The sequence below is a fragment of the Megalobrama amblycephala genome, linkage group LG6 (genome assembly GCF_018812025.1).
Source record: "Megalobrama amblycephala isolate DHTTF-2021 linkage group LG6, ASM1881202v1, whole genome shotgun sequence".
NCBI lineage: Eukaryota > Metazoa > Chordata > Actinopteri > Cypriniformes > Xenocyprididae > Megalobrama > Megalobrama amblycephala.
The window spans coordinates 14,240,246-14,312,334 of record NC_063049.1 but is presented as its reverse complement, the minus strand read 5'-3'; the positions used below and the strand labels follow the sequence as shown (position 1 = coordinate 14,312,334).

The 72,089-nt window shown below is 42.0% G+C and overlaps 2 protein-coding genes and 1 long non-coding RNA gene across 4 annotated transcripts; all 3 read right to left on the bottom strand.

Annotated features, from left to right (window-relative positions):
• Positions 1-19,906: 19,906 nt before the first annotated feature.
• On the bottom strand, positions 19,907-38,857 carry LOC125269946 (highly reducing polyketide synthase frbB-like). Its single transcript, XM_048193054.1, has 6 exons — positions 38,735-38,857; positions 38,488-38,641; positions 37,040-37,200; positions 36,655-36,861; positions 26,798-26,979; positions 19,907-26,694 (listed from the first exon to the last, which is right to left on the bottom strand). Exons 1-6 carry the CDS (start codon positions 38,787-38,789, stop codon positions 21,127-21,129), a joined length of 6,327 nt encoding a protein of 2,108 aa, XP_048049011.1. The 5' UTR covers positions 38,790-38,857; the 3' UTR covers positions 19,907-21,126.
• A 7,313-nt stretch (positions 38,858-46,170) lies between these two features.
• On the bottom strand, positions 46,171-49,644 carry LOC125269495. Of its 2 annotated transcripts, XR_007185125.1 has the most exons (4): positions 47,876-49,644; positions 47,633-47,797; positions 47,180-47,495; positions 46,171-46,330 (listed from the first exon to the last, which is right to left on the bottom strand). It is a non-coding gene; the product is annotated as an uncharacterized LOC125269495 (long non-coding RNA). The 2 variants fall into 2 exon arrangements; XR_007185124.1 differs by having other exon boundaries at positions 47,180-47,797.
• Positions 49,645-57,271: 7,627 nt separating this feature from the next.
• Positions 57,272-60,681, bottom strand: LOC125269945 (patched domain-containing protein 3-like). The gene is made up of 4 exons (XM_048193053.1): positions 59,899-60,681; positions 59,505-59,632; positions 59,274-59,419; positions 57,272-59,202 (listed from the first exon to the last, which is right to left on the bottom strand). The coding sequence occupies exons 1-4, from the start codon at positions 60,592-60,594 to the stop codon at positions 57,554-57,556; spliced, it is 2,619 nt and encodes an 872-aa protein (XP_048049010.1). The 5' UTR covers positions 60,595-60,681; the 3' UTR covers positions 57,272-57,553.
• Positions 60,682-72,089: the final 11,408 nt, after the last annotated feature.

Below are 72,089 nucleotides of genomic sequence, written 5' to 3'. Positions count from 1 at the left end.
TAGTTGCTAGGAAGTCGCAAATCGCATTTGTTCTCGTTTCGCTCTGAGTCAGCAAGGCGTGGCCTGCTGAACTAACTAACATTGCAACAAGTTGGTATAACTGTGTAAGTCTACTGCGGCAGCGGACGCAGCAGCCCTTGTGTGAAGCCCTCCTCGTGTGAAGACCGAAGAGTGTAAAGACCAGCGACTCTACCTGTGCGACTCCACCGAGCAAGGACACCGACAAGGCACTTGAGTATTGCACTTTTCTTTTTCCTTCTTTCCTTCCTCTTTATACAGTGTTTGTCTGTCTTCTGACCTGTTTTAGATATGTGCTTTCAAATTCCCACTATTACTAACACTCGTAAATCGTGTGCTACACATTGGAGGCAGTGCAACCATAACAACCTGCGTACTTTACCCATGTCATCTAGTACATTATTTTCTATTTCTGTTGGGCTCTGGAATTGTCAATCTGCTGTAAACAAAGCAGACTTCATTACCTCATGGCTCTGACTGAGATATGGATCAAACCAGAGGACACTGCCACACCAGCAGCCCTCTCCTCTAATTTCACTTTCTCTCACACCTTATGCCAGATTGGGAGGGGTGTTGGTACTGGTTTGCTTATGTCCAGTGAATGGAAGTTCAATTCTTTACCATCTCTCTGTGACAATGGCTCATTTGAATTGCATGCAATTACCATCACCTACCCTGCTAAAATCCATGTTGTAGTTGTTTATTGTCCCCCAGGTCAGCTAGGTAACTTCTTGGAGGAGTTAGATGTGTTAGTCTCATCCTTCCCTGAGGATGGTACTCCTCTGCTAGTACTTGGAGAGATCCAACATCCATTTCAACATCCATCTAGACAAACCGCAGGCTGCTGACTTCCACACTCTGCTTGCCTCATTTGATCTCAAGCGAGTGACCACCTCAGCTACCCACAAATCAGGTAACCAATTGGACCTCATCTACACACGCTGTGGCTCCACCGACAATACACTGGTTACTCCACTACATACCTCAGATCACTTTCTCATCACTTTTAATCTCAACCTGACCCCTTACTCAACACACACTCCACCACATTACTTTTTGGCGAAACCTAAGCTCCCTCTCACCATCCCACCTATCCTCTTTGGTCTCATCCACACTTCCTCCCCCTAACTAGTTCTCATCACTGGACACTAACAATGCTACTGACACTCTTTGCACCACTCTAACATCTTGCTTAGATGACTTCTGCCCCCTTTTAACCAGACCAGCCCACGCCACCCCCTCTGCCCCCTGGCTCTCTGATGCTCTCCGTGAGCATCAGTCTAGACTCAGGGCTGCAGAGAGGAAGTGGCGCAAATCTAAAGATCCTACTGACCTTAGCTTATATCAGTCACTCCTTTCTTCTTTCTCTACTGATGTCTCTAATGCTAAAACCACACACTATCACACTAAAATTAACAATTCCACTGATTCCTGCACACTTTTCAAAACCTTCTCTTCTCTTCTTTGCCCTCCTTCCCTCCCTCCCACATCAGCTCTTACAGCTAATGACTTGCTACGAGCACGTTATTGTCATAACTGTGATTTCACACAGCACTTACGTACTGTTGATTTGATTGATTCTTCTCATTTGTAAGTCGCTTTGGATAAAAGCATCTGCTAAATGACTAAATGTAAACGTAAATGTAATGAATCTACTGTCAGAAACATGTTTCACACTGATGCTCTGCATTGGAGCTCCATTCCTTTCTCCATTAACACATCATCTATGATGTCCACAGCCATCCTCCAGCTCATTGAGAACATAAGGTAAGATTATTATTATCATCATGAAGAATATCACTATCATCAAGCTTTTATATGAGCAGAATCTTGTATGCTAAAGCAGCTCAGACACGGTGTCTGTCCGTAGTTCAGTTTCAGCTCGTCCTATGATATGATTCACTTTCAAAAGATTCTCTTGTGTTTCTGATTCATTTTCATTATAAACAAAAAAGCAACAAAAACGTTTGTGTCGTTTACATTATAGGCACTTGCACGTCGATTTCCAACAAAACAGACAGTTGATGCAGTTTTACTCACCGCCTGCGATCTGCAAATCCAGTGTTGAACTGGGACTTGTTTACAAAACATTTATCACCGAAATTCCGGGAACAAACAAACATACTTGTGTAAACATACTAAGCCCAAGTTCATCTACTTGTAGAAAATTCTGCTATGCCATCTGGGAGGGTTTCACCCAGGTAAATAAACCCCAAAGTTTGTTATTAGGTCACACAGGTTAGCTTCTCTTATTAAAAAGGTAGGCAGGAAACGTTGGTATCATTTAAAAGTACAAATTCAACAAGATAGAAAAATGACTTAAAATAGCCTTGATACAGGCCTCTCCTGGCAGCTCTCTCCAACGACACTTCAACAATAGACAAAAATACACAAAACAAATTACATAAAAGGCATAAATACACACAAATCACATAAACTCAAATTATACCGAATTACAAAAACGACTTTACAACAAAAAGAAAATAATATCCTCACTGTTAGAGATGCAGTGACTGATAACTGATTCAAATAATAAACAAAGAAAAACACAACCACAGGAAAACACATTAAACACAAAACCAATTTACACAACTCAAAATAAACAAAAACAAAATACACCAACCTACAGAGCTGAGGTTACCCACAGGAGTGATCACCAGCGTTAGTTATTCAAAAGCACACATCCACACACCCCACCGTGAACTCGGATCACACACCCATACCCTTCAAAAGTGTCACACGGCAAACGTTGAAGTAGCACCACCACCACAACAGATCCTTCATCCGTGTTACCTCAGCTCATAAAAGAAAATCAAAAACAAATAAATCTTATCAACACAAATGAAATCACAGTAGCTGTTTTTAGTTCTCAACTGCTGTTCTTACAGCATTGTTTTGCCTGTGCGTTTCATTTGACGGTTGCGATTTGGGCTGTTTCCTCTGTGTATGTGGTCAGGGAGTGGTGTACCTGATCACATTGCGGCTGTTGCCTGTGTGCTTCGGCACAGAGATCAGAGCTGAATTTCCCCTTCTAAAAGAGCTTCACAGATGAACCCTGCGTCTTTTTCAAGATGTCATTTTATCTGTGTGTTACTGGATGTGGTCATTTCCTGGTCCCCGCTGACGGTCACAATTGCTGCATCACATGCCTGGGCATTCAGCATGCTGAAGCAGCTTTTGTGGAGTTCATGTTCACATCTCAGTGTTGAGATCCAGACTCTTGTGCCTTGGTTCTCAGAGCGGGGGTCCCCTCCCCTATGCCCCATGTGGCCGTGTTCTCTGGCTTCGGCCGGGGTGACGGTGCATCGGCGTGTAGGCAGTGTGATCTGAGGATAACGGTCAAGGCTTCCCCGCTAAGCACCGCTTCCGTTGGTCAGGTGATGGCTACTCTTGTAGTCCAGCAACGCCACCTTTGGTTGACCTTGGCTGATATGAGGTAGACCGATAAATATCGGTTCCTGGACTCCCCCATATCTCAGGTCGGCCTATTTGGCGATGCGGTCAAGAGCATTGCACAGAAGTTCTCGGCTGCACAGAAGCAGGCAGAGGCAATCAAACGTGCTGCCCTGTCGGTCCGCTGCTGCCTCCACCCCACTGCCGGCCACACAGCCTCAGCCTGCTCAGCGCCGAGGGCGCTCGCCTGTGTCGTCCTCCACCCCTGCTAACTTGGCCAAGCAGCAGCCTACACCCGCCAGACAGCAGGGAGCCGGTCGCGGATGCAGCACCCAGCCCGCTCAGAACCCAGCCAAGCCAGGTGGCAAGAGATCAAGGAAGCAGTCCTGAGACGGGCGACCTGGAGGAGAGGGATTCAGTTCTTTGGGAGATGATGCCCGCATCTCTCCCACCCCGGATGACGGCCGGGAGGAATTTGTGCGAATTCACATCTGTGAATACATCTGTACATCTGTGGTGCCTTTGGTCCCGCTGGCTCGGTGTCTGGAAGCCTGGATAGCACTCTGTGGCGAGGGGGGAGTGGTTCAGCGAGGTCTGCAACCGGAGAGAATAGCGGGAGACGCTTGGTAAGTGAGTGAGTTGGATGCAAATCATGAACACCTGTTTCTCGTTCTAGTGATTGGCGCGGAGACAGGATAAGACGGCGTGAGAAGCAGGAGTGTGTGAGAGAGAGGGGAACTGCTGACTGAGACCCAACAAACTACTTGGAGTGAAGCCCTTTGTGGATTGTGTTTACCGAACCTGGAGTGAAGCCCTTTGTGGATTATTTGTGTTGCTGTTATCGTGCGTCTGCACGCCCTTTCTGTTGAACATTCGTTTTAATAAAAGCTCAGTCAGCAGTTGTTCGCCGTCCCTGTCCTCTTCCTTCCCATAAACGAACGTGAACTGTGTTACACTGGTGCCAAAACCCGGGAAGGAAGACGGGAGTACGCCGCCATGCAAACATCATCCTCCCCACCATTTGCGGACGTCATCGCGTCCCTCGCAGTCCTGCACCGTGTACAACACCAGGCCCTGCAGGATCTGCGCAAAGATCAGGAACGGTGCTGGAAAACCATCCTTCAGACCCAGCAGGAGGACCGCGAGGCGTTCCGGAGCTGGATTCACCGGGAGGTTTCTCGGGAGCCCAGCGGGCAGCCAGCTGTGCCTGTCCACCTGCCCCTGAACAAGATGGGCCCCCTGGACGATCCAGAAGTTTTCCTCGAGCTCTTTGAGAGATCCGCTGAAGCGAGTGAATGGCCGCGGGATCAGTGGTCTATGAGGCTGGTCCCGCTCCTCTCGGGAGAGTCGCAGGTGGCGGCACAGCAGCTGCCAGTCCAGAACCTCCTGGTGTATGACGACCTACGGCGGGCCATCATCCAGCGGGTCGGCCGGACCCCGGAACAACATCGTCAACGCTTCCCCAGGGGGGCGGGACTCCCTGCTGCCGGGACGGACCCCACTCCTGCTTCTCTCCTTTCTCCACGTCAGCCATTTAACCCACTCACTGCCACAGGAGCGGCGGGCAGGTCTGGGCCGGCTTGTTGGCGGTGTGGGGACCCGGATCATTTTGTGGATAAATGTCCGGTTATGGAAGTTAGGACGATGATCCGGGTCCCCGACGATCCACAAGCTGCCCCTGGTCAAGCTGGCGAGTACCAAATACCCGTGAGTATCAAGGGGGGTACATATCAGGCTTTGGTGGACTCGGGCTGTAACCAAACCTCTGTCCATCAAAGCCTGATTTCATCTGGGGCATTGGATACAGGCCGCTTGGTTGGAGTTCGGTGTGTGCACGGGGATGTGGCGAGATATCCTGTAATGCCCGTCATAATTAAATTCAGGGGACAAAAGCATAGTGTGGAGGTTGCAGTTAACCCGCACCTCCGGCATCCGATAATTTTGGGAACAAATTGGCCTGCGTTCAGTCAATTATTGGGATGTTTATGCTCGGATGCCTCTTGGGAAAAGAGAACGCAGGGTAAGCAAGCGCGAGTGCAGGTAGGAGAGACTGAACAGGGACCGGGGAGCGCTGCTGCAGAGGAACAGAGTGAAGCCGGAAGACTAATTCTTCCGGAATGCGATGATTTTCCCCTGGAGCAGTCTCAGGATGAGACGCTAAAACATGCATTTGAAAAGGTCTGTGTGATTGATGGTCAGCCTCTCCAGCCTGGGCATCCGCTTGCTTATCCGTATTTTGCGGTTATAAAAGATAGGTTTTACCGAGTGACCCAAGACACTCAGACAAAAGAGGATACAACCCAGTTATTAGTTCCAAAGAGCCGCAGGGAAATGCTTTTCCACGCAGCTCATTCTAATCCGATGGCGGGGCATTTAGGACAGGCAGCGACACTAAATCGTCTCATGACCCGATTTTTCTGGCCAAGCATTCACGAGAATGTACGCAGGTGGTGCGCGTCTTGTCGTGAATGTCAGTTGGTAAACCCACCGGCCACCCCAAAAGCGCCATTGCGCCCACTCCCATTAATGCAGATCCCCTTCGAAAGAATTGGTATGGACCTCATCGGGCCATTGGAACGATCAGCACGGGGACATCGCTTTGCATTGGTCGTTGTTGATTATGCAACGCAATATCCTGAAGCAGTGGCTCTCCGCAACATTTCCGCTAAGAGTGTTGCGGATGCACTGTTTCGCCTAATCTCCCGAGTGGGGATTCCAAAAGAAATCCTCACTGACCAAGGCACGGCGTTTATGTCACACACTTTACGCGAATTGTACGAATGATTGGGCATTAAATCGATTCGTACCAGCGTCTTTCACCCACAAACGGACGGGCTGGTCGAACGTTTTAATCGCACGCTTAAATCCATGATTCGTAAATTCGTTCAGGAAGACGGTTGGAACCTCTGTTATTCGCAGTGCGAGAGGTCCCGCAAGCCTCCACGGGGGTTTCCCCCTTCGAGCTTCTCTTTGGATGCCAGCCCCGCGGGGTGCTGGATGTCCTGAGGGAAGCTTGGGAGGACGGACCATCTCAGGCCAAAAACGAAATTCAGTATGTGCTGGACTTGAGAGCAAAACTCCACACTTTGGGGCGGCTGTCAATGGAGAATTTGTTACAAGCCCAGCACGAACAGAGCCAGCTGTATAACAGACGGTCTAATCTACGCAAATTTGCACTGGGAGAGAAAGTACTTGTATTGCTCCCTACTTCAAGTTCTAAATTACTTGCAAAGTGGCAAGGACCCTTTGAGGTTACACGGCAAGTGGGCGAGCTCGATTATGAGGTGGTACGGTCTGACAGGAGGGGGGCACGTCAAATTTATCACCTCAATCTCCTTAAAAAATGGAGTGAGGCAGAATCAGTGATGCTGGCAACGGTGATTAGCGGGGAGGATGATCTCGGGCCAGAGGCGAATGTAAAAACTCAATCCCTCGCTCTGACCCCAGGAGGAGATCACCTCTCGCCCTCCCAGCTCACTGATTTGTCTAAACTGCAAGCAGAGTTTGCAGACGTGTTCTCTCCCCTGCCGGGGCGTACCAACCTCATTCAGCACCATATCGAGACGGAGCCGGGCGTGGTTATTCGCAGCCGGCCGTATAGATTACCTGAGCACAAAAAAAGGGTAGTTCAGGACGAATTAGAGGCAATGCTTAAGATGGGAGTAATAGAAGAGTCCAGCAGTAACTGGGCGAGCCCGATAGTTTTGGTCCCCAAAACAGACGGCTCTGTTCGTTTCTGCGTGGACTATCGCAGGGTGAATGCAGTGTCGAAATTCGACGCGTATCCAATGCCACAGGTGGACGAATTGCTTGACCGGCTAGGTGCGGCTCGATTTTTTTCGACACTGGACTTAACGAAAGGATATTGGCAGATCCCCTTGTCTCCATTATCCAAAGAAAAGTCTGCTTTCACGACGCCGTTCGGATTACACCAATTCGTTACGCTTCCGTTCGGGCTGTTCGGGGCACTGGCTACCTTTCAGCGACTCATCCGGCCCCATGGTGCATATGCGGCTGCCTATCTAGATGATATTATTATCTATAGTAATGACTGGCAGCGGCATATGCAGCATTTAAGGGCCGTCCTGAGATCGCTGAGAGGAGCTGGGCTCATGGCCAACCCGAAGAAGTGTGCAATTGGGCGCGTGGAGGTAAGGTATCTGGGCTTCCACTTGGGGCATGGGCAGGTGCGTCCCCAAATTGACAAGACCGCAGCGAGTTGTTGGAACACCTGTTTCTCGTTCTAGTGATTGGCGCAGAGATAGGATAAGACACCGTGAGAAGCAGGAGTGTGTGAGAGAGAGGGGAACTGCTGACTGAGACCCAACGAACTACTTGGAGTGAAGCCCTTTGTGGATTATTTGTGTTGCTGTTATCGTGCGTCTGCACGGCCTTTCTGTTGAACATTCGTTTTAATAAAAGCTCAGTCAGCAGTTGTTCGCCGTCCCTGTCCTCTTCCTTCCCATAAACGAACGTGAACTGTGTTACACGCTCATTTGTACCATCAGACTCAGCTATGCGATTCAGTTCGCCCAGCCTTCTCTGGTGTTCAGGGATGTCCACTACACTCACGTGTCCCTAGACAATGCACCTGTTCTCCGGGCGGAGATTGCTGTCCTCCTGGCGAAGGATGTAATCGAGCCAGTCCCTCCAGCCGATATGGAGTCAGGGTTTTATAGCCCCTACTTCATTGTACCCAAGAGGGGCGGTGGGTTACGGCCAATCCTGGATCTGCGTGTCCTTAACCGGTCCCTTCACAGGCTGCCGTTCAAGATGCTTACGCAGAAGCGCGTTTTCAAATGCATCTGTCCCCAGGATTGGTTTGCAGCGATTGACCTGAAGGATGTGTACTTTCATGTCTCGATTCTGCCTTGACACAGACCTTTTCTACGGTTTGCGTTCAAGGGTCAGGCATATCAGTACAAAGTCCTACCCTTCGGGCTGGCCCTGTCTTTATGAAGGTTGCAGAGGCGGCCATTGTTCCGCTCAAGGAACAGGTTGTTCGCATTCTCAACTACCTCGATGACTGGCTCATTCTGGGCAGCTCGCGGGAGCAGTTGTGTGAACACAGTGTTAGCTCACCTCAGTCGGTTGGGTCTTCGGGTCAACTGGGACAAGAGCAAACTCACCCCTGGGCAGAGAATCTCAGTATGGAACTGGACTCGGTCGCCCAGACAGCGTGCCTCACAGAGGAGCGCGGCCAGTCAGTGTTGAACTGCCTGAGTATGCTCAAGTGCAGGACAGCGGCCCCACTGAAACTTTTTCAGAGGCTCCTGGGGCATATGGCATCCGCAGCCACAGTCACGGCGCTCGGATTGCTTCATATGAGGCCGCTTCAACACTGGCTTCATGGAGGGGTCCCGAGATGGGCGTGGCAGCGAGGTACGTTCCATGTCCCCGTGACACCGAACTGCCGTCACACCCTCACTCAGTGGTCGGACCCTTCATTCCTGCAGGCTGGAGTTCCCCTCGAACAAGTCTCCAGGCATGCTGTGGTCTACACAGATGCTTCTGCTACGGGGTGGGGAGCCACGTACAACAGGCATGCAGTATCAGGTCTGTGGACAGGGCCTGAACTGCATTGGCATATCAGTTGCCAGTTCATGCTGCAGTTCAATGAGCTGTTGACAGACAAGCACGTACTGGTCCGCTCAGACACCACTGCGGCCATTGCGTACATCAACCATCAGGGTGGTCGATGCTCCCGCCGCATGTCGCAACTTGCCTGCCATCTCTTGCTATGGAGTCAGAAGCATCTGAGGTCGCTTCATGCCATTCATGTACCAGCCGTGCTCAACCATGCAGCCGACGAACTCTCACGGCAGCCTCCACTTCTGGGCGAATGGAGACTCCATCCCCAGGTGGTCCAGTTGATTTGGCAGCACTTTGGGGCCGCACAGATAGATCTGTTTGCCTCCCCGGACACTGCCCACTGCCAGTTGTTCTATTCCCTGACCGAGGGCTCTGGCACACAGCTGGCCCCGGGGCCTACGCAAATATGCGTTTCCCCCAGTGAGCCTTCTCACACAGCTCCTGTGCAAAGTCAGGGAGGATGAGGAGCAGGTCTTGTTAGTGATTCTGTATTGGTCCACTCGGACCTGGTTTTCGGATCTGATGCTCCTCGCGACAGCACCTCCTTGGCCCATTCCTCTGAGGAAGGACCTTCTGACTCAGAGACAGGGCACCCTCTGGCACCCGCGTCCCGACCTGTGGTCTCCATGTGTGGTCCCTGGACGGGACACGGAGGTTCTAAGTGATCTCCCCCAGTTGTAGACACTATCACTTCCACTAGGAACCTCTATGCGTTGAAGTGGAACCTGTTCGTCGAATGGTGTTCGTGAATGTACTGTCCCTTAAGACCATCCTCCTGGTTGCATTGGCCTCGGTGAAGAGGGTAGGGGACCTGCACACATTTTCGGTAGACAAATCGTGCCTGGAATTCGGGCCCGGTGACTCATGTTATTCTCAGACCCCGACCTGGATATGTGCCCAAGGTTCCTACCACTCCCTTCAGAGATCAGGTAGTGAACCTGCAAGTGTTGCCTTTGGAGGAGGCAGACCCAGCCCTGGCTTTGCTCTGTCCCGTCCGCGCTCTGCGCCTGTATGTGGATAGAACTCCCTGGAATCCCCCTGGGCCAGATATGTGCATCCATTACTCCAGTGAGTTTCCCGCTTGGCGAACCCTGTCGAGTTCCTCCACCTCCCCTTGAGGCTCGGACATTGCGGAGTGTCTGATGCCAGGCCAAACGTCCGTCACCAATGTTGATATACGACTGGGTGCCAAATGTTGTGACCCCTCCACGTGAGTTTGTTCTTATATGTGTATTGTCCATGGTCAACTCCCCATGGTAAGCCCGTGTCTTTCCCTTAGCAGAGCCAGCTCTGCTGTCACCTGACAGATGAGTCTCCCCCATCTCTAGGCTGGAGCCATACCCGGTCAGTCCATATGTGTATTTCCACATAAATTCCTCCCCTGCAGGGTAGAGTGTGGCCTCGGCAGCGTCCCCTACGGATTCGCTTCCCCAATGTTGTCTAAGTCTTACTGTAGTGGTTCTTGTGGAACAGCAGTAGACTCTCTCAGTGTAAGCTCGCCCCCCTGGTGTGCCGGCTGGCTAGAGCTTGCGCTGGGCGCTGGAAAGGGTCTGTAACTGTGGTGTTTTATTTGGGATCCCAATTCGTCGGTCACTACTGACTTACGTCGAATGTAACCCTCGTTCCCTGAAGGAGGGGACGGAGACGTACATCCCGTCGCCACAGTTCCTGTGCCCTCGCTGCAGTGCAGACCTAGGTTGTCTCCTCAGCGAAAAACAGAGTGCGACTGCATCTGCTACCTTATTTATACCACCTGGCGGGGGCGGTGCGCATTATGCAAATATCGCACGTCAATTCCATTGGCTTGTTGTAGTTTACTCGAAACTGATAGGGCTCTCTAGTGATATCCCAATTCGTCGGTCACTACTGACGTACGTCTCCGTTCCCTCCTTCAGGGAATGAGGGTTACATACAGAGACATTAACCCTCTGGAGTCTGAGGCTGATTTGGGGTCTAGAGAAGTATGTGAGGAACATGTATGTACATGTTTGTGTTTTTGAAGGAATAACGATTATGCGTGGTTATTGAAAAAACAAAAAACTTAAGTCACTGAAATAAGGCCAAAAAAAGTATATTAAATCTGTGTTCATAAGACTTCTGGGTATTGGAGGTTGTAGACTAGAGTTTTTGCTTCAGAATTATGTAAAAATTATGCTACCTACTCCTGCATATAAAACAATATATTGATTTAGTTTTTGTAAGACACTTTTTGTCAAGAAACACAGTATGCGTGGAGGTGTGAATCATCATGAATAATGGGTCATTTACACCTGAGAAGACAAAAGAATCACATAATAATGACCTGAAATGACTTGCATATTAATGAGGCCTTTCAGTCAGGTAGGCTGTGAAAAAACCCTCTGTAATCCTGTTTAAAATAATGGTATTCTATTATATTCATTAAAACATAATGTATTTCTGTGATGCAAAGTGTCTGAACAATTATGTTACCTCTATGGCATTTCATATAACATTTTAGCTTAAAAGCATGCACATTTGGAGAAATATTGATGGATTCTTATATGTTTATGTCAATTTTCTATATAGAGGAGTAATATTTATTCTATATTTATTGTCATCACTATGAGTGCTGGATACTGTGTTTTCAATTCATACTTGCAGCCGGAGGGCGCTCTGTGCACCTTTAGGCCACAAATCCATATAAAGAAGAAGAAGAACCAGAAACTAATGGCATGTCTTCTAGAGATTGCTAACCGTGGCTTTAACATCAAGATAAACACTTTTCAAGATAATAAATACACGATTGAGACGATGTATGCATGTATTGCCTCAGAATTTACCTCTGAATAGCGCTAGCTCCGTGGGCGTGGCCGCATTAGCGGATAATGAGCTGAATCACGGACTTCTGACATGGCTCTCTTTTCATACAGATTATATAAACAGAATATTTGTTTTCGATTTGACTTACACGATTTGAAGTCAAGTCAAGTCAAGTCAAATTTATTTATATAGCGCTTTTACAATTGGTAATTGTTTCAAAGCAGCTTTACATATTAGAAGCACAGAAAAAAGGGAAGTGGTTAAAAATAAGCTGTACAAACAAGCGTGGTAATATGTAACATATACAAGATGGTGCTACATTAAGCCAATGTCGGCTGACTCCCAGGGGTGGAAAAAACCCCCTAGGAGAAAAACCCAGCGTGCTAACACTGGGAAAAAAAGTCCTAGGAGGGAAAAAACCCCTTGGAAGATATATATAATATATGTAAATGGATATGGAGATCAAATCTGAATTATAAATTTTTATTATAGAGATTAAAAATAGATTATATATAAATATATGTAAGCGGATACGGGGATTAAAAATCTGAATTATAGATGCAGCCAGAACTGGATCTGTAGGCCCATTGTCTCCTGGGCTACGTTGTAGTCAGGTCCAGACACAGGTTCTCCATCTGATCTGGATACGGCCTGGATCCAGCACCCGGCAAACCTCAGGATAAGCAGAGAGACAGATATTAGCGTAGATGCCATTCTTATTCTGATGTACAGGTATATCTAGTGTTATAGGAAATGTTCTCGGTTCCGGCCGACCTAATTATTGCAGCGTAACAATCCTTTAACGGATTTGAAAAATGTTAATGTATTGATAATGTGTTATGTGTATGCAAGAGCAAAGAGATGTGTTTTTAGTCTAGATTTAAACTGACAGAGTGTGTCTGCTTCCCGAACAATGCTAGGAAGATTGTTCCAGAGTTTAGGTGCTAAATAGGAAAAGGATCTGCCGCCTTCAGTTGATTTTGATATTCTGGGTATTATCAACTGGCCTGAATTCTGAGATCGCAATAAACGTGAAGGACTGTAATGCATTAAGAGCTCACTTAGGTACTGGGGAGCTAAACCATTTAGAGCTTTATAAGTAAGTAGCAAGAGTTTAAAATCTATACGATGTTTAATAGGGAGCCAATGTAATGTTGACAGAACTGGGCTAATATGGTCATACTTTCTGGTTCTAGTAAGAACTCTAGCTGCCGCATTTTGGACCAACTGTAGTCTGTTTAAAAGCCGAGCAGAACAACCACCCAGTAGAGCGTTACAATAATCTAGTCTTGAGGTCATGAATGCATGAACCAACTGTTCCGCATTTGTCATTGAGAGCATATGTCGTAATTTAGATATATTTTTTAGATGGAAGAAGGCGGTTTTACAGATACTAGAAACATGACTTTCAAATGAAAGATTGGTATCGAAGAGCACACCCAGGTTCCTAACTGAGGACGAAGGTTTAATGGAGCACCCGTCAAGTGTTAGAGAGTATTCAAGGTTTTTTTCGTGAGGAAGTTTTTGGTCCAAAGATTAGGATATCAGTTTTTTCTGAATTTAATAATAAGAAATTTCTTGTCATCCAGTTTTTAATGTCAGCTATGCATTCTGTTAGTTTTGTGAATTTGTAGGTTTCGTCAGGGCGCGAGGAAATATAGAGCTGAGTATCATCAGCGTAGCAGTGAAAACTAACACCATGCTTCCTAATTATCTCTCCTAAGGGCAGCATGTACAGAGTGAAAAGCAACGGTCCTAGTACTGAGCCTTGTGGTACTCCATATTGAACTTGTGATCGATACGACATCTCTTCATTAACTACTACAGACTGATAACGGTCAGATAAGTACGATTTGAACCATGCCAAAGCAATTCCACAAATGCCAATATAGTTTTCAAGTCTTTTTAAAAGAATGTTGTGATCGATAGTGTCAAAAGCAGCACTGAGATCTAATAACACTAATAGAGAAATACAGCCACGATCGGATGATAAGAGTACATCGTTTGTAACTCTAACGAGAGCAGTCTCAGTACTATGGTATGGTCTAAATCCTGACTGGAAATCCTCACAGATTCCATTTCTTTCTAAAAAGGAGCACAGTTGTGTTGAAACTGCCTTTTCTAGTATCTTTGACAGAAAAGGTAGATTCGAGATTGGCCTGTAATTTACTAAATCTCTCGGATCTAGTTGAGGTTTTTTAATAAGAGGTTTAATAATAGCCTGCTTAAAGGTTTTTGGCACGTATCCTAGTGTTAAGGATGAATTAATTATATCAAGAAGTGGACCTACGACCTCTGGAAGCATTTCTTTCAGTAGTTTAGTCGGCATTGGGTCTAACATACATGTCGTTGATTTTGATGATTTGATAAGTTTAGATAATTCTTCCTCTCCTATAGCGGCGAATGATTCTAGTTTTACCTCAGGGACACTACAGTGCACTGTCTGAAGCGAAACTGTGGACGGTTGCATGTTTTTAATTTTCTCTCTAATATTATCAATCTTGCAAGTAAAGAAGTTCATAAAGTCATTACTGCTGTGCTCTATGGAAATGTCAGCAGTTGAATCTCTGTTTCTAGTTAATTTAGCCACTGTGTCAAATAAATACCTAGGATTATGTTTGTTTTCTATTAAGAGATTTGAAAAATAAGTAGATCTAGCATTTCTTATAGCCGTTCTGTACTCAATCATTTTTTCTTTCCACGAAAGGCGAAAAACTTCTAGTTTTGTTTTCTTCCAACTACGTTCAGTTTTTCTAACAGCTCGTTTTAGAGCCCGAGTGTGCTCATCATACCACGGCGTTGGATTAGTTTCCTTAATCTTCTTTAGACGTAAAGGAGCGACTGCATCTAATGTGCTGGAAAAGAGAGAGCCAATAGTTTCTGTTGCAGCATCGAGTTCTTCTAAGTTGTCAGGTATACTAAGGCGATGAAACTGCTCGGGGAGATTATTTATAAAGCAATCTTTAGTGGTAGACGTGATGGTTCTACAATATTTATGGCTGGGTGGTGGTTTTGTAGCCTTGGCTAATTGTATTATACACGAGACTAAATAATGATCTGATATATCATCGCTCTGCTGTAGAATTTCAACAGCATCAATATCAATTCCATGCGATAGTATTAGATCTAAGGTATGATTACGACAATGAGTGGGTCCTGACACGTGTTGTCTAACTCCAATAGAGTTTAAAATGTCTGCAAATGCCAATCCAAATGCGTCTTTATTATTATCTACATGGATATTAAAATCACCAACAACAAGGACTTTATCCGCAGCCAGTACTAACTCTGATATAAAATCAGCAAATTCTTTGATAAAGTCATTATGGTGCCCTGGTGGCCTGTATACAGTAGCCAGCACAAATGTCAACTTACATAATGTTACATAAAGCACCATCACTTCAAAGGAATTATATTTGAAATTCTTTTGAATGATTCTGAATATATTACTATAAATTACAGCAACACCTCCCCCTTTGCCTTTCTGTCGAGGATTGTGTCGATAATCATAACCTTGAGGACTAGATTCATTTAAAGTAATGTAATCGTCTGGTTTTAGCCAGGTTTCTGTCAAACACAGCAAGTCTAGTTTATTGTCTGTGATAATTTCATTTACAATAAGTGCTTTTGAAGAAATAGATCTAATATTCAGTAACCCAAGCTTTATCATTTGTTTATCTGATTTATCTGTGATTTTCATTTTTTGAACAACAATTAAATTTTTAAATTTTATCTTAAAAGGTTTCGGAAGTTTTTTGTATTTACTAGTTCGAGGTACAGACACAGTCTCTATGTGATAATATCTAGGTGAAAGAGTTTCTATGTGCTGTGAATTATTTGAGTTCTGTGACGTGAGGCGGCTAGCAGACGGTCGGTTTAGCCAGTTTGTCTGCGTCCTGATCTGGGCCCTGGTTTGTCATGTTATGCAGTGTTTACTATAGTAACTTGAGTAAAAGTTGACCTAGTGGATCTCTGAGCTTTTGCTTGGAGCTTGCATATTCATGGTTCTGTGTATACTAAATGAAGAAAGGGTGTAGAGTTACATTCAAACTATTTTAAGGCTTGAAGATTTTTTTTTTTTTTTTTTCACAGGACAAAATGTTTAAATATGTCATTTTGGTGATCAAAGATGAGTATTAAGGGATAAAATTATTGACTTCAGGGGACTTTTAATGATAATTAATGATATTAGGAAAAAATTCTGGTTAGACCTGGTTATTACGCAGGACCTTAAAATAGAACTTACTAAGTAAGCCCATCGCCTGCTAGCATTAAAAGCTAACACAATAAGGTTAAGAAAGTGGTTAAGAGTGCAGAAAACACAAAGCTGAATCTTAATTTTTGCATGGGAATGTCTTAAATGACAACTGAAGTTGTAATTTTTTGTTAGTGTATGAGTTCTATTCTTCTTGACATTTGTTTAATAAGTAATGAATCAGAGTAGGATTGAGGGAAGGATTTGACATTCTGTACACAAATTGATAACTTCCTTTGCAGTAATATCAGCCTGTTCATTTCCTAATAGATCAATGTGATCAAGATCCAGCAAAAGATGATACTAAAACTCGACTCAAGGTCTACCAAAGATAAAAGGCAATGTACTAAGGAATGTTTAGTTTTTTACTAAGATAAAATTAGATTGTTGAAAGATAGAATGTTCAGGAAATGGTATGTGTAAGTGGTAAAACTGGGAAAATTGGTTGTATTTTCATTCCAGCTTGGGATGCTGATGGAAGGAATATGAAATATGAAAAATTGTGAGGGATATCAGGTGGTATTCAAGTATAATTTAGCAGTGACTTATAATGAGATGAATCAGTCAGGAAATGTAAACTATGTAAGCATGAAAAAATTTGTTTTGATCGTGTAAGAGACGATCAGAGGGGGGATACTGTGATGGAATTTTTAAATTAATCATAACTAACATTTATTTTCCTTGCAGGAATAACATTTATATGCTTTTGAAACCTAAATGTCCTCAAAGCTTGCATGGGCCTAAGTCAGTGTGTGTCTGAACATGTCCAAATACAAGAAAAGTGGAAAAACACTTAGGGACAGCTAAACAACTATCTAAATATAATAGCCCCATGATATTGAGTAACCAACGAACTAATAAACACATAATTTGGGCAGATCTTGCTTTACCTAGTAACAGGAGGGTTTGACATATGAAGAACCAATCATATTGTAGAATGCTTTGCCATGCTCCTATCCTATATAAACTGTTGTATTCTTCTTGCTGATGGGATTCTCTGTGATTGATATGAGGTCCTCTGGCCGTGAATAAAGCATATTCTAAGGCATAGTCTGGAGTATATCTGGTTATTGCTGCGCAGCAAGTTAGGGGTCAAGACGTTGACCGGTATATTATTGAATTTCGATTTGGAGACGCTCTGAAAGATCAGGTAAACAGGTAAACTTAAGTCAGGTGCGTAGGGGAAAATCTACCACACGCTTAAAGGATTAGTTCACTTTGAAATGAAAATTAGCCCAACCTTTACTCACAGGTGAATATGACTTTCTTGTTTCTGATGAAGACAAATCTGAGAAATATTAATAAATATCCTGCTATTATAAATATCCGAGCTTTATAATGGCAGTGATAGGGTTCAGTGAGTTTGAGCTGAACAAACGCATCGCTTCGCTTCAGAAGGCCTTTATTAACCCCCCGGAGCCATGTGGAGTACACATTTATGACGGATGGATGTGGATGGAAGCACTTTGTTCACCTCATACTCGTTAAACCCTATTACTGCCATTATAAAGCTCAGATGCATCAGGATATTTATTCATATTTCACCGATTGTCTTCGTCAGAAACAAGAATGTCATATTTACCTAGGATGGCAGGAGGGTGTGTAAAGGTTGGGCTAATTTTCATTTTAAAGTGAACTAATCCTTTAAATGCACAGTGCACTTTCCTGTCATACAGCCTGTTATAGGCTAGGTTTATAATGCAGAGTCAGTGGAGTGAGGATCCATCTGCAGTTTTATTATAACCAGAGTCAAACAGTACAGGGTCGTAACACAGCAATAGCAATAGCGGAGACAAAACTGAATCGTAAACGGGCAGGTTTAGGTTGAGGCAGGCAGCAAACATACACAGACCAGAAAAACAGACAAAGGGGTCAGGGCAGGCAGAGTACAATCACAATCCAAAGAACAGGCAATAGTTGGGGCAGACAGCAGAGAATCAGGCAACAGGAAAACACAGATCAACACAGAATAACAATCCACAAAGAAATGCTCAGGAATGACCACCATAGCAAATCGAGACTTCACGATAGTGGTGTGTGTGTGTCTCTTGCTTAAATAGCGTGTGTGTGATGAACTGCATGTGTGTGCGCAATCAGTCCCAGGAATGAGGGCTTATGGGAAATGGAGTCCAAAAGCAACAGTCAATATTCTGGTGAGAGCTCCCTCTGATTATCCAGAGGAAGCGGAGAAGGAGCCTCACCTGTGACAAGGCCTATATGCACACTTCAGTAAGCCCAAAGAATGAAAGTTAATGTACAATGCTGGGAGAAATTGGGGTAAGGGGCAAAAATCTAGCTGAGTCGATTGGTTTATGACTTAAAACAGAAAGTGAAACTAACTTTCGGCATCTCGTCGCTGCATTAAAGGCACGTTCTCTCAGAAATTATGAGATTTTAGTGATATTATTACTATTATTTTGTAATTGTATTGTTAACATTAATGTTATCTAATATTTTGTGAGTATACTATGGAAATAAAAAAATGCTGGTGAACAACAATGCTGTTTTCATCTTGGCTTAAACAACTGTATAAGAATGATGAGTCTCTTTTACAGCAAGCACTACTGACAATTTGAATAGATCACCTTGCAGTACAATTAGTTTTGTAATCTGTTTTAAAAACATTTTTACTGAGGAGTCCTCAATCCTCGTAAGCATGTGTCGGTGTCGCAAGTGTGGTTATGTAAAAATTACTTAATGTAATTTTATACAATAACTACAATACAATATTGATACAATAGGTTCTAATGTTAATTTAATAACAATAATAGCCTTAAAATAGTAGTAACAATACAGATTAATGGGAAAACAAGAATAAAAGACCTAAAATAAAAGACCTAAAATATCTCTCCTTACACAGAGGACCTACTAAATGTGCTCTCCTGTGTAACAACGATACCATTTAAAGGGTGAGCAGTTTCACCCAAAAATTTACCACCTCCGGCGGGTCAAGACTAGTTCCCAAAACAGAACTTTTAGCATGTTTTCTTTATCAGTTTATTCAGTCTGTTAGTATCGCTGGTCCTGATTCCACTTCCCCGGCATACAAAAGCATAGAAAAGTACCTCTGCGACAACAGACTCATAAAAGGAATGAAGCATTTCTCCCCAAACTCCAAAAGATCTGTATCCTCAATAAACACAGACAGCTCTGTACTTTTTTGTAAATCATCTCACTGATGGTGGCCCATCTCAATTTATTGTCCAAGAGTGCTCCCAGATATTTATAGGAGGTGACTATTCTAATCTCTTCACGATTAATTCTGATAGGAGACACTGCAGGTTTATATCTCCTTTTTTTTAGAACACTCCCTTTTGTCAATTAAACAGTGTGCGCTGGAGCTGTCAATCAAACAGCGCAAATTTATCAGTGACTGAGTTCTGGACTTGCACCAAAAGCCCCATTTTATTCAACAAAACTCTTTATATCGCGTTTGCACTGTTATGATGAAAGCATTCATTAGTGTGCATAAATTGAGTTGTAATGACAATATCACTGCTTTCATGTGCTCAACAACTTCTCTGTGATCGGCTATAATGATCATCAATGCAACCTTTCAAGCCAAGATCTAAGTATAATGTCATATATCTTATACTGCTATAATCAACACTTGAGAGCTGTAATAGTAAAAACCTGCTAAAAGTTTTCGAGGGAGTAATACTTAGCTAAAACTTGCTATTTCATATGCAAAAATGTTAGTCACAGCAGTGGGCGTTTACACTTGAGTCTCATAGCAGACATGCCCCTTAAAACAGAGAGTTCAAATCAGAGGGCTAGAATCAGTTTATGAAAAGTGCTTTATTTTCTAAATTATGACAATTTATGTTCATCAGAAAGCTATGGTTGACCACACAGAATTGAGTATCCAGAGAGCTGTGTAATAAATATAGTGAACATGAAAATTTTAAATGAACAGAGAAGACTTTATTCATTCCATTTCTTTATTTTATGAAGATTTGACATGGATAACGGGGTTGTTGCAATCTTTATTTATCAATAAATGGCCTATCACACCAAACCACCTCGTTTTCTAATGTATCTTGCAAAGTTGAAGTAGGCAATGTCTGTGCCTTTGCTTAATTCTTTCATTATAGTTTTACTGATAAATTATATCATATCGACATATGTTAATTCAACATTTGCTTTGCAAAATAGATAATAGTATTTACCCAAGAAAGTCTCAATCTATGCAGGAAGGGCAAGCACTGATAAATCAATCAACATTCATCTTTTACTGTTTCTTATTTTAATCACAGAGGACAGTATTTTTAACAATGTTCAGAATACAAAAAATAACATATTTTGGAAGTACTGATACTACTAGATATCTTCATCAATTAAAAATTATTTCATACATTTTATATGAACGTTGATGTTACCTCTGACCCAACTTAATAATACCTTTAACATGATAACTTTAGTTAGAAGAAAAATCTCAAAATCTTAAATTGAATAAGCATGTCAGCATGTTGCCACTCATAGAGATTAGGTTTACATTAGGTTACATTAAAATAGATAAAGAAAACTATTAAGAAAATGAAAAGAAATGATGAATGTGTGTTTGTAGTTTTGTAGTTCACCTAGTGTGATCTGATGAACAAAACATAAATTGCACTGAAAAAATGGTAATATCTAGATGGATTCAATTCAATATCATTTAACATCACTGAATCAACCTAAAAAAAGTTATACCAACAAAGCTAATTCTTATGGATTAAATCAGATAATAAGAAAAGCTCCTTAAGGTAACGATTTAAGGCTATCACTTTTTACAGTGTAAAACAATAATAACCAATGTTAAGTCAACAGTCTGAATTTTCTGCATAACCTCATTTATCATAATTATATGTGATGTTAATACTGAGGATGCAGGGATACAGAACAAATGCCACCTAGAACCAATAGAATTTGGTTGTATGTAGTCACTTTGGAACATCTGCCAAATACCTTATTCAGAAAGATTTACTAAAGTTAGATTAATTGATTAATCAAGTACTTCAAAAGTTCATGAATTAAAAAAAAAAAAAAAAATCTTATTTGTTTTTGAGGCTACTAAAAGACTGATGAGGAGAAATTACAAGTCACCTTTATAAGTATGTGGAATTGCTCTCATCTTCAATCTGATATTCTTCTACACTGCTCTGCTCCAGGATTTTGATGAGCATTGACAGTGTGCTATTTGGATCCAGCAGAGTCACTAGAGGGACATTCACACCTCTTTCACTGAAGAGAATATTCTGCAGAGTCATGGCTAACATTGAGTCAATGCCTAAATCGAAAAGATGAACATCATCAATTAGCTCGTCCATCTCAACACCAGCTATTTCACTAATCATGAGCTTCAGATAATCACGTGGTGAGGATGATGTCATGGCTTGCTTAGGTCTAGACATGGTCACTTCAGCTTTAATAATGGCTTCCTGTGCTATTTTAAACAAGCGTACACTCAGCGATTTGTTCTGACTAAGGATGTTATTCCAGCTGTTTTTAAAATTGAACCTGCATACAACCTGTTGAGGTTTATTGATCAAGAGGCACTGTTCAAGACTTTCATAGATTTCTGGAATCTCCAAAAGCATGATTCCCTTTGCCTCCAGAAATTTCTGGAAATGGAATTTGTTCAGAAGAAGGCCAAGATTCAAAGCTCCCCAATTAATGGACTGTCCAGAAAGCCCAATATTTCTGCGGTAGTGACAAAAAGTATCCAGAAATGTATTAGCCGCACCATAATTAGTTTGTGAGGCATTGCCAATGAAGGCAGAGATGGAGGAATAGCACACAAAGTAATCCAGATTGCACTGTATGGTAGCACGATGAAGGTTAATCACTCCATTCACTTTTGGCCTCATGACTTTCTCATAAAGAGTTTTGTCAAGACGATCAATCAGCCCATCATGCAGGACAACTGCGCTGTGAAATACCCCTTTGATGGGACTGGATGGGAAAAGTTTTCCGATCTTAATAATTGTCTGGTCCACTTGCTCAGATACAGAAACATCACACGGCAGACACTTAATGACAGAACCCCAACGGCTACTGACTTGACTTAACTCTTGTTGCATCTGGGGGTCTGGATTTCTTCTAGACAGAATGACAATGTTTCCTCCTCCTTTCTGAGCAATGAACTTTACTGTCTCAAACCCCAACCCCGTTAGACCACCTGTGACAACATAGACAGAATTTTTCTGGAATAGACTATGTTTGGACATCACTGGAATGTCAGACAGCTGGTTCTTGTCTTCACTGTTCAGGACTATAATGGGTAGGATCTGGCATGTGAAGTATGATTCAGATTCTTTTACAGACAAAAGATCAATGACTTGAGATTTTACTCTTTGAACAGCTGTTGCATCCAAAGACAAGGACTTTCTGTCCAAATGCATGGATTTCAGCCAACGGTAGATGTGTGGCATTTGCATTTGCAGAGACCCTTTTTGCATTATCTGGGACATGAGGAGGACATGGAAGTGGACATCCTCATTTGTACCACGGAATGTTGTAGTATTCAATGGAAATTCTGTCTGGTTGTCATAGACAATAACAATGTCTTTGATGCCTCTAACACTGCTAGCTATTTTAGCAATTTCAACATTATAAGGAGGTAGAAGAACAGCCCCTAGTACCTCACTAAAATCACAAGACAGCTGATCAGCCTGCGTGCTCACTCTGACATTCCAACCTGATCTGTTTGCAACAGCAATTAACACATTTATCAAAGCTGAGTCAGGAACAGTGGAGAAAATACCCAGTGTCATTTGCTGTTTAGCCTTGGGTAAAGCCTCATGGAAGATCTTCCAAGCCAGTACCATATAAGAGACACAAGGGATTTCATTCAGGAATGAAAGCCTTTTAGCTTTGCAGCAAACATCTGCTGGGAGAACTACTTTAGAGGTGGCAGCCACAGGGTAACAAGACACAACACAATCTCCAACTTTAAATTTGCTGACATCTTTGCCCACAGCTGTGACAGTGCCACTGAAGTCAAGGGCTAAGATCTTATGGTTTTCAGTTGTGTGCTTGTTCCAGTACAATGTCTGGCCATAATTGAGGTCAGAAATGCTGACTGGAAAGTAGTCTGATGAATGAACACATATTTTACTGAGGAGAAGCTCAATGTTTTTCCCTTGGTTTGGTTCAATGGAATTATCCATTTGAGTTGCTGACAGATTTGTCATTATATATGGGTCAGATGTTTGCAAGACGAAGACTTCATCATGCAACATATGGACATTTCTTGAAGAGATTGCCATAGTTGGCAAAGGTGTGTGGGTGATTTCAGGTTTGAGAATTTTGCCTTCCTTCACTACTAACTCTGGATATTTGTGACAGGGGTAAGACCTGAGGACCTGAACCAAAGCTTTGATGTCTTCAATAGTGGGAGAGCCCATGTCAATCAGCTGGAAGGAAAGTTCTGACAATTCAGCTGCACATGCTCTTGTCATGCCTGACAGAACAAATCCAGGATTGATGAAGTCCACTAAGCTCTCAGAGCACCTATAGGTTATTACTCTGATAGCACCTGGGAAACGAATTGCCATGAGATATCTGACAATCTTTCGGAAGATCTCACAACACCCCGCCATGCTGTCCAAGATATTCTCTGATGAGAGAGAGGTTAAGTCTGAATCACCCAACATGAATAAAATGTCCTGGAAGTTTTTCTTTACACTTGAAATTTTCAGTTTTGACAAAAGAAGTTCGACTCCACTTTCTAACAGTATGTTACTCTTTGAGGAGGACACGTATATAGATGTTGGGTCCAAGTACTGCTGCAAAGCTTCAGAAATTCCTACCCTGTCAGAAAAGACAAGTGCCTTAATCTGAGTATCAAACGTGGCAACTTCAGAGATGAGACTGAAATTGTTATGGTAGAAGTACTCTTTGAGTACTTGGGAACGGCTCCCTAGTATGCGGATCTTCACATCCCTGAGCTCAACCAACACCCTACCCTGTTTGTTGGCTAAGCAGCCACAAATGTCAAAATCATCTTCTCCCACATGTACTGCTCTCAGATATACAACCATCTCCTCTTGCAATGGTTCAAATACAGTCAGGCTTCCTATTTGTGCAGGAAATTGGGGTCTTGCTGTTTGGTCATGCCCTATAGTTATAGGAACAAGTTGCATGAGATAATCCAAGATCACAGGGTGAAGATGATACTCATGTAATTGAGGCAGCAATTCCTTTGGGACCTTCACAACAGATATAGCCTCTCTAAATTCTTCCCCACAGTAAACATCTGCCTTATTTCTGAAGACAGACCCATATTCAAATCCTGTTTGACTTAGAAGTTTGTAGAGCTCTCCAGACATCATGTGGAATTTGCATCTTTTGGAAATACAGTCTATTGAAATGAACTGTTCTTCAGGTGTTCTACCTTGTTTTGCTTTTACTGTGCCAAATGCATAGACTGCAGAAGTAGACTGTATTTTAAAGTTACATGTGTTATCTGCCAAATGGTCAGATGGATTTAGCTGTACTTTTATTTCTGGGGCATTCTGTGTGAAAACAAATGGACTCTGGAATGTTATGCTGAGCTGCAGAGAACTTAATGGAACCTTAGGTTTTGCATATACCATGTAAGTTGCTAAACCCAACTCTGCATAAAATGCACCAGGAATGATGGCAACCCCATTGTGCTTGTGGTCCTGCAGAAAGGCCACTGATTCAGAGAAGGATAAATCGCAGCTGAACACTGTACTGTCTGTACCCATTTGTGTAACTACTGGATGGTTGCCGGTGGGACCGATTGACTGCAAACGTGAAGTGAAGACATCTCTCTTCACATCATCAAACTGGTATCGTGGGTAGGGAATTGGTTTAGCCTCAAATCCTTTGTAGAACATTTTCCAGTCCACTTTGACCCCAAGTTCAAACAGTTTGGAAACAGCTGCAAGCATTGTCTCGTGATCTTTATCAGGCTGCACTGAGGGAATCACAGTGAATTCATTTCCCAGAGTCTCATTGATGTACCTCTGCAAAGATCTTCTTGGGCCAATTTCAACAAATACCACATTCCTTTTATTTTTAACTGCAGACTTTGCAGCTTGTTCGAATTCAACTGGCTCTCTGATATTCCTTGCCCAATATTCACCAGTAATAAAATCTGAGGAACACACACTAACACCTGTCACTGTTGAGAACAGTTCTGCCTCCAAATGATGTGCCTGCAATGAGCCTATACTCTGTTTCACTTTGGATAAAATGGGATCCATCTTGTGACTGTGGTATGCTGCAGGTACATCCAAAATGCGAAGGAACAAATCTTTTCCACTGGCTGAGTTGCTCAAATTCATTTGAAACCTGTCAATGTCATCTGCATCTCCTGAGAGGGTGCATGACTGAGGGCTGTTATAAGCAGCCAAACAAACCCTTCCTGAAAAAGATGGGAGAATTTTTAAAACTTCAGAAACAGCCATATTACTAACTACCAGCATCTTTCCTCCTGTCACAGTGCATTGCAAAGAACTGCGATAGTGGATGACTTTCACTGCATCTTCAAGTGACAGCAAACCAGAACAATGAGCTGCAGCAACTTCTCCAATAGAGTGCCCCAAAACAGCATCAGGACTGATGCCCCAGTGTTTCAGAAGTTTGACAACAGCAACCTGAATAGCAAACAGAAGAGGCTGGACAATTTTTGGATCAGACAGCTCTGTACTTTTCTCAGATTCACTCTTCAGCATCTCTATCAGATTCAAACTTCTATAGCTTTGCAACAGAGTTTCAATCTTCAAGATTTCCTCTCTAAAAAATGGCTCTTGTTTTAAGAGCTGCTTGCACATACCCTGATATGTAACACCATTGCCACAAAACACAAAAACTAGCTTGGAGTCTGTCTTTGATGGTAAAAGCTTTTTCTCCACAGCAACAGTTAGTTTCTCTTGCAGATCTGCCAATGATGATGTTTGAAATACTTTCCTGTATTTATGTTTCAAGTGACTTCTTCTACATGCGGATGTGTACAGTAAAGACTGTAGATCCGATATTTTTCCTGCACTGATCTGTTCTGCCGTATCTACAATAATATTTTTCATGGATTTTTCTGAGGCTGCAGAGACCACAAAATACTGATGGGATTTACTTATCAGCTGAGCTTTTGGCTTTTTTGACTGCACATATTGTCTGACAATTGCATGTGCATTTGTTCCACCAAACCCAAAGTTATTGATTCCTGCAGACCTCCCTGCTCTGCAGTCACTGATCCATTTTTCTGTTCTGGTGGGGATTTTCATATTGAGAGATTCAGTGTCTATGCTGGAGTTTTCAATGGAGTAGAACAATGATGGCACAATAGTTTCATGCTTCATCATCAAGAGAACCTTTATGAGCCCTGCAGCACCTGCGGCAGATTCTGTGTGTCCAATATTGCTCTTAACTGAACCAATGATAAGTGGCCCTGACTTTTGAGGTCTTGCTTTGGCAATTACTTTTGATATGCTACCTGCCTCTATTGGATCTCCAACTGGAGTCCCTGTCCCATGAGCCTCTATATATTGGACACTAGTCAGGTCAGTCTCTGTTGAATAGATTTTTCTAAGCAGCTCCTCCTGCTGTTCCATGGATGGTTTGGTGATTGGACTAACGCTGTGGCCATCCTGATTTACTGCAGTTTTGCTGATGATGCCCCAAATGTGATCCTGGTCCTCAAGAGCCTGTCAAAATACAGACAACTTATGTTTCTTGGTTATAGTACTTAATCATAAGGTGCATTGTTGTGATGATGATATGTTTATGTGAGGCAATATTTTTGTTTACTTTTTTCAGAGGCTTTAGGAGAACAATCCCACAGCCTTCACCTCTTCCATATCCATCTGCTTGGCTGCTGAAAGGTTTACTGGTGCCATCAGGGGAGATCATTTTTGCCTTGGAGAGAGCCACAAAAACATGTGGCTCCAAAATACAGCTCACGCCCCCACACACGGCCATTTCACAATCTCCTGTTGATTTAAAAAAAAAAAAAAAAAAAAAAAACAGCCCAGCAGACATTACAGAAGATATCGATATTAGTGTACTCAAAAGGTGATGTTAAAAACACAAATCAGATAAGTGCTTTAATAGACAAATCATGCTTAATTTCAGATTATAATAATACTGCTACAATAACACAAAAATTTTTTGCTGCCTTACATTATGTAGTTACAGTTACAGATTGTTTAATGTATTTTTCAACAGCACTCAATTGCTTTAATTAGGGATGCTCCAACCAGTGGTAAACAAAGTACACAAATCAAGTATGTGAGTAAAAGTACAGATACATATTTTAAAATATTACTCAAGTGAAAGTATTTAGTGCTCCTTTTCAATTTTACTTGAGTGAAAGTACAAAAGTACTTGATTTTTTAATGTACTTAAGTAAAAAAGTACTGATTGATGAATGTTTATTTTGTAATTTTTATATAGGCCACTTATATAGTTTAATTTTATATTATATATTTTATATAATCCTATTGCTCAAAATAATTATCTCAAATAGCAGCACTAGTCAGTATAGATAGAAGACTAGTGGATGCAGATACATAATATGTAATGTGTGTTGACAAACAATACAAAATATTTAGGGTTAAAGAAATTGCTAAAGCAGCGGGGAAGATGAACGTGCATGTGTTATTTTAATTTGTGTAAGAGTTGCACGATTCTGGATAAAATGAGAATCAAGATTTTTTTGTTTGTTTGTTTCAAATAGAGGTCATAATTCTCCACGATTCTGAACAGACAACTAAACAAAATAGTATAATTATTTATTAGAGGACAAAATATGAATATTTAGTCTATTTAAAAAGATTTACTTTTTAATTTCAATTATTTAAAAAATGGGTTTGAATGAATGATTTAATGACTCACTCATATCTACTTCACTTGTTTCATTACTGGATGAATCAATGTTTTTGAACAAATCTTTTGAATTAATCATTCAATGTCAAATACATTTTAAGTCACTTGTTGCCTCCTAGTGCCGGAATGATGTAATCGATAAAACCGTTATTTGAAGCACTAAGTTAGTTTTAAAATGTGATTTTATCTGATTGAATCGAGATCTGTAGACACATTGATGTGGACGTGTCGCATTAAAGCATTTCAGTGCGCCAATTTGTGACCTAAATATGATTTTCTGTTACAATAATTAATCCTAAAATTCAACATTAGTAGGCTGACTTACTTTTCACTAGTTGTGCGCACACTAAGAGGATCCCCCAGTCCTTGGCTAATTTTCAGTCAGACAATGAAATTCAGTTCACTGGAGAGTTGCTCTGAATGGATCATTGAATCGCTGATTTGTTGACTCGAGAACAGTTGCAATACAATCAGTCCAATTCGTGAATGAATTGTTGATGTGATTTGACAGGATGATTGAAAAGAATCAGTTTGTGCACGAATCGGACGCCGCTTTTGCGTCTCTGACCATGTGATGATTTATTAATTTTAAAATAAGGAGTAACGATATGTTTTATGAAATGTAGTAAAAAGTGTGATTTTATGCTTTGAAATGTAGTGAAGTAAAGTACAGATACTTGAAAAATGTACTTAAGTACAGTAACAAATTAAAAATACTTTGTTACTGTCCACCACTGGCTCCAACTGATCAGCCATTGATAACTGGCTGGTATTCATCTTATTCCTATGATCAACAAATGGCCTTTCCTACTTGAATGTAGGATCAAATAATTGTACACACTAAATGCTTTTCCTGGCCCAGAGTCCTAATTAATGTTGGAATAAAATGGTTTGAACAAATTTTGTCACTGTACTATGATGCATTTCCAAGTGAGGCCGGGTTCACACCGCATGCGTCAGCAGAGCATAAGCAGCACGTATTTTTTTTCAGCACCCATGTTAACAGATGAGAGCATTCACACCGCACACAGAGGCTGCGTGGCAGCGCGTAGCAGGAGCAGAAGCAGCAGTGCCGCGATCGTTTCGGCGCTGGGTTTATTTTTGCTGTACTGCTAACGCTCAATTAAAGTGAAAGTAGACATTTGATTGACAAAATAAATATGATTTCACACAAAAAGTGCTCAAAATGCACAGAATAAGCATATCTAGTGTGTTTTAACAAGAACTGAAGTATGTCAGGAAAGAAAATTAATATTAAAAAATATTTATAGAAGGTTTACTCATTTAAACTTGTTTTTAATTATTCAGTTTGGGTTAAAGTATGGTATATTATAAAAAACTAAATTAAACTAGCCAGAAAATATGATATATAAACATTATTTTAGTTATTACACATACAGCAATATAGGCTCTTGCATACCCAAATCGAACCCGAATTTGCTGGCTATACGTGATGAATGAAAGGATCATTTGAAAGTGATCCTCCCAAATTTTGTTAATAAAACATCATTTCACGAGCCCGAACCCAGAGTACTCCCCCCAAAAACCTCCAAAACTTGCAGAATGCGAAAACTGGTTGCCTATGGGCAAGCTCCTGCTGGAGCGGTGGCTGTGGATCAAAACTTGGATGGAACAGAGCTCCTGCAGGAGCAGGGTAGGCGATGCTACCATCCAATAGGCTAGTTGGATAAAGAATGAGCTCCTGATGGGGAGGTGGAGATGAAACTGCTGTGGCGGAGGAACCGAAATTGCTTCAAATTTGGTTTCCAATCATCCAGTGAGCTGGTTGTACAGAGAATTGGGCTCCTGTGGGAGCGATATAGATGACACTGCTGCGGCAGTGGAGCAAGTTTGCATGGCGTGACGGAGCTCCTGCAGGAGCGAAGTAGATGACACTGCTGTGGCAGTGGAGCAAGTATGAACTGTTAAAAGGAACTCCTGCGGAGTAGATGGCCACTGCGGCAGTGGACCAGATTTGTTTTCAACTTGCTTTCAACTATCCAATGAGTAAGTTGGACGGTGAGCTGAGCTCCTGCGAGAGCGGCAGTGAAGCAAACTTGCTTTTCGACTTGCTTTCAACTGTCCTTAGGGTGAGTTTGGATAGAGAACTGAGCTCCTGTGGGAGCGGAGGAGAATAGCACTGCTGCATTGAAAGAATGAGGTGGGCTACTGGGGAGATGCTGATGCAGCAGAGGAGGTAGAATTGCTTCCGTTGTTTAGTGGATTTGTGATGTTAATTGGAGAGGATGCGGTGAGCCTGTAGGTTTGGGTTTTAGCTGATGAGGGTTTGTTGAGCTTCTTTGATGTGGAAGCGATTGGAGCGAATGTAGCTCTTGAAGGCTTCTGACGACCAGCGACCTAGTGCTTGAATCTGGTGTTGGGAGAGGCCTTTTTGAGCAGCTGTGGTTGCTGCACCTATGCAAAATGAATGGCTAGAATAGTTGTCTGCTGGGATGCCAGATTGAATCATATGGACTTGGATCCAGAAAAGTGTGATGGGGTGGTTGGAGTCGTCCGTGAAGAGTGGGTCAGATGGGAATTTGGCCTGCAAGCTCCTGAAATGGAGGTAAGCTAAAAGGGATTGGTATGGCTTGATTGGTGATGAGAGATTGAAAATGTAGATAAAATGGCCTTTCCTTGTTTGATCTGTCTTACTTTGTTTGATGAAATAAGAAATGGTGTCGTCATCTAGCACTGATAAATCTGAAAATGTCGGCTGGACCTTTGGATTGAAGTTGGATGTGATAGTGAACTCTGAGCATCTGAGAAACCCAAAGAAAGCCAATATGAACATTGCATCCAGTGTGCGGGCAGTATTGATAGAGTGGTAGCCTCGGCGGAGAGTGGTGATACATTTGGTGAGTATGTATAGAGTTATTGGTTGTCTGGCGTCTGGGCGGGTGGGTTGGGTTTTTTGGATGCCTTTAATCAACATAGATGTCTGTGAATTGGCCATTTCTGATGAGGGTGAACCAAAAATGAGTTTGTGAAAAAAACGAATTCCGCTTAGATAACCATGAAAGGGCGCCCTTGCGGGATGATGCGCATTGCGAAGTTTAAGTGGCCGAGCACAATTTGGATTGTCTAGGAAGGTGGATGCGACCAGAATAAGAGAGTTAAAGACTCCAGAGGGTTAAAGACATCTGTGAGGTGGCCGGCTGGTCTTCGCCGTCCACTTTTGTCAGGTTCTATCATCTTGATGTCCCGACCTTGCAAGCTTGTGTTCTTTCGGTGTGATTGGGCGGCCTCTTGCGAATTCCGCCCCACGCCATTACAGGAATCATTTCCTTGTAGTGTAACAAGGGATACGGCGGCTTTGCCTTCTGACTTGTTTTCTTGGTCCCCTCCCGGCGTCCAAAACAAGTTATGTCGTTCCCTGCCGTGGCACGGCACAGTTGAATTCGTTCCCCATACGCAGTACGAGTGAAGTATCGAAAGGGAACGTACTCGGTTACTAACGTAACCTCGGTTCCCTGAGATACGGAACGAGTACTGCGTTACTTGCCGTGCCACGAGGCTGCGGCTTCAGAGTCGTCACTTCAGTCGATTGGCCTGAAATCCTATGGCGAAACGCCTGCTTATATAGCCCTTAACCCCGCCCCTTTCGGCGGGAAAGTTCACGCGCTTTGTCGCCATAGGCCACGCAGCTATGTCATGCCGCCATTGGTTCAACAACTTGCTATGAGTGAACCAATGACGGTGCAGTTACACTGCGTTATTGAAAAAGGCTTCAGTGACGGGGAAAAAGGGAGACTTTTCCCCATACGCAGTACGAGTGAAGTATCGAAAGGGAAATAAAATTTTCCGTGCCAGCGTATGCCGAATAAATGCCAAGAATCTGGGTGGATAGGCATCACTTTGAAGGCAGAAGTGATGTCGACTTTGGCCAGCCAAGGCTGTTTATGCTTGGAAACAGGGAGTTGTGTGGCGCTGAGAAATCGATTATTAATCGCTTTTTTGCCTGAAAATTTTCTGGTAGCCACTCCAATTGGGCTGATTCGATAACATTCAGAAGGAGGAATGTTTGGGCCGATCATAAAACCTGACTCGATTTCTTTTTTAATTACAAGGTCGACTGTATCAGGCTCGGCGAGAGCAGACTGGAGATTGTTACAAATAATGTTTTGGGATGGGAGGCTTTCAACGGCGGGTTTGAAACCGTGTTCGAGACCAGACAACAAATAGTCTGTAAAGTTAGTGTTGGCGTGGTGAGACAATTCAGTAGACAAACGAGAAATATTTACAGGAGTCGACAAGTAATTTTTAGAATCTTTACTTAAAGACCTTTTTACAGGGCATATCATGCGGGCGTGAGCGCCGCCACAGAAGTTACAAATGTGCATGTAACAACAGCGCTACCTTGTGCATCTTCCTGAATTGAAATTATTGCAGACTTGACTGTTTGATGAAGTGGTACGACTTATGAAATCTGTGGCTGAGTCGAAGTTGGTGTTTGCTGGCCGCGGGACATAACTGGTTGACTTGACTTGTGATGAATCTGAGCAAGGAGGAATTGACGGGTTGATTAGGGGACAAGCTGTGGTGGAGTGAGAAACAGATCTGCAGACCGTGCAGGAGATGTTACGGTATCCTAAGAACACTCTGTTGTGTAACTCAGTGTCTAAGGCACCCCAGTAAGGGCAATGGTTCCACTGAGCCACGTGGACGGCACATTTGGCTGAAAAAAAGTTTATGATAAGTGTAAAAGTGTGTTCCCGTATGATAATGTGAGCTCTGCGATTATCGCGAGGTAGTCATTTAATTCTCATTTCCTGTGGGGAAGTGCTGCGCAAATGATTTTACTATAATGGCTGAAAGCAATGGAGAATTCAGAAAAAGAAAGAATGCGGGAAGAATTGTGCACTGGATTTTTAAGGGTAACAGAAAAATCGCCACAGTCGATTTGCCGATTTGAGACGGAGGGAGGAAGTAATGATAGCAAGGATGACAAATCTATGTCCGCACCTGTAAGGATCTGTGCTCTGATGTTACTGGCGACGGGGGGTGGTTCCAATGCTGTAGCTTTTGGTGGGATGGTCATCGCCATTGCGGAGGTTATGAGGAAGACAAGCCGGAGGCAACCTCATGCTAGGGTCAGCCCCTGGAGTGAGGAGTGTGGAAAATGAAGGAAACTGGAGAGGAATATAGGGCATCTGGGCCTGCACTGCTAGCAGAGGCAGCCTCAAGCTAGAAACTGATGGTGGGGCTGCAGGCCACTGACAGGGGAGAGGGTTGAAGAAAGAGAATGGAAAAGGCTGAGGTTGAGCCTGTGCCGCTGGCGGAGGCATACTCACGTTACCAGGGTGGTTTGTGTCGATGGAGGCTGGTATTGTGACGTGAGGCACTGCTGTCTGTAGCTCTGCGGAGCAAAGATGAGAGTAAGGACTGGCAGCGGCGGAATCCGGGGCGTGGCCCAGGCTTGCAGAGGCCGGCTGCCGCGGCCTGAAGCTCGAAGGCCCTTTCTCGCAAGGGAAGGAGATGGTGTTTTTTGAGATCGTTGGTTCCGGGCCCTGCGATTTTTATTTGCCTTGTTAGCCATTTTGGCATGTGGAGTGGATTTTGGAGATGGGAATGCCGACTGAAGTGAAACATACATGTTATACAGCTCTGCTTTGTTCATCCTTCTGGAAAAGTGGACATCAGCATTTATTAGTGCTTGTCTCAACCCCATAACTGTCCATTTTTCTATTGCAGGGATTGTGGGGTGTGCTGAAGTGTAGGAGGATGCTGAAGATGATGGTGGATGTCTTGAAGGTGGAGGGGACGGCAAGCCACGGCATCTTGGGGTACGAGAAGCGGAGCGGCTGCACCGACGACCGCGCGGTGGTACTGGAGGCTTGGTTGTGGTGTCCTGTAGTGGAACACAGGTGTCCTGTGGTGGAGCACAGGTGCTCCTTGCATCGGTGAGATTCAGCGAAGGATCCTGGGCAACGAGGGATTCATCGTCAGACGAGAAGATATCAATCTTGGACATTGTAACAATTTGGGTGTAACCAAATGTTGAAAAACTGTCAAGGAACATGGGTGAGTCGACTGCGTATTTATAATGTTCTCCACTTCTGCTGATTTGGTAGACATGTTGATTACTGATTGCTAACAGCTGGTTTGAATGACGTGATGATTGAAAGGATCATTTGAAAGTGATCCTCCCGAATTGTTAATAAAACATCATTTATTTATTTAAAGTTTATATGCGAGTGTTGTACACCTTGCATGTCAACAAACTTTCAAGACTATCAAGTTTATAAATGACCAACTTATAAAAACTAATTTATAGCTGTCTTTGTAAAGAAATGCTCACTTTATATGTAGCTTCGAGCCGCTGCTGTGATGCTGTACAAACGCTTCCAGCGTGAATACTCGCGCGTCTCTGCAGCTGCAGTTCCCGCTGACCCGTGCGGTGTGAACCCAGACTGAGCAGGCTATCTTATAAGAAAACAACATAGGGGAGAATTTGATTTTAGCCATCGGTTGTTGATTGGATTATAAAACATGATTGTTTTATACTTATGTGGAGGCAGATCTGAATGCAATTGGCTTAAAGGGGACATCGGATGCAAAATTCGCTTTTACATGGTATTTGGGCATAAATGTGTGTTGGCAATGTGTGTACACAACCACCCTATAATGATAAAAATCCACCCATTGTTTTTTTTTAATCCCAATAAATCATAAGCACTTTCTCAGATCAAGCCATTCTCAGATTCTTGGCAAAGTGATGTAATTTTGCACAGGCCCCTTCCACGACTCTTGATGGACACTGCCATTTTAGCATAGACCCTGCCGTTTTAGCATAGACCCTCCCTGAGTAAGCTGTAAACAGTCCGCCATTGTTTTGACACGTAGACAAGAACGTTTCCAAAGTGCTTGCTGCAGAACAAGTTCCCTTGAAAGGGAACAGCTTTGTTCACAGTGACCCGTTTCAGTGCATGGCACTTTAAATGATAATGAGCTACCTCTTTTCCGTGGGGCGTGCTGCTGCAGGCTGTAAACAACTATTTGGCAGGTATTGCGTTAAAGTCACCATTCTTATTTATTCAGTTATAACTGTTCAAAAACCATTTAAAATACATTTGTAAATTTCTTATTAGTTATTAACCAACACCTTTATAAACCCTCTACAAAGATAACCTTAATGTACTGTTACCATGTTATCTTTACATAAAATGTACACAGTTTGTAAAAAGACTTTCACCTTAATGCATTGTTCATTATAAACGACCGGTTATGAATTACAATGAGAAGATTCTAAATAGAAATGACCACATAATGTTAAGCTGAGACTGTTAACTCAGCTTAACTCTTAACTTAATGACTAGCCGAAACATTCTAAGACTGAACTTGACACACAAAAATTGTTTCCTTTGACTGGACCCATTTTAAATAATTACACATGGAATTTAAACACCGACTGTAACCGCTGAATGCAACTGGCTCTGATTTGCCGTGTTTTGAGCATGAGCAGTTAAAAATAAATTAAAAAAAATTATACTCTCTTCTGGAGGTGAAGCTAGATTGCGAACAGTTGGTACTGATCCCTTTTTCAGGAACAACTTTTTAGTAAAACCTGCCTTGTACTGTCCCTCGTTCAGAAAGCAGTCTGATGTAAAGTGATTCGCGCAAACATAAACACATTTAGGTAGATCGGGGGTGTGTTCCCTCCAAAAACAAAATTAATCCACTGCGTCTTCAGCGGCTCAGATGTCGGGAGTAAATGGTGACTGCTATGTTCATTCTTACAGCCAAAAACAAAACACCTCAGTCTTATAAGTACATAAAGAAATTTTCAACTTAAAGCTGCAGTCCGTAACTTTTTTTGGTTAAAAATGATCCAAAATCAATTTTTGAGCAAGTACATAACCAGCCAGTGTTCAAAACTATCTCATTATATATTAATAATGTTTTATAATAAGAGCGATCTGGTGGATTTCTGTGGGAAATTCGAGCATGCGGCAGTTCGTCTGTGCCTCATTACGTCACGTCCGTAAACAGAAAAGAAGGAGTCTCGTCCAGGCTAGTCGGTTTTATCACGTGAGGATGCTGCTTGTAGTGGATCATTTATAGCCTTTTCTCACAGCAGCTGAAATAATTAAACTTATAATTTTGATGTTGGATTGTAATCCAGAAAGATCCAAATGACAATCATCAGTGACAACTGGAGATTCACTCGTAGTCAAAACGCAAAAGACTTTGGACTGTGGAAATACAGATAACTGTTCCACATATGACTGCAATTGCAGGTTTCAAACAGATATGGCGACAAAGAGGAAAAATGGCAGACTGCAGCTTTAAGATAAATTGAAATATAACACAAAGTAACTGTTTGAATATAACAACATTTAGGCCCGGTTTCACAGACAGGGCTTAGCCTAAGCCAGGATTAAGCCTTAGTTCAATTAGGGTAATTAAGTAGCTTTTATAAATGTACCCTAGAAAAAAAAAACCATAACTGGTGTACATCTTGAGACAAAACAATGTCAGTAACAAGTTTCAGTTAAAACAGCTCAAACATGCATTTTAGTCTAGTACTAGCTTAAGCCTTGTCTGTGAATCCAGGGGTTAGTGTCAATACCACTGATCTAGTGCATAAATTAATCAACAATAGTACAGGTGTTGTACTAGTCTTGATTTGCACATTGCTTTGGATAAATGCATCTGCAATATGAAAAGATGTTTATTTTGTCCAGAGAGTGCAAAGTGTGTACATGTACAGTTTATATGTAAACAAAAAGCAAAAATGCAACCCCAAGTTTTACATACAGTACATTTGTGAAGATTACCTTGTTTTATGGCTTGACAAGCAAAGTGAAGGGCAACGAGGGATGAGGAGCAGGCACAGTCAATGGACAGTGAGGGGCCAGTGAAGTTGAATACGTATGAGATGCGGTTGGCAGCTATACTCATAGCGGAACCAGTGCCAGCAGTGTGGTCTATGTGTTTTGGATTGATCCTCACACTTGCCAGCTCAAAGTCCCTGTTCATTAGGCCTATAAAATCAAGCAAACAAAAGCAGAACACATTAACCACAGACTGCTCCTAGGCATTTACTATCCAATTATAAATGCATGCATATATTAATACTCAGGGAATAATAACTGAATACACACATACACTTTCTCCCAGACTTTAGCAGTAAGATTATATGAATTATTTGACTTGTGTTACCCAAAAATACTCCTGTTCTCGTTCCACTGGCCTTTTCCATTGGTATTCCAGCATCCTCTAGGGCCCTGTAGGCACACTGCAGCAACAGTTTGTGCTGAGGGTCCATACTGATCGATTCAGCATCAGTGATGCCAAAGAACTTGTTGTCGAACTCATTTAAACTACAAAGAAGAAAAGGTCAATGACGGGGTTATTGCTTTTGGACAAACAGATGGGGCTCAGCATTCATCCCCCAAATGGAGTGTTTCAGACACTGACCTTTACTGTTTTATTAAATATGGTTCAATTTTTAACTTGATAAACATAACTGAACATTAAGGAGTGAAATGATTAAAAACTAGTGCTGTCAAAATTAATGTGTGTTTGATGTGCGCGACACCCTAGTCCCGCGTAGTGATGTTTGATTCTTGAACGAATCATTCTTTTGAGCCGGTTCTCAGGAAGTAATCGGTCAAGCTGGTTCACTAATTAAACTGAATCGAACTTTAGTTCCGGGTTGATGACGCAAGATGCACAACCAAAGTAGCACGTACGCTTATTAAGACTACTGTTATTAAATAACATTTTATTAAAACCTGCAAAAACATTTCTGTAGAGAGATGTTTATAAATTTTACTATGGTTTATTGTACATGCAGATTATATTTTAAGTTGTTAAGTGAAATCAATGAGTTTATAAGACAAGACTTTATAAAAGAGGTTTATTATTTCTATATAGGCTACTACTTTAGACATGTAGAACATATTCATGTTTGCATCAAATGTTTGCTATAGTTGCGAATCTTATCCGAGATGTAGGCTACTCAATATTGGTCAGTCATATCCGACATAAAGGATCTGCGTATGAACTTAAGTGAATGAAAGGCAATAATCAGCAATATGCATTCACACAAATAACTTTTTACTTGAACGTTTCAGTATACACAAATGACTTTATTTGAATGTTTCCTTGATATAACATGAGTTGTTAGAAAATAAATGCATATTAGTGATTTATGATTATATACATTTATGATGTCAGGAACCTATGAATCTGTTTTCTGAACCAGTTCGTTGAGCCGAACTGTCCGAAAATAAACGGTTTGCAGAAATGAATTGGACTTTGCATCACTAGTACCGAGTTCAGCCGAACTGAATCTGGGGGTCCATCTTTAGTCAGGTGTGTTGTATAAAGGAGAGAATTTGTGTTCCAAATGAAAAAAATTAATAATAATAATAATAATAATAAACAATAGTATTTGTATTTAAATATTGTTTTTTTGTGTTGATTTTACATTAATTTGTTTTCCTCTTAAATATCCAAGCTTCAGTTTTTTAATTGCGATTAATCTGGAATTAATAGCAAAAAAACTGTATGATTAATTTTTTAATCGATTGACAGCACTATTAAAAACAGAAGACATGACCCATTTGATTTATTTTATAAGGGCAAATGAACTGAAGTCTTACCTATCAATAAGTGCTGCCTTTGCTGTGTATGTCTTTCCTGCCTTACTCTCATTTGGATCGTACCACTGAGAGATATTAAACCTGTCATTTGGTATCTGAACTGCACAGTTCTCTCCATGAAGGAGGACTCGCCAGAAGTTTTCAAGTCCCTCACCTAAAATAGATGAGAACATACAATGTAAATACAATTTAGGTCAAAATCATAGCATGAACAAATAATGAAACACTGTAAATGATTAACAATTACCTCCAGGAAAATGGCATCCAATGCCAACAACAGCGATTTCTGTATCATCATCCATTATGTTTCACATGCTTTGTGTGCAGATACATTTGGTTTTACGATCTGTAGACAGCAAAAGCAAACACTGAAGCATTGAGGAAACCATATTAGTAAGAAACAAGAGCCACACACTTAAATGGACTTCAAATGTTTGTACTCTCACTCCAAGTAAAAGGATGTAAGAACTTGAATTTTAATGCAAAAAAATGTTGTATTCAGATAATTTTCTGTTTATAATTGCAGATAAATATTCACTTTTAGCATTTTGTCCATAATTACGTACATATAGAAATAGTTTTTGTGGGGCCAAAATTTCCTTTGCATACAGATGACAACACTGTTAAAAGGATCCCTATAATCAATGAAAATGCTGTATTATTATACACTTGTATTATGTATATTTTTATTAGAATATTTCTTAATCTATTTTAATTTTATTTTATAATCATATTAAATACATATTTTAATAAGCTGTCTATAACTTCTATTAATCTGTTTTTCTTTTGTATTATATTTTGTATTTTGCTCAGAATTATGTTTCTGTAAAGGTAACGGAAGGGGTTGAGTTTTATTATTGTTGACCGTCTCAAAGCTGTGACAAATAAAGGGAGACATAGTAAAGTCAGTGCTGTTGCATAAATAGAAATAAGAAAAAAAAATAAGGTCATCTGTAATGTATGCAAGAGTGTTAGTGTATAAAGAATAGATAATAATAATAATAATAATAATAATAATACAAATGTGTGCACTGCAAAAAAAATTATTCTCTTCCTCAGTATTTTTTGTCATGTTTTCCAGAAAAAAAAAAATTAAACATCTCTAAATCAACATACATTTACTTGATAAGCAAAATGGCATAATAAGTTTTGTTTTCTGCAGTTGTTGCCAGATAAATATTCTTTTTTTCCCCATTTGATTAACTTTAATTTTTTAACCCATTGGCAAATATTTTTTCCTTGTTTTGAAACATGCAAAAACATAATTAATTTGAGTACATTTTTTGGAAAACAACACTTAAGTCATTTTGCTTTTTGCTTATTTGCAAATAAATGTAATTTGATTTAAGAATGTTCAGATATTTGTGCTGGGAAACAAGACAAAAATAGAATAGAAAATAAAAAATAAAAAAGCAAGTGAAATATTCTGACTTACCTAGATACTCATGTAGTCTTGTCTTCTTAAAAATGTTTATATGAGACCAAGTCTGCCCAATATTTATACCGCTAGTTTAAGGAGGGGTAAATGTAAGAATTAGCCAATGATTGACATGTACAACAGTTAATTCATCTGGTAACCATTGCTAGTACCTTCTGTAAATAACTAATGTAAATTCCTGTTAGCTCATGGCATAATATCTTTTACTTCCTCTTTAAAAAAATAAATAAAAATATCCCCCTGACTGTATCATAAACATGAATGCAATGTCAATATACCCTGGACCTCTGGGATAAAGGTTTATTTCAAAAAGATTTATATCCAAGCAACTCAAGGTTATTTAAAAAAACAACAGAGGGAAAAAAACTAAGAAGCCTTTATTGCATCAAGGCTAACTAAATATACGTACAAACACAGTACGGCGGATCCCTCTGACTGTAATCAAGCTGTAATTGAACAAAAGCTCTAAAACCTGGGTGTTTTATAGTGATCTGTCCTTTGACTAAAATTTTTCCAGAGTTTGCAGAAAAGCCTTTTTCCAGACCTTAAGACTAGACTACTATAATACAGGGGCATCATTAGGCCCTTCAGCCCCACTAAATTCCTTCTCAGCCCTCTAATAGTTCAGATTAGCTCCATAATTTGTACACTAATTTGTGATTGCCTTAGTCCCCTTTAAAACTTTTAAAATGGCAGAAAACTTTGGCTCCTCCGAATCTTTTAGACAGGCATATGACACCATAGCAATGACAGGAGGAGATGGCGACCTTGGAGGTGGAGCCCACCGCATAGCTGGAGATCCAATGGAGTGAAGCTACTCCAATGACCTTGGCGACTGCGACGGAGCTGCAACGATGAACCCCCGAGGTGGATGCAGGGATCCGGAGAGGAGAGGTTGATCTGAAATTATGAGGGCAGAGGTGGAGCCTGAAGGGGGTTCACACCGGCCGAGAAGCTCAGCGCCGCACCACTTCTTTAAAATTCAAATGCATTGTTTGCTATGAGTGTACACACACCGGCAGTACTATTCGGCATCTGTCCGCGGCTCCCAGCTACGACTCTAAGTTGTTAAAAATCCTGCCGCGCTATAGAGCGCCATTTACATAGTTTTATATTAAATTTATATTATATTTTTCTTACATTTTCATTAATGTACTTACTGACTTCACCCTGTGCTGCAAGATACATTAGTTTTACATTCTTAGTTTGACAGCTTGAATAAAGTCTAAACATATTTGAAAAAATGTATAATAAATGTAGCCCTTCCTTTCACTCCTACTTGCTATTTTCCTTATTGTAAATTGTAACCCAAAAAACTTTTTCACTAGGGTTAGCTAGTTAACGATAGTTAAATAAATACTATTGCTACTATGTAACATAGTTGCCTATATAACCGGTACAACAAAACAATAACAGACTTAAAGTAATATAAATACTTTTTATTGATTAACATTCAAAAGTCAGCTATTATTCAATAAAAATAAAAACCAAATAATAGTTAAAGCTCACCTATTGTGCAGCTCTTCTATCAATAGTCGATTTCAAACTGAGCTTGCATGTCACGTGTGCGATTACCTGTGAGTTGCCCGAGACGCGGTGTGGTGCTGACCTTCTCGTCTGGTGTGCGACCCCCTTGAGGGAAGGCGGAGCTAGCCGCAGTGGAAGGGGTGTAGGGCCAGAGTGCAGCGAACGGCCTGCAAGTCCGAGGTGAAGGTGGTGCGATGTCCGACCCAGGTGGAGCCGACTTACCGAGGGAGCCCGGCAAGGCCGAATGCCGGATGTTCACTGTTGACATTGTGAGTGAAAGGAGCATAAGCATAGGAGTTGGGCGTCAGGTTGAGGTGGAATGAAGGCTCCCAGCAGTCGATCAGTGTAACTGCACCACTGAGAGGAGACTGAGGTGGAACTGGGGGACTGATAGGAGGGTGGCAGAAATGATTGGGGACTGGGGAGGAGCTTGAAGGGCAAAACAAAACCAACCAAAAATAAGGCAGTCTCAATAGAAATTTGGAAAGGTGGTGGGAGAAGGAGATTGGGCGGGACCAGAGAATTTGGGACATAACCAACAGATTCGGATGATGGTAAAAGGGGCAAAAAATCACCTTCTCCAAAATCAAAACATTTCTTTTGTGCAGAGACCAAAAACTCACTCTATAAAGTGCCACGTTAATCACTTTTGGGTCAGTCTTCTGTTACAGTGTTGTGTTGTAGAACACTCACGAACATGATAATGGCAACAGTAAGACACAGAAGACTTAAATATACATACAAACAAGTCTAATTCAACACACACGCCTGAAATAAATGACAACTAATCAGAAAAAATGACCTCTAATCAGAAACCATGGCAACTAACTCTACAGTAGAAAGTGGGGCAAACTGAAAACAAAGTTTAAACTAAGTGTGACTGTGACACTATGAAAGTGATAAAAGTTAATTAATAATACAGATGAAAGGCAAGGTGTGAATAAGGGAAAGCTTTGAATTGTCCTTCTGGGAAAATATTGTACTTTAAAAAAAAATATGACTTCATAAACAACACTGATTAACCACACGGTTTCTTGAGAAAAATGTGACTGCATGTTTCTTCAAAAAACAAATATACAGTCATGTGAAATAGTGAGGACACGTTATTGTTTTACATGGTTTTCCATATCAGGACATAATAAAAAATCATCTGGTCCTTGGCAGGTCTACAAATTTGGAAAATATGACCTTAGATGAACAACAACACATGACATATCACATTGTGTCATTATTTATTTAACAAAAGCCATGGGTGACAAACTAAGGACACCCTTACTGTTAACATAGGAATTAAAAGGGTACGGCCTTGGACACACTAGACGATTTTCCAATCTTAACCAATTTTAAAACTGTGGGAGACCACAAACATAATGACAGCAACTGATTTTTGGCATTGTAATCCTCTGAACGCACACACTAGATCAGTGGTCGGTAACAGGCAGCCTGCAGGCCAAAACTGGTCCGCCAGCAATAATATCTGTCCCGTGCCCGCGGCCAGATTATTTTGATAGTGGCTGGTTCTGAAATAGAGCTTCGTCTCATGGTGCCGTCTAATATTATCACAGTGTCCACACCACGCCGCTAAAAGCTGTCTACACTGAACGCGACAAACCAACCATTGCAAAGCACTTGGACTACGTCAGAAACAAAACAGGGAATCCCTTTAGTCAGGAAGAGACTGTCCTCCAAAAAACCCGATCCTATAGGTCGTTTTTCAAGCACCTTATTACGACCTATATTTACGTTTTGAAGTCATGCGCCCTCTAGTGGGCGTAAAAATAATGACAGTGTCGTGTTACGTCTGTCGTCATGAAATGACATATTACTGTCATTACCAATCAAAATGCATGTTCATTTAAATGCAATATGTGGACTTTTTACACCATTTCTCCTATTTCCATTTACCAAAACTATTTTTTTTTATTAACGACTACACCCACCCCCATCCCTAAACCTAACCTTAGTGACTTATAGTGCATACACATTTTATGAGCACATGTGTTCCCTGGGATCGAACCCACGATCGCATGATCACATGATTGCATATTGTTATTGCAATGCTCTACCAATTGAGCTACGCGAAACCTGAAACATGATGCAGATAAAAGGGAACAATGCATTAAAATGAAAGTGTCCTGTTGTCGATAGGGGCGCCACTTTAGTAAACGCTCCTATGGGTCGTATTTCAGGGAAGTGACAAACGACCTATATGGTCGTATTAGTTGGAGAACATGTTGGTCAGGAACTGTTGTGTCACGTCGCACCCAGTGTAGACAATATCACTGATTATAATGGGTTCTATTATCTTTTGATGCACTGCATCACGACACTCGCGTCCGGTGTAGACACGGTGTTAGACTCTTTGGTAACACTTTAGAATACTGATCCTTCATTAATGAATACCTACACAGGAACAAATGAATAATGCATTATTAACACTCTAGTAACTACAATTAACTAACAATAAACTCTGATTAATGAATTTGTAAGTAATAGTGTTCAGTTGTAGGTGGTAGTTCACTATTAACTAAACAGTAACTACTGTTTTTCATTCCTCCCAGAGAAATGGGAACATTTAGCAGAAGTTCTACCCGGAAGACTCTAATGCACGTCATTGTTCATTTTTCTAACCAATCATTACACGTCACCTGAGTATATAAGTTCTATTCCCACTTCTATTGTGTTTGCAGATACCATCGCTGGCGTTCACCCCCATCCTCCCCACCACCACTAGGGCGGTCCCTGTCCATGAATGATGGATAATGTAAAATTCATAATAAAGTAAAGGCCATGGTAACCCACTAGTAATGACTGAAGGAATTACTAATTATTTGGATCAGTATTCTAAAGTGAAAAACATGATAACTCTCTAGTAACTACTGAAGTCTTTGTAAACTTTTGATGTTTTGTATGTTTTTGTACAGTAATTCCTTATGATATATTTGGTAACACTTAAGTAATTACTAGTGGGTTACCATGATCTTCACTTTAGAATACTGATCCAAATAATTAGTAGTTCCTTTAGAAGGATGTAGTAACACTTAAATAATTACTAATGGGTTGATATGATCTTCACTTTAGAATACTGATCCAAATAAGAAGTAGTTACTTTAGAGTTATATAGTAACTCTTGAGTTATTACTATCCAATACTTTACAAAAACCTCAAAAGTTTACAATGACTTCAGTAGTTACTTGAGAGTTATCATGCTTTTCACTTTAGAATACTGATCCAAATAATTAGTAATTCCTTCTTAATTATTTGGTAATTCTTCAGTCAATAGTGGGTTACCAAGGCCTTTACTCTAGAATTAATTATACATTATTCATTATTCACATTAATTACTAACATGTATATAGTAGTTCTTAGTAGTTCTCTGGGAGGTATGAAAAAAACAGTAGTTACTGATTAGCTAATAGTGAACTACCACCTTTAACTGTACTATTACTAATTCATTCATCAGTTACTTGTTAGTTAATTGTAGTTACTAGAGTATTAATAATGCATTACTCATTTGTTCCTGTGTAGTTATTCATTAATGAAGGATCAGTATTCTAAAGTGTTACCAACTCTTTGATAGTGCCATTTTCTTACATGACGTAAGTGTGTACCTCCAGCATGCAAACAATTTAAAAAAAATGCAGTTTAGTGCGTGAGGATGCCAAGGAATAATTCTGAGTGTAAAAGTAGGCTATGTCAAATAATTATTAAAATAAGTTAGGATCCATTGTGTAACAAGCAAATTAAAATGTTACACATTTATTTTACACAAAATAAGAATAGAGGAAATAAAACATAGTTCATTAAGAGCATGACTCAAACATACCATTAATGGGCTTATTCAAGTCCTCTTTTTTTTTTTAGTTATTTTTATCCATTCTGCATCTCCCACATATGTGTGTTTTAGCAAGGCGGTCTGTGATAGAAGTTGGTGAATGAAGATACTTGCCAGGTTACGTGTCACTGCTCTGCTTTATTCATTTATCCAGTGTAAAACCCGGACACCACCACACAAATGTGGCTTTTTTGTTAATGACTGTCCTACTACAGGATTTAACACAGAGTAACAGCTCACTACTAGTTACGAAAGATACTGTAACAGTCTGTCACAGGCAATTCTAGTTGCATTTTTTTTTTTAATTATCCCTTGACTATGTTCTGGGCTGGCATCTAGTGGAGAAATTTTTTTTTGGCCCGATGCCAATCTTACTTGCCAATCCCTGCACTAGATGATTTGACCGGACTGTGAGACCACACACCTATTGATTGTAGGAACGGTTTCACAGTGAGACGAGATCTCACAGAGAATCACGAGATCAAACGTGACTTGAAAAATCAAACAAATGAAGGACAATCGATGTTGAAAAGAATCAGAAAGTAATCACGAGACAGGTGGATGAGCATGCATTGTTGATGTTGTTCCCTGGATTGTAACTCTGTGTTGCAAATGTTCTTGAAATAAAACAGAATTTATATTTACATAAAAACACATCTGTGCATCAAAGGCCTCCTACAACAACCTCTGAAAAGTGAAAAAAAAAAATGTTTTTGTCATTTTTTTTTCTATATTTCGGTCTTGAAGGGTTAGACAGAAACCAGTCATACCGGAAGCACTCCCCAATGTTTCCTCTAAGGTACAGTGTCTCATTCCCCTTCTCAGGGTAACATGCTTATATTGTCATGAAACAGAAACACAAGATCCAATTACAAGTGAACAGTCTTTATTTAAACCACTGCAATGAGACAATAGCAGAAGAACTGTAGCAGGTGCAATATAATCCAGCGGTGCATAGTCAGTAGTTCGGGCAGGAAAATAACCCGTCCAAGCGATCCAGAAGCGAACAGTTTCCAGGCGTACAGGCGCAGGAACAAGGAGGACTGCACAGAGAACAAGGACAGGACATGAACAACAACGATCCGACAACACTCCATAGAAATGCCAGCCAGATCAAGGAAGTGCAGATGAGGTACACCTGTGACTGCTAGATTGACTCATCAGGTGCACTGTAACTAGGCAACGCTGACAATGCAAGAGCGGACACACACACACACACACAGAGAATAAGCATACAGACCCATGAACCATTTTTTTACAAGATTTCCAGAAGATGGCATCAGTAAGTGCTCCATTTCCCAGTCCTTTTTTGCCTTGTCTCGGTGAGCCTGCTATACCACTAGTAACATGGCTGAAGATGTTTCAGAACTACATGCTCGTCATCAATGCTACTTGGAATTTCTGGCCAGAAGCCAGAAAACGGGCTTTGCTCCTTCACTGCCTCGAAACTGAAGATCAGAGACTGTTTTATACATTGCCCAATACTGGTGACAATCTGGCAGATGCTATTAAAGCTTTGGAAGAGCACTTCATTCCAAAAAAAATGTGGTCGTGGAAAGACATGCCTTCAGGAAACGAGTGCAGAGGACAGATGAAACGGTAGTGCAATACACTGCTGCATTGAGAGATTTGGCGACTACGTATGAATTTGCTGACCATCTTGACGATATGCTGCATGACCAGCTTGTAGAAAACATTGCTAACCCATGCATTTGTGAAAAATTATTAGCGGAATCTAAATTGACACTGGAGACTGCAATTACAATTGCCACACAGCTAGAGGCTGCTGATGCCCAGGCAAAATCAATGGCTATAAGCAACCCTGCTCCTTTACAAGCCGTACATGCCACTCCTGCTTCTGGACGACAGCGTCCTAAGACCAAAGCACGTACCTCATCAAAACCCTCTGCTTCTGCTCCATCAGCTCGGACATGCTTCCGCTGTGGCTCCACTGGACATCTTGCAAATGCACAGAACTGCCCTGCTGCATCTGCTAAATGTAAGAATTGCAATAAGATGGACATTTTACACGAGTCTGCCATTCTGCTCCTACTCGTTCAGTGCATTCAGTTGAATTGCCAGAGGTCTGTATTCTCTATCTACCTGGAGCAACTGACCGTTTGATCTGTGATGTGACCATAAATGCCACACCTGCTGCCACCCCTGTCTCTTCAACTCACAGTGGACTCTGGTTCATCAGTGTCCATCCTGCCAAAACAATTATATGAGAAGCATTTTCACACTGTACCATTACAAGCACCTACTGCCTGTTTAATTACTTACTTACAAGAACCAATTTCAGTACTAGGATGTTTACCTGCAACGGTATCCAAATATGGCATTACCTGTCCTGCACACTTCTTCATAGTCGACAATGGCACAGCTTTGCAAGGCATGGACCTGATTAAGGGACTCCAGCTTCGATTTGATGGACACACTGTGCTGCCGCCGCCACAATCCACTTCAGCCTGTGCCCTCTCCACTCCTCCATCACAGCGTGCTTCATTGGGCTGTGTAAAAAATTTTACACACAAGGTTAACATTTCTGACTCTGTACCTCCTGTCAGACAACAAATTGCGTCGCTTACCTTTCTCTGTGAGAGATGCTGTTTCCGCAGAACTGGAACGACTGGAACTGAATTGACTCATCTCCATGGGTTTCCCCAATTGTTGTGGTACAAAATAAAACTGGGGGGATCTGCATGTGTGTGGATCTGCGAGGGCCCAACAAGGCATTTATAGTAGACAGCTACCCATTGCCACACATGGAGGAGATGATGACATTACTGCAAGGTGCAATTGTATTTTCAACTATAGACTTGGAAAGTGCCATCAGGTACCTCTTCATGAAGACAGCCAGGACCTCACTGCATTCATTACATATGAGGGGCTTTTCAGGTTCTGCAGGGTACCTTATGGCTTGGCATCTGCTCCATTTGCATTCCAAAAGATGATGGTTGTCATTCTAAAAGGACTCCAGAATGTTGCAAATTATCTGGAAGACATCATCGTGTGGGGACGCTCACTAAAAGAGCATGATCAAGCATTAGAAAATGTGCTGCAACGTCTCAAAGATGCTGGGTTGGTGCTGAATGAGTCTAAATGTCAATTCAGAAAGCAGAGTTTGAAGTTTTTAGGACACATGGTGACGTCACAGGGTATTCAGCTGGATCAGGAACACCTCTCGGCAATAATCGATGCACCTGCACCATTGGATGCTGTTCAGTTGCGTTCTCTGCTGGGCCTTCTCTCATGGTACAACAAATTTATTCCCAATTTCGCTTCCGTAGTGATGCCTCTGCGTGCATGCCTGAGAGATGAGAGTGGTTTCGCTGGTCTGATGAAGCTCAACAAAGTTGGCTGAGGTAAAAAAGATATTGGTACACAGTCCTGCTCTTGTACTATTTGACCCGGGGCTGCCAGTGGTCATTTCTACTGACGCGTCTGCTTACGGACTAGGTGCTGTCTTCGCACAAATATGCACTGATGGTCAAGAACGTACATACGTACGCATCCAGAAAACTCACCCCAGCTGAACAGAAATACTCCACTGTTGAAAAGGAGGCTCTGGCATGTGTTTGGGCAATGGAAAGGTGGAGGACATACTTGTGGGGCCGCAGATTTACTCTGTAGACTGACCATCAAGCCTTAATGACGCTTCTGACCACAAAATGGACTGATAGAGCTGGGACTGATAAAGCAACGCCAGCGTGAAATGTATTGGTGGCCCAAAATGGACATACTTGTGGCAGAGAAAATTACTGCCTGTCAGTTATGCTTTTCTCTGGATAAAACTGTGAAAGCCTCTGCTGTTCCACTCGAGCCTGTTCCTTTACCTTCTGCGCCTTGGGAAAAACTGGCAATAGACATTGTGGGCCCTTTCGAGACTGCTGTCTGGGACTGTTGATATGCTCTGACACTCACTGACTATTATAGTAAATACTATAAATATTATAGTAAAAAAGGTAAGTACCCACCTCAATGTCCTGAAACCCTCACCATCTGGTCATGAGCCTAAACAACTGCAGAAGCGTTTCATCATGTCAGCATGTCATGAAATCTCGCTTTGACCACAAGCATCAAGTGCGCCATTTTTTCTTTCCAAAAAGGGGATAAAGTGCGCGTTAAAAGGCAGTACATGTCCCAAAAGCCCATCCAAAATTCACTCCTCCAGTTGAGGTTAGGAAAAAAGTTGGCCCTTACACCTACCTCTTGGATGATGGAAAGAAGTGGCAGGCATCGTGTCTTGCACTCGTGCCAACAAAAGCGCTGGATAATGGACTGACCATCAATGCTGAAAACTTGATTTCCTCTCATGTTCCATTGTCTGAAAATTCAGTGTCTTCTGATGCTTGTCCACGGGAGAGACGTCAAAGACGCGAGTCAGGTTGGCCAAAGGACTATGTCCATTAGTCACAGAAACTGACATGGACTTTTGCAACATACATTACACATATTCACATGAAAATTAGTACAAACCCAATTCCAAAAAAGTTGGGACACTGTACAAATTGTGAATAAAAACAGAATGCAATGATGTGGAAGTTTCAAATTTCAATATTTTATTCAGAATACAACATAGATGTAAACTGAGACAATATATAATTTTAAGGGGAAAATAAGTTGATTTTAAATTTCATGGCATCAACACGTCTCAAAAAAGTTGGGACAAGGCCATGTTTACCACTGTGTGGCATCCCCTTATCTTTTTATAACAGTCTGCAAACATCTGGGGACTGAGGAGACAAGTTGCTCAAGTTTAGGAATAGGAATGTTGTCCCATTCTTGTCTAATACAGGCTTCTAGTTGCTCAACTGTCTTAGTTCTTCTTTGTCGCATCTTCCTCTTTATGATGCGCCAAATGTTTTCAATGGGTGAAAGATCTGGACTGCAGGCTGACCATTTCAGTACCCGGATCCTTCTTCTACGCAGCCATGATGTTGTAATTGATGCAGTATGTGGTCAGGCATTGTCATGTTGGAAAATGCAAGGTCTTCCCTGAAAGAGACGACATCTGGATGGGAGCATATGTTGTTCTAGAACTTGGATATACCTTTCAGCATTGATGGTGCCTTTCCAGATGTGTAAGCTGCCCATGCCACACGCACTCATGCAACCCCATACCATCAGAGATGCAGACTTCTGAACTGAGCGCTGATAACAACTTGGGTTGTCCTTCTCTTCTTCAGTCCAGATGACATGGTGTCCCAGTTTTCCAAAAAGAACTTCAAATTTTGATTAGTCTGACCACAGAACAGTTTTCCACTTTGCCACAGTCCATATTAAATGAGCCTTGGCCCAGAGAAAACGCCTGCGCTTCTGAATCATGTTTAGATATGGCTTCTTTTTTGACCTGTAGGCAACGGCGAATGGCACGGTGGATTGTGTTCACCGACAATGTTTTCTGGAAGTATTCCTGAGCCCATGTTGTGATTTCCATTACAGTAGCATTCCTGTATGTGATTCAGTGCCGTCTTAGGGCCCAAAGATCACGGCATCCAGTATGGTTTTCCAGCCTTGACCCTTACGCACAGAGATTGTTCCAGATTCTCTGACTCTTTGGATGATATTATGCACTGTAGATGATGATAACTTCAAACTCTTTGCAATTTTTCTCTGAGAAACTCCTTTCTGATATTGCTCCACTATTGTTCGCCACAGCATTGGGGGAATTGGTGATCCTCTGCCCATCTTGACTTCTGAGAGACACTGCCACTCTGAGAGGCTCTTTTTATATCCAATCATGTTGCCAATTGACCTATTAAGTTGCAAATTGGTCCTCCAGCTGTTCCTTATATATACATTTCCGGCCCCTTATTGCTACCTGTCCCAACTTTTTTGGAATGTGTAGCTCTCATGAAATCCAAAATGAGCCAATATTTGGCATGACATTTCAAAATGTCTCACTTTCAACATTTGATATGTTATCTATATTCTATTGTGAATAAAATATAAGTTTATGAGATTTGTAAATTATTGCATTCCTTTTTTATTCACAATTTGTACAGTGTCCCAACTTTTTGGGAATCGGGTTTGTAGTTTTGTTCATATTGCTTATTATTTGAAATGCTCTTTTAATAAATTCATTTAATGTGTTGCTTAGTGTATAATTCATATACATGCGAAATTGTTGATACATTTTTATTTTCTTTATTTCTATTTTTAATGCCAATTATCGGCTAAAGAAAGAATTAATTTAACTAAGAGAGGAATATGTGATGTCCTTACATTAATGCACCACTAGATGGAAGAGGAATACACAGTTTTGTGCTTCTTGTCTACTTAAAGAGGTAACATACTGACAGATCTTAAAATATGTCAGTGCCATTGTTTTGTCACAAGATGGAAACCAGTAATGTATTTTTCTAGTGTATGTTTATAAAAGCTACTTAAATATCCTAATTGAACTAAGGTTTAATCCTGGTTTAGGCTAAACCCTGTCTGTGAAGCTGGGCCTTAGTGATTTTAGGGAGTAAAATGCAATAAAAACAGATTCTTCCTTAGGGTATTTTAGCCCAGTTTCACAGACAGGGCTTAGACTAGACTAAGTCGCGACTATGATGAAAAAAAAAACAATATGCATGAGATTATTTCCTTTTTAGGGTCTCATCTTCCTGTTTTTGGTTCGTTTACATGTCTTTGGTCCGTGTTGCGTTCATATATCATTCGAACCACACCAAGGTTAGTTTGGAAGTGGACTGAGACCCATCTTTTCAGAGGTCTCGGCCCGCTTGTTAGGTGTGCACCAGGGTTCGGATGGCAGCGTTCACACGTTCAAATGAACCACACTAACAGAGCAATTGCACCAGGGTTCATTTAATCGAACCAAACATGACAAGTGTGAGCGCACCCTAAGCCTTGTCGGAGTTTATCTTGGTTTAACTCCCTGAGGTCCGAAAACGCGCCGGCACGTTTTGCAGGATTTTTTTCACATTGCAGCAAAACAGACTTAAAATACTCCGTCATTTCTTGTCATAGAGACATAAGTAATATATCAATTGAAACTATAGAATGTCTTCTTTTATTTGTGTACACTCAGAGTAAAAACACAATGTTGTGCTTTTTGTAAAATAAAGAAAACTAACATGATGCATGATCTCTCCTCTCCCTCTGAACGAAGTCCAATCTGATAGTTCTCAGAAAATGAACTGTAACTTATGAATACTAATGACAAAAAAAAAATGACACTTATGTCTAAAGAAACGTTGAAATGTCAGGTTTTAAATCGTGCAAGTCAAATCGAAAACAAACATTCTGTGTTTATGTAATCTGTATGAAAAGAGAGCCATGTCAGAAGTCCGAGATTCAGGTCATTACCTGCTAATACGGCCACGCCCACGGAGCCAGCGCTATTCAGACGCAAATTCAGAGGCAATACTTGTATGCATTGTCTCAACCGTGTATTTATTGTCTTGAAAAGTGTTTATTTGGATGTTAAAGCCATGGTTAGCGATCTCTAGAAGACATGCCGTTAGTTCCTAGTTCCTTTTCTTCTTTATATGAATTTGTGGCCTGAAGGTGTACAGAGAGCGCCCTCCGGCTGCAAGTATGAATTGAAAACACCATTCCTGAAATGTCCTTTTCTTCTTTATATGAATTTGTGGCCTAAAAGTGTACAGAGCACCCTCCGACTGCAAGTATGAATTGAAAACACAGTATCCAGCACTCATAGTGATAACAATAAATATTACTTCTCAGTATAGAAAATTGACATAAATATATAAGAATCCATCAATATTTCTCCAAATGTGCATGCTTTTAAGCTAAAAGCCTATATGAAATGCCATAGAGGTAACATAATTGTTCAGACACTTTGCATCACAGAAATACATTATATTTTAAAGAATATAATAGAATACCATTATTTTAAATTGTAATAATATTTCACAGTATTGCTGTTTATGATGAGCTGAGACATTATTACAGAGGGTTTTTTTCACAGCCTACCTGACTGAAAGGCCTCATTAATATGCAAGTCATTTCATGTCATTATTATGTGATTCTTTTGTCTTCTCAGGTGTAAATGGCCCATTATTCATGCAGATTCACGCCTCCACGCATACTATGTTTCTTGACAAAAAGTGTCTTACAAAAACTAAATCAATATATTGTTTTATATGAAGGAGTAGGCAGCATAATTTTTACATAATTCTGAAGCAAAAACTCTAGTCTACAACCTCCAATACCCAGAAGTCTTGTGAACACAGATTTAATATACTTTTTTTGGCCTTATTTCAGTGACTTAAAGGGATAGTTCACCCAAAAATGAAAATTTGATGTTTATCTGCTTACCCCCAGTGCATCCAAGGTGTAGGTGACTTTGTTTCTTCAGTAGAACACAAATGATGATTTTTAACTCCAACCGTTGCCGTCTGTCAGTCAAATAATGCTAGTGGATGGGAACTTCTATTATAAGAGTAAATAAAACTTGCATAGACAAGTCCAAATTAAACCCTGCGGCTCGTGACGACACATTGATGTCCTAAGACACGAAACGATCGGTTTGTGTGAGAAACCGAACAGTATTTATATCATTTTTTACCTCTAATACACCACTATGTCCAACTGCATTCATCACTCGATTCATTTGGTCTGACAGCGGCAGTGATGTCTCGCGCATATACTTCAATGAGTGCGAGACATCACTGCCGCTGTCAGAGCGCGATCAGACCTTACTAACGAGTGCTGCACGCGGTTGGACATAGTGGTGTATTAGAGTTAAAAAAATGATATAAATACTGTTCGGCTTATCGCACAAACCTATCGTTTCGTGTCTTAGGACATCAGTGTGTCGTCACGAGCCGCAGGGTTTAATTTGGACTTGTCTATGCAAGTTTTATTTACTCTTATAGTAGAAGTTCCCATCCACTAGCATTATTTGACTGACAGACGGCAACGGTTGGAGTTAAAAATCATCATTTGTGTTCTACTGAGGAAACAAAGTCACCTACATCTTGGATGCACTGGGGGTAAGCAGATAAACATCAAATTTTCATTTTTGGGTGAACTATCCCTTTAAGTTTTTTGTTTTTTCAATAACCACGCATAAACATTATTCCTTCAAAAATACAAACATGTACATACATGTTCCTCACATATTATGGTAGCCTAGTTTGTACTGAATACAGTGTAATGACACTTTTGTCATTTAGATGTTTATGAACAACTGAAAAAAGCACAAATGTCAGGGCATGTCAAAACTTCTCCAAGCCCCAAATCAGCCTCAGACTCCAGAGGGTTAACTTTACCTAAGCCAGGAGTTTATCTTGGCAATTTTATTGTTCCAGAAAAAAACACATAAAAACAATCACTCTTTATGATATATGGTTTGCATTTACTAAGGAAATCTCCATTTACATTGCAAAGTGCATTCATAAAAATAGAAAGAGCACCAGTAATATTATTTGGAAAAAAGTACAGCCATTTATACATTGCTACATTGAAAAATCTTAAAAATAAGGCAAACAATTAGAAATTAGCAATTGCTCTCTCACCAGCATGCATATATCACACTTTCGAAGCTTACATTCACATGATTTCAGGTGCATGTCTGAACTTTGTACACTTGCAGTTAAGACATAAAATGTTAAGACACACGTAAAATGGGATTTTCTTTGATAACACCATAAAATATTTTATCCCTCTTTAGATTAGGTCTAAATTGTTATTGTGTTCATGTACTGCATTAAAGTTAGGGACATGCAGGTTTTGTCATCTAGGTTAGGTGCATCAAGGTGTGAAGTTGTTGTCAACAGCATAATTACATATGTAATTACTAACAGGTTTTTGTTTTAATTGTAACCGCAATGTAAAATCATTATACTGCATGTACACAATAAGTATATTTTATTAAATTATTTTTGTATTAAATTATTCATATAAATATTAGTGCAGTAGTTCAAGACACTTATTATGAGACCAAACAATTTAACAAGATATTTTACTCTTTGAATTATTCAAGTGCAATAAAAAAACCCCACAACTTTTTACCTGTAATGTATGTATTATTTTTGAATTTTAAGTTTGCTAAAATTATACTGCTTATGGCTAATACCACAGCAGTCATGTTAGCATGTGTTAGCATAGATTTGTAGGGTAGTTTTGATACAGTAGTTTCAGCTGTGGTTAGGATTGCATACATTTTCTTGTCTATTACCACCCTCTTCTACTGATAACAATAAATGAAATACCACAGTTAGAAAGCAAAATATGCAAACATTGGGAGAGCATTGCTAGAATTTGAGTCTATTGTATTACAACAGATAAAAGTGGTAACGTTGAAACAAAACTAGTTTGCACATAGTTTGCTACAGAAAGGGTTTAATAACAGTACCGTTGCTTTATGTAACAGCAGATCCTGCCATAGACACTTGAGGCCTGAGAATGCACTTTATTTTATGTGGTCACACTTTGGTAAGGGGAATACAAATTCACTATTAACTATGACATTTGCCTGATTTGATGCTTATTGATAGTTATCAAGGTAATTGTTATAACGTTTAAGTTTAAAGGTGCCCTCGAATGAAAAATTTAATTTATCTTGGCATAGTTAAATAACAAGAGTTCAGTACATGGAAATGACATACAGTGAGTCTCAAACTCCATTGTTTTCTCCTTCTTATATAAATCTCATTTGTTTAAAAGACCTCTGAAGAACAGGCGAATCTCAACATAACACCGACTGTTACATAACAGTCGGGGTGTATGCCCCCAATATTTGCATATGCCAGCCCATGTTCCCAACATTATGAAAGGCATTAGACAAGGGCAGCCAGTATTAACGTCTGGATGTGCACAGCCGAATCATCAGACTAGGTAAGCAAGCAAGGACAATAGCGAAAAATGGCAGATGGAGCAATAATAACTGACATGATCCATGATATCATGATATTTTTAGTGATATTTGTAAATTGTCTTTCTAAATGTTTCATTAGCATGTTGCTAATGTACTGTAAAATGTGGTTAAAGTTACCATCGTTTCTTACTGTATTCACGGAGACAAGAGCCGTCGCTATTTTCATTTTTAAACACTTGCAGTCTGTATAATGCACAAACACAACTTCATTCTTTATAAATCTCTCCAACAGTGTAGCATTAGCCATTAGCCATGGAGCACAGCCTCAAATTCATTCAGAATCAAATGTAAACAATATAACAGTATACAATACTCACATAGTCTGACGCATGCATGCCACATGCATGACGAACACTTTGTAAAGATCCATTTGAGGGTTATAAGAGGCTGCACAGCATAAATCGGCTCATATTTAATGATGCCCCAAAATAGGCAGTTAAAAAAATTAATTAAAAAAAATTGTGGTATTTTGAGCTGAAACTTCACAGACACATTCAGGGGACACCTTAGACTTATATTACATCTTGTAAAAAAAAACGTTCAATGGCACCTTTAAGTATTGGGTAGGATTAGGGATGTAGAATATGGTCATGCAAAATAAGGCATGAATATGTGCTTTATGTACTAATAAACAGACAATATACTAGTAGTATGCAAACTGATAAGCAACTAGTTACAAGTGACAATTGGTAGTGGTACCCATTCTAAAGTTTTACTGTTTTGTACAACTTTTTTACTGATCTACATGCTTTTGGTGGTTTTGCTATTGTTGTGTGGCCATATTGCAGAAAAATTGAGTGTAAGTTCTTCTTCCTCTCATTATCTGTTTAGTGTTTCAGTTCAGATCTGTTGGACAATATTTTATAGAATAAAGGTTTAAGTTACTGTTTACAAAGAGATGCTTGGTGACAAGTTCTTTGGGCAGACCAGAGCTGTTTTAGAAATAAAGCCTTATAAGCCACAAGAGAACATTCACATAATTCCCATCAAGCACACTTTACACAATTACGCTGAGATCAAATTTCTTTATTAAATATTATGATTTTTATGTTTGGCACTAAAGTGATTAAATACATGTACTTAGATTACATGGACAAAGTTAAAATGATTAGACATGGGTATTAAATAGACCTACGTTACATAAAGATAATTTTAAAAAGAACATTATTTGCTAAAAAATCATATTGCTGACAAAGTGTAAAAGAGAAAACATACAAAAAGATACAAGTTAGTGGATACATAACTTAAAAGAATGATTTTGATTTCAGGATCTTCTTGTATGGTCAAATCAAAGTGTCATATAGACCTAAGCTCATACATGAAGAAAGTTCATTCATTTTCCAAACAAACTTGCCATATGTAGGGTCACAGAAAAAAGATGGAAAAAGAAGAAAGATTTAGAAAAGTAAGCTTAGTAACAGTCAGGATCAGCACAACATCCATCCTGTTGCATAGGTTGACCCGTGACTGCTTTCGCTCGCTGTTTGTTTGTGTTATTGCAGTCCAGCTGATTTTGTTTATTCTCTACTCGGCTGTTACTACAAGTGCTGAGGAAGGTCAGGAACACTGGTATGAATACGATGCCATGGACGGCCCCAAACAGAATGACTAAGAACATGATTTTGAAGAAGGTCCTGAAGATGTAGCTTTTAGCAGCCGCGAGCACCACCACACCTGCAATAGTGGACACGGCACCCTGAATGATGGGATAACCCAGTTTATTGATGGCATCCGTGGCTTTCTCATTTGCTGAGGATTTTTCACTTGACACAAAAGCATAGGATATGTGAGCAGAGAAGTCGACAGAAAACCCGATACAGATAACAAGATTAATCATAGACACAGAGTCTAAACTAACATCCCATAATGCCATGAATCCGGCCACTCCCACAATGACAGATGCGATGGCAAATGTCACCCAGAGAGAGCAAAGAGGGTTTGGGATCAACAGGAGTGAAATGACTAACATTGCACATGTAGCAACCACTAAGTTTTGGATTGTATTACTGATGATGACGGCATATTGGTCGAAATAGATGAATGCAGGGTGGTACACTATCAGATCAACGGGTGTCTGCAACTTCCCACAATTTTCTGCAGTTTCTCTAAACACAGCCAGCATATTCTTCTCATCGATTGCTGTGCGGATGTCCACAGTCTGAATGAACATGCGTGATGCATGAATTTGATTGTTAGTGAAATTAACATCTTGACTAAAACCAGACTGATTAAGAAATGCAGTTAAATGGCTTTTGAATTGAGTTTCACTGTTTAAACTTAAACTTGCATTCTTTCCATACTGCATGTATTCACTCAGCCAAGAAACAGGCGAAATGCCTGAATCTGCCACTGGCAGATTTTGAAAACTTTCCAAACACAAGTCAAGACTGTTGCGAGCAGTTGGGTTCCAGTACTGAAACTCTTTATCCTTTATAACTAACATGACATTTGGACCAAAGGCAGAGAAGAATTCATCTTCTTTGTCATAGTAAGTACCAACATATGAGCCATCTGCTGCTAAATGTTTCAGATCTAGACCTTCCTGCATTTGGAAGCATCCATAGATACTGACTGCCAAATACCCAGCATAGATCAGACACACAAGCGTCTTAACCCACACTCTTGTCAGAAAAGGGCCGTAATAGTTTTTAAAGAATGAATTCACTGGCATTTCATATTCCTTCAGTGTGTTTTTATTGTATGCCCCACCAACACAACAACCTCCATCATCACCAGTGGCTTCTGGGACTTTCATGCAGGTCAGCCAGTGTCTGTTGCCTTTCTCTCTCCGTCCGTTAAGTGCAAGACACGCGCCGAAGAAGGTGATGTTGAAGATGTAGCAGAACAGAAGAGCTGTGCTGGTGTACACGCAGAAAGACTGAACTGAGCGGAAGGGAGTCATGAGACCGATGTAGAAAGCCAGAACATCTGTCAGTGTGGTGATAGTGATGGACACGCCAGCCTCTTTATATGTTTCTGCTAAACGAATCTCAACAGCTTTATTAACTTCAGTCTTCTGCCAGCAGGAGATCATAATGAACATGTCATCAACACCAATACCTGGAGGAAATCCAGAGACTGTGAACATCAGCTGTGAGACACCTACTAGGTGATGAAATGAATGAACTTACCGAGGATCAGAAAGGGGGCTGAGGCCACGGTCATTGCAAACGGCATCCCACAGAACAACAGCAGTCCAAAGCTGGCCAACACGGCCATACCAGCGGAGACGACGCCGAACATGGCCACCCATATCTTCGTCCTGACACAGTCTAACCTGTGGAAGGATACAAAGAATAATTTATTTAACTAGTGATAGAAATAATAGTGCCTATTTGATTCATGTTAATTCTTTGTGATACCTCAAACAAGACAGAACAGAAATGTTAATAGCCAGTATATACGTAATAGAGAAGAGGGGGATCACAGAGTCTGAATTGGTCTCAAACTCATTCTGTCTTGATATTGATGTGAAGTAAGACACATGGACCTGTAGAAATTCAACACAAAACAGTTTAGTATAGTTACTGTATACATGAATGTGCTTCCTAGTGTTCAAGAACAGTGAAGAAGTAATTATGGCAATTTATGACAAATCAAGCAAGCATTCAATCAAAATATTGGGATTGTTGTCCAAATGACTTTTGGTGCTTGAGTTAAAGTTATTGGAGATAATTTGATAAATACACATACAATGATCATCAGGTACCTTTGTGCAAATATAACTCATTACTCACAGTCATTTCTTTGACTTACCTTACTTGACATTTTCTGTTGTGTGTAGTTTGAGAGGAGTTTTAGAAAGCCATCAAGCCAGTAAGTGTTTTCCTTTGTATTCTTCTCGTCTAAGAAATAAAAAAGCCTGACCGCTTTGGCACTAGTGAGCTTTGAGCTATCCAGCTCTACACCGCCGATGGTTGTTCCCAAAAATATTGCATTATTCATCGGATATGTTATGGTTGAAGAAACTATTTCAGTAGCACTGTAATTTATAATGTCTAAAATTGCATTTGACTTGCACCTTTCGTTTGTTTTGGCACAGAGTTTTTCAAAAGTGTTTCCTGTCGATATACTTTTCACTTGTCTGTCTAAGTCTATAATGTCGCTAAAAGCTGCTTCATTTAAAATATTTCCTCCATGCAAGTCTGTGATGATCAAAGAGGCATAAGTGCCTTCAGAAGCAAGCCGTAACTCAGTAAACTCTTCTGATTGTGGGAAATTTTCCACCACAATCTCCCTCTCCAACTTGGCAGGTCCATTGACAGGTGTGAACTGGTCTTCAATATCATTTGCTTCCCTCTCCTGAAGAAAGATGAAACCAGCTCCAAGAGCAGCAGCCACATATAAAGATAATAAGACAAATAAACATGGATGTCTTCCAATAACCCAACCAAGTTTTTCAAAGGCCAGAGATAGAGGCCTTTCAATGCAATCTGTTTTACACTTTGCCATCCTCCAGATACACTGCTGCAGTTTGCTGTGAATCTCTTACTGTTCTGCAAAGCCCCAGAAACATCTTCCTTCTCCAGAGATTTAGTGTTGTCATAATGTACTTAAAGGCTGTGCTAAACACTAACAACTCATCTGTTATTCATTAACAAAATAAGGTAAGTTGCTAACAAACTTCCTTGTTTGTACATGCCCTCTGTATCAATGCCAGAAACGAAATGCTTTATCTCACAGGCCATTTTCAATCTTAAGAGACCAAATGAAGAGTTTGGTTCCAAAACTCCATTTTGATTAATTTGAGTAAAAAGGTGTTTTCTTTACCAAGAAAGTGGCAAGATGGTTTGCCACTATTTTCTGTTTCAAACTTTCACATAGCATCTTTTGGTTATAAAAACATTAAAAATTCAAATCTACATTTTGATTTTAAAATGTTTATTATAAAAACGTATTTATTATTATTTTTTCCCCAAAATGCAATAAATCCATGACACGTTTACAATGCAATTAATCCATCAATATAAAAGTTATATTTCATATTGAAAATAAACAACATAGTAAGTTGATCCACATATATGACAGCCTCTTAAAGTACACATGAAATCAAAATTGACCTTATTTATTTTGATAGCTGAAATTGCTAGTTTTGTTAATCCACACAAAAAAATTGTTTGGCTTCGTAATATATTATTTCAAAATCTGAAAATGCTCCTCCCCTCTGCAACGGTGCCCCTTCTCTAATGACATCAGTTTGACGGCTTGGGCTGAAATCGCGTAAACCACTCCCCTCCAACCGTTAAGGTGCATTCACGCGGGCTTGTAATTCCTGTAGTTACGAGATTCTAGCTTGTAAAAAGCGTTCATGTCCTCGTAGAGATCGTAGTTACAGCTTGTAAGCTGGGAGTTTTCTGAAAGCTCCCAGATGTACCACGTGGCCACTATACCACCTGACCGCTGTAGATTAATTTAGGCGTTGATAGTGGTGCCATGGAAACGCATAATTCCCAGTCCAAGGACCAAAAGGACGTGAACAGCTCCGAATATAACGTTACGTGTTGTCATTTCAAGATACCGGTAAATACCGTATTTTCCGGACTATAAGTCGCACTTTTTTTCATAGTTTGGCTGGTCCTGCGACTTATAGTCAGGTGCGACTTATTTATCAATTTATTTGACATGAACTGAGAGAAATGAACCGAGAGAAATGAACCAAGAGAAATGAACCAATAGAAAACATTACCGTCTCCAGCCGCGAGAGGGCGCTCTATGCTGCTCAGTGCTCCTGTAGTCTACCACTGAAAACAACTGAAAACTGTTAACTGAAATATTAACTTAAAGACAACTGAGAAAGACTGAATGCAAATAAAATGCCCCCAAAAAGAAAATCCTATTCTGCAGATTACAAACTGCAGATAGTAAAATATGCAGCCGAAAACGGTAATCGAGCAGCAGAAAGAAAGTTTGGAGTGAGTGAGAAACTTGTGAGGGACTGGCGTAAAACAGAGGTTACTCTAACTCAAATGAAGAAAACAAAAAAAGCTAACCGCGGGCTGAAAGCAAGATGGCCAGAGCTGGAGGAACGAGTCCACAGATGGGTGCTTGAACAACGCGCTGCCGGGAGAGGCTTGTCAACAGTGCAGTTGCGTCTCCACGCCATGGTAGTAGCCAAGGAGATGAATATACCGGTAAATGATTTTGCTGGCGGGCCTTCTTGGTGTTACCGCTTCATGCAACGCAACCGCCTCTCTATCAGAGCACGGACAACATTGTGTCAGAAACTGCCAGCAGACTTCCAAGCTAAGGTCGACAGTTTCCGTGAGTTCGTTAAAAAGCAGGTTACTGAATACAACGTGTCACCGGACCATATTATCAACATGGACGAGGTCCCCCTCACGTTTGACATCCCCATGGGCCGAAGTGTCGCAGAGAAAGGGCAGAAAAGTGTGAATATAGTGACAACTGGTCATGAGAAATCGCACTTCACAGTGGTGCTGGCATGTTGTGGAGATGGATCGAAATTGCCACCGATGGTCATTTTCAAACGGAAAACCATGCCCAAAGACGAATCTCCCCCCACAGTTGTCGTGGCCGTGAATGAGAAAGGGTGGATGAATCAAGAAATGATTAACCTTTGGCTTACAAAGTGCTACACTAAGCGTCCTGATGGCTTCTTTAAAACACGCAAAGCCCTGCTTGTGATGGACAGTATGCGAGCGCACATAACGCCACAATTCAAAGATAAAATAAAAGCGTGCAACTCCATACCTGTCATCATCCCTGGAGGTTTAACCAAAATACTCCAGCCACTCGACATCTCGGTGAACCGGAGCTTTAAGGCAGTCTTGCGTCGCCTGTGGGAGGAGTGGATGGTGGACGGAGAGCACAGCTTCACGGCAACCGGGAGAATGCGCCATGCAACTTATCAGCAAGTCCTTGGATGGATCGACACAGCATGGGCTTCAGTGACAATTGAAACCATCCTGTCGGGATTCAGAAAGGCCGGAATAACTGGAACTGATGCGGAGTCTGACGACAGCCGCGCAGAAGAAGAAGAGACGGCGCTTCATCTTCCTCCGGAGTTGGCGGAGTTGTTCAGAAGCGACACAGAGGATGAAGAATTCAACGGATTCAGTGAAGTGGAATAAGATCGCGGGAGCTTTGTGAACTTGCTTAGTGTTACCGGTAACTGTTGGACTCGCTGGCTTGTTATGTTAATTTTAGCCTATTCAGCCTTCCAGGTATGTTTTTATGCTATTATGTAGCTAACTGTTAATGTGTTATGTTAACATACATATTCAGCCTGTTGTTCTGTGTACTATTGTGTACCATTAGCTGAATAACTTGCCTTTCCAGATTACCAATATCTGTTCTTGGTCTTGGATTTTAAATAAATTAAGTTAATATTTCAGTTAACAGTTTTCAGTTGTTTTCAGTGGTAGACTACAGGAGCACTGAGCAGCATAGAGCGCCCTCTCGTGGCTGTAGACGGTAATGTTTTCTCTTGTTCCTTGGTTCTAAATAAATGCGACTTATAGTCCGGTGCGACTTATATATGTTTTTTTCCTCGTCATGACGTATTTTTGGACTGATGCGACTTATACTCAGGTGCGACTTATAGTCCGAAAAATACGGTACAAGGTGACGTGAACGCAGCATTAGTCTGCTATGAGTGAGAGATGGAGAGTGAGAGATGCTTTTTATGGGGACTGTGACAGAAGTTTGATGCTGTCGTGGAACAAGCAACAGCAGCATTTTTCCTCCTCCCAACTCGAGTGCCTCATCTTCTTAATCTCCTCACGTAAATGATTACATTTCAATTTTCATCAGATAAGGAAAACTAGGATGCCGCGTGTATTCAGAGCACCACCATTACCGTTTACAGTGCGTGGAATGGTGCGCTGTGATTGGTTGAGCGGATATATCGCATTCTACAGAGAAGGGAGAGAAAGAAAGGGAGAAAACATGACAGAAAACACGACGGAAATCGCATTTTGCGCAAAATTAATAAATGACTTTCAATACCGACCAGATACAATACTGATTATGGCAGAAACTTAATTTTTGAAAAAAATGGTGTTTATCTTGTTTTGGAACCAAAATCTTCAAATATTATTATTAGTAGTAGTAGCAGCAGCAGCTGCTTAAGAGTTTAGACCATGTGGACATTGTTTCACTAGATAAGACCCTTAATCATCATCTGGTATTGTTTAAAGCCCTTTAAAACTAATTTTGACCTTCAACCGTTTGGAGGCCATTGAAGTCCACTATAAGGAGAATAATCCTGGAATGTTTTCATCAAAAACCTTCATTTCTTTTCGACTGAAGAAAGAAGGACATGTACATCTTGGATGACATGGGTGAGTAAATTATCAGGAAAATTTTATTTGAAAGTGGACTTATCCTAGATTGGCCGGTATAACATGATGGCGATAGAGAAGCGACGGCAAGCACGACTGTCAATCCAATTCCTTTTAACCTCTCGAAGATGCTGAATGTCTTTTTTAGTTTAGCAAACAAATCGCTTGAGTGGGTGTAAATACCACTCACTTTCATGTTTTTTTTTTTTTTGCACAACCTGCAAAAATCGCTCGATGCCATTGCTGCTTCTGCAAACCGCTGATCAATGCTACAAACCAATACAAACTAAACCTGTCTCTAGTTTTCGCGTCGCTCTGCAAAGTACGTCACCCGGATTGTTGATCTGATTAGTTGAAGTTCCAATTTCGTGAATAATGCTCATTGATCACGCCTCTTGTGCAGTAGACAATACATAGTAGACTCCCCAGACCAATGTTCAATTTTAAATTAAGCTTGGTCTGGTGATAGCCAGACAAGACTTATCCTTTAAGCTCAGAAATCACGCCTGTAACATACTGCTCCGAGACAGGAAAGGTTGAGGATCCAAATGCAGTAATCCACAATTGAGGTCCAAAACAGGCAAAGGGTCATAACTAAACAGGAAGGCAGTCCAAACAAACAGAGTAATCAAGGTTGATAAGCTGAACAAGGTGGCGTGGTCCAATAAGTGTCCATTGTAACAAACAAGTGAACAGAGGAGAAGGGTCTGGCTGCAGACCATGGCTGCGTCCGAAAACTGGAAAATGCTGCCTTCTGAGGACACATTTCAAGGTAGGAAGACATCAAGGCACGTCTGAATCCAATGTTAGCTTCACTTCCTGTTTCCTGAGATACCTTTATTACCTTTACCGTTACCTTATTTGCGTCATGAGAGGGGCTCTCCCATCTCCTTTAACCCTCTGGAGTCTGAGGCTGATTTGGGGCCTGGAGAAGTTTTGACATGCCCTGACATTTGTGCTTTTTTCAGTTGTTCATAAACATATTAATGACACAAGTGTCATTACACTGTATTCAGCACAAACTAGGCTACCATAATATGTGAGGAACATGTGTGTACATGTTTGTGTTTTTGAAGGAATAACGTTTATGCGTGGTTACTGAAAAAACAAAAAACTTAAGTCACTGATATAAGGCCAATAAAAGTATATTAAATCTGTGTTCACAAGACTTTTGGGTATTGAAGGTTGTAGACTAGAGTTTTTGCTTCAAAATTATGTAAAAATTATGCTGACTACTCTTTCATTTATAACAATATACTGATTTAGTTTTTGTAAGACACTTTTTGCCAAGAAACACGGTATGCGAGGAGGCGTGAATCTCCATGAATAATGGCTCATTCTCACCTGTGAAGACAAAAGAATTGAATAGTAATGACCTGAAAAGACTTGCATATTAATGAGGCATTTCAGTCAGGTAGGCTGTGAAAAAAAACTTCTGTGATGTCTCAAGCTCATCTGTCACGTAACTCATGAAGACGAGATAGATCCAAATGCAGCAATGGTGTTTATTGAGGGCAAATCCATAAGGCGTAATCCAGAGTACAGGCAGGGGTCAGAATCCAAAACAACAGTTAACACTGACATTACCCCCCCTTAAAGGAGCGGCTACCAGACGCTTCCATCCGAAAAAACAAAAACACAAACAACTCAGGAGGGAGGTGGACTGGAGGAGGATCAGGGGGAGGGATGGTGGGCCAGATCCCGGGTGCTCCACTGAACGCCAGGGCGGTGCTGGAGGAACTGACCAGGCGAATACTGGCAGGACTGGAGTCCTGGCTGATTGCCAGGGCGGCGCTGGAGGAACCGACCAGGCTGGTACCAGTGGGTCTGGAATCCTGGCTGATTGCCAGGGTGGCGCCGGAGGAACTGACCAGGCCGGTTCCAGCGGGTCTGGAGTCCTGGCTGATTGCCAGGGTGGTGCCGGAGGAACTGACCAGGCCGGTTCCAGCGGGTCTGGAGTCCTGGCTGATTGCCAGGGTGGTGCCGGAGGAACTGACCAGGCCGATTCCAACGGTTCAGACGGCCTGGGCAGTGGCGGCAGGGCAGAAGACTTGGATGACGGCGGCAGGACAGAAGGTCTGGGCGGTGGCGGCAAGACAGAAGGTCTGGGTGGCGGCGGCGACAGGGCAGACCAAGGGTGCTCCGTGACCATCTCAGGAAGAATGGTCTGCTCTGGGACGGCAGCGGGCTCGGGCTGCTCTGGGACGGCAGCGGGCTCGGGCTGCTCTGGGACGGCAGCGGGCTCGGGCTGCTTCGGTGGCGCCGGCAGGGCAAGGCGCTTCGGTGGCGCCGGCAGGGCAAGGCGCTTCGGTGGCGCCGGCAGGGCAAGGCGCTTCGGTGGCGCCGGCAGGGCAAGGCGCTTCGGTGGCGCCGGCAGGGCAAGGCGCGTCGGTGGCGCCGGCAGGGCAAGGCGCTTCGGTGGCGCCGGCAGGGCAAGGCGCGTCGGTGGCGCCGGCAGGGCAAGGCGCGTCGGTGGCGCCGGCAGGGCAAGGCGCTTCGGTGGCGCCGGCAGGGCAAGGCGCTTCGGTGGCGCCGGCAGGGCAAGGCGCTTGGAGAACCCACGAACAACCACTAGAGTGGTCGCCAGGCCTTGTAGGACGGAGGAAGCCCTTTTCCTCCTTCTCCTCCGCTTATGAGGGTGAGGCGGTGGCTCACCCAAACTGGCTGGAGGGACTCACTGGCTGGAGCGGACTCACTGGCTGGAGCGGACTCACTGGCTGGAGCGGACTCACTGGCTGGAGCGGGCTCTGGAGCGGACTCACTGGCTGGAGTGGACTCACTGGCTGGAGCAAGCTCTGGAGTGGACTCACTGGCTGGAGCGGGCTCTGGAGTGGACTCACTGGCTGGAGCGGGCTCTGGAGTGGACTCACTGGCTGGAGCGGGCTCTGGAGTGGACTCACTGGCTGGAGCGGGCTCTGGAGTGGACTCACTGGCTGGAGCGGGCTCTGGAGTGGACTCACTGGCTGGAGCGGGCTCTGGAGTGGACTCACTGGCTGGAGCGGGCTCTGGAACGGACTCACTGGCTGGAGCGGGCTCTGGAACGGACTCACTGGCTGGAGCGGGCTCTGGAGTGGACTTACTGGCTGGAGCGGGCTCTGGAGTGGACTCACTGGCCGGAGCGGCCTCCGGGCCCTGACGTCCGAAGGAAACCTTCTTCCTTCTCCTCCTCCTCGCTTTACCGGGGTGAAGCTGAGGCTCAGTGCCCACCTCCCCGGTGACTTCAGAGACGGATTCATGGTCAGGAGCATGCACACTGCCTGGTTGACTTGGTGAGGCCCAATCTACCCGGTGGCGAAGATAGGCGGCGAATCTCCAGAAATCCAAGTCCAGTAGCCCCTCCATCTCACACCGAGGTAGAGGATCGTCAATGCAGCCATTAAAGATATCCTTCAGCGCCGCATCGTTGTACCTCAGCCCCACCGCCATCGTCCAAAAGACCTTGGCAAAGCATCCTACCTCTTCTCCCTCCTGGCGTAACGCCATCACTGCCCCAAGCAGAGCCACACGCTCCCTGCATGTGCCTGACAAAATAGTCCTCATGCTGCTGGATCTTAAGTGGTGGTTCATTCTGTCACGTAACTCATGAAGACGAGATAGATCCAAATGCAGCAATGGTGTTTATTGAGGGCAAATCCATAAGACGTAATCCAGAGTACAGGCAGGGGTCAGAATCCAAAACAACAGTCCAAACATAAAACAAGAAACAAGAAACTACAAACCAAAACGGGGAAACATGAAAACCAGGGATCAGACTCGAGGGTGACATTCAACAATGAACCACAAGAACAGACAGAAACAACTCAGACTAAATACACAGACACTAATGACAAAATAAACAACAGCTGGGTGCAATGATGAATAGTGATTAGTCCGGGGAGTGTGTATGGGAAATGTAGTCCATGAAATGGGTGAAACAGAGAGTCCGGGAAGGAGTGCCCTCTAGTGGCTGAAGGGCACTCTCACAGGTGATCGTGACATCATCATGGTATATGAAACATACAGAAAAATTTTATTACAATATAAAATAATGGTTTTATATTATACTTTAAAATATAATGTATTTCTGTGATGCAAAGAGTCTGAATATAGGCTTTTAGTTTAAAAGCATGCACATTTGGAGAAATATAGGATTCTCATATGTTTATGTCAATTTTCTATACAGAGGAGTTATTTTTTATTTAATATTCATTGTTATCTCTATGAGCGCTGGTGTTTGCAATTCATACTGCAGCCAGAGGGCGCTCTGTGCATTTTAGTCCACAAATTCACCTAAGAAGAAGACGATATTCCATGAATGGTGTTTACCAATTCATACTACAGCCGGAGGGCGCTAAAGAAACAAAAACTCACTTAAAACTTATCAATAGAAGAAAACAAACAGGAATTTACTGAATGTCTTCCAGAGATCGCTAACCATGGCTTTTTCATCCAGATAAACAATTTTCAAGGCAATAAATACACGATTGAGATGATGAATGCATGTGTTGTCTCTGAATTTGCCTGTGAATAGCGCTGGCTCCGTGGGTGTGGCCGCATTAGTGGGTAATGAGCTGAATCACGGACTTCTGACATGGCTCTCTTTTCATACAGATTACATAAACACAGAATGTTTGTTTTCGATTTGACTTGCACGATTTAAAACCTGACATTTCAACGTTTTGTTAGACATAAGTATGAATTTTTTGTGATTAGTATTCACTAAGTTACACTTCATTTTCTGAGAACTATCAGATTGGACTTTGTTCAGTGGGAGATGAGAGATCACGCATCATGTTAGTTTTCTTTATTTTACAAAAAGCACAACATTTTTTTACTCAGTGTATACAAATAAAAGGAGATATTCTATAGTTTCAATTGATGTATTACTTATGTCTCTATGACAAAAAATGACAGAGTATTTTAAGTCTGTTTTGCTGCAATGTGAAAAAAACCTGCAAAACGCGCCGGCGCGTTTTTAGACCTCAGAGTGTTAAATGTGTCCCAGACTTTTCCACTTCTTTCTGCACATTTCCTCTGAATAAACACAACTCGTCAGCGGGAAAGTAGTTGTAAAATATGGCGAATAAGCTAAATTTGCTAGCTTGTAGCCTCAATTTTATATATATATATATGCTATATAGCTCAAATTGAGTAAAGACCATTTTTTACAACTTACTCGATTGTCCGACCTCCTCACTCACTTTCTTCCAAACAAGATCCTTTTTATTCCTGTTTCTATAAAAGTATAATGATGTAGAGTACAACGGGGCTAAAGGCGCCACGGGGCAAAAGGCGCCTTTGATTTTATTTCCCTCTAGACCACTAGAAGGCACAAAACTTGCTGCAGCACTTTCCTAAACATTTGTATTTCAAAATACACTTGCAAAATTGACGCAATAGCGGGCAGCAACGCAAAGTAGATTCTGATGTAGTTTGATCTAATATTTGAAGTTTTTTAAAATGTTGATTTTGTCAGGGTTGGAAGGAACGAGGACTCAAATGCAGGAAGAGAGGGCTTTTTATTAAATAAAAGACAACAAAAACTACCCCGTGGGGGAAAACAGACTTGACAAAGAGGGAACACACATGGGAAAATACGACGACCGAATATACAACAACAAACCAACACAGGACTGCAAACACAAGGAGAATAAGTAGGGAACAAACAAGGCAGGTAATGATGTAGAACAGGTGGGGCAAATTAACCAATGAACAGATAACAAGATGGGCGGGGTCCAGACAATAGACAGGTGAGCACATGGCACAAGAAAACACAAACCAGCTGGGTGCAATGAAACAGGATAATGAGTCTGGGAAGTGTGTTATGGGAAATTGAGTTCACGGGTGTGGTGAGGAACATTCGAACAGTCGGGTTTGAGTGCCCTCTGGTGGCTAACTAGGGCACTCCAACTGGTGATCATGACATAACCCCCTCCCTACGGAGCGGCTACCAGACGCTCCACCAGACAACAAAACAAAAAATAAAACAAAATCTCAGGAGGGAGGTGGACTGGAGGAGGATCAGGGGGAGGGATGGCAGGCCAGGTCCAGAGTCCCCGACTGAAGGCCAGGGGGGAGCCGGAGGAACAGGCCATGGGGACTCCATGAAGGTCGGAGTCTTGTCTGAGAGCCAGGGTGGTGCTGGAGGAACTGACCAGGCGGGTTCCAGCAGGTCTGGAGTCCTGTCTGATTGCCAGGGCGGCGCTGGAGGAACTGACCAGGCAGGCGCCAGCAGGTCTGGAGTCCTGGGTGATTGCCAGGGCGGCACTGGAGGAACTGACCAGGCGGGTTCCAGCAGGTCTGGAGTCCTGTCTGATTGCCAGGGCGGCGCTGGAGGAACTGACCAGGCAGGCGCCAGCAGGTCTGGAGTCCTGGCTGATTGCCAGGGCGGCGCTGGAGGAACTGACCAGGCGGGCTCCGGCAGGTCTGGAGTCCTGGCTGACTGCCAGGGCGGTGCTGGAGGAACAGACCAGGTGGGTTTCAACTGTTCAGACGGCCTGGGCGGTGGCAGGGTGGACCAAGGGTGCTCCGTGGCCATATCAGGGAGAGCGGGCTGCTCCGGGACGGCAGCGGGCTCGGGCTGCTCTGGAACGACGGCAGCGGGCTCGGGCTGCTCTGGAACGACGGCAGCGGGCTCGGGCTGCTCTGGAACGACGGCAGCGGGCTCGGGCTGCTCTGGAACGACGGCAGCGGGCTCGGGCTGCTCTGGAACGACGGCAGCGGGCTCGGGCTGCTCTGGAACGACGGCAGCGGGCTCGGGCTGCTCTGGAACGACGGCAGCGGGCTGCTCTTGGCCGTGGTCACCAGACCCTACGTGCGTTCTCCAAGCACACAAAACTGTCAAGACATAAAAGACAAAAGACAGTCTTCTTGGCCATGTCAGGACTCACCGGAGAGTTGTTTGACTCCAAAACCTCTGGGGTGGCCTCCAGGCCAACAGCGTGCTCTGGGAAGGCCTCCGGGCCTGCAGCGTGCTCTGGGAAGGCCTCCGGGCCGGCAGCGTGCTCTGGGAAGGCCTCCGGGCCGGCAGCGTGCTCTGGGAAGGCCTCCGGGCCGGCAGCGTGCTCTGGGAAGGCCTCCGGGCCGGCAGCGTGCTCTGGGAAGGCCTCCGGGCCAGCAGCGGGCTCTACAAGGAAATCCACCCACCCCTCAAAAGACAGATGTTCCTTGCCGAACATTCTCCATCCGCATATGGGCTCATCAAGAGCATTATTAAAAAGGTCCTTGAGAGCAGAGTCGTTGTACTCCAGCCCCTCAGCTACCCTCCTGAACTTCTGGGCAAACTCCTTCAGAACAGTCCCTTGCTGACGGAGGGATCTTAATGCAGTTACCTGGAGCATGCGCTGGTAGATGGGGTTGCAGGCAGTAGAACAGATGGTGTGAGTCCCTTCTCTGCTGAGTACCCTTGTTGGCTCTTTCATCCTCTATGCCCCTGAAATTAGGAGATGGAAAGAGGAAGATACCCATCTCTGCTGAGTCCTCTTAATGGTTGGTTTGTTCTGTCAGGGTTGGAAGGAACGAGGACTCAAATGCAGGAAGAGAGGGCTTTTTATTAAATAAAAATAAAACAAAACAAGACAACAAAAACTACCCCGTGGGGGAAAACAGACTTGACCTAGGCTAGACTTGACTTGACTTGACTTGACTTGACAAAGAGGGAACACA

Excerpts from the sequence above, each read along its gene's own strand:
- LOC125269946 (XM_048193054.1), bottom strand. The coding sequence starts at position 38,789 with ATGGATGATGATACAGAAATCGCTGTTGTTGGCATTGGATGCCATTTT. Across the intron at positions 38,642-38,734 it reads TGGATGCCATTTTCCTGGAG|GTGAGGGACTTGAAAACTTC; the intron begins GTAATTGTTAAT and ends CATCTATTTTAG. Across the intron at positions 26,695-26,797 it reads TCCTAAAGCCTCTGAAAAAA|GCTCTTGAGGACCAGGATCA; the intron begins GTAAACAAAAAT and ends GTATTTTGACAG.
- LOC125269945 (XM_048193053.1), bottom strand. The coding sequence starts at position 60,594 with ATGGCAAAGTGTAAAACAGATTGCATTGAAAGGCCTCTATCTCTGGCC. Across the intron at positions 59,633-59,898 it reads AACAGAAAATGTCAAGTAAG|GTCCATGTGTCTTACTTCAC; the intron begins GTAAGTCAAAGA and ends GAATTTCTACAG. Across the intron at positions 59,203-59,273 it reads AGCCCCCTTTCTGATCCTCG|GTATTGGTGTTGATGACATG; the intron begins GTAAGTTCATTC and ends GATTTCCTCCAG.